Source organism: Protopterus annectens, chromosome 1.part1 (assembly GCF_019279795.1).
Source record: "Protopterus annectens isolate FY-2018-M chromosome 1.part1, PAN1.0, whole genome shotgun sequence".
NCBI lineage: Eukaryota > Metazoa > Chordata > Ceratodontiformes > Protopteridae > Protopterus > Protopterus annectens.
Genome location: NC_056726.1, coordinates 292,485,844 through 292,547,522, shown reverse-complemented (window position 1 = coordinate 292,547,522; position 61,679 = coordinate 292,485,844). Strand labels below are relative to the sequence as shown.

The 61,679-nt window shown below is 37.6% G+C and overlaps 1 protein-coding gene across 1 annotated transcript; it reads left to right on the top strand.

Annotated features, from left to right (window-relative positions):
* Positions 1-15,897: 15,897 nt before the first annotated feature.
* Positions 15,898-28,227, top strand: LOC122813261 (cytoglobin-1-like). Its single transcript, XM_044085497.1, has 3 exons — positions 15,898-15,992; positions 17,145-17,373; positions 28,085-28,227. Exons 1-3 carry the CDS (start codon positions 15,898-15,900, stop codon positions 28,196-28,198), a joined length of 438 nt encoding a protein of 145 aa, XP_043941432.1. The 3' UTR covers positions 28,199-28,227.
* The last annotated feature ends 33,452 nt before the right edge of the window (positions 28,228-61,679 follow it).

Below are 61,679 nucleotides of genomic sequence, written 5' to 3'. Positions count from 1 at the left end.
TATCACAGGGAGCAGCACTTCAATCTCTGCAGACATATTCCCACATCCTCTGTTCCCCTATTTCATATGTGTTGTTGTATGTTTCAAAGTGCTATGTTCGGCTGCATGAAACTCAAACCATGAACTTGAAACACTCCTTAATATTCTACCTTATTAATGTAAACTTTCTTCTACCAAATAAGCCTATACCAGTGTGCTATGCTATTGTAATGGGCCCTTTGTATTAATTGTACCTTTACTGGTGGTCACAACCCTATCCCAGGGCTATACCTGCAAACTGGAAGCTGATCAGTATGAATTTCATACTGAAACATTTTAATTATAAAAATAAAAATGGTATGATGATGGGAGAAAATGACACAACATGACAGGGAGAAGGCAAAAAATGTTAAATGTCCTTCACTTTACTGTAAAAGATATGAAAATGTTTGACCTAATTGCAAATTAGCTGTCACACTTGTTCATACAGTTGAACAAAACATGTCATCTGTATATAAGTAATGATGTTTTATGATACTGACAGTTGTAAATGCAACAGCAGCATTTAGTCCAGCCACTTATGAATGCTAATCAGCTTTAGAGAATAGGCAACCTGTACATCACTACTCTGACTGGAGAACAAATATTGAGAGTGTGTTGTGTTGAATTTATGCAGAAAAATAACTGTTTCATGGTGTGAATATACAGCTAAAGCCCACTGAAAAACAAGTCTGACACTTCATGGCAGCATATTAAGCTGTTGTGGAGCTTAGACTGTAAGAAAGCTAAGACGCCATTAATTTACTCTCACTAAGCAGTGCTTTTGCTGCTTAGTGAGTTTAAAATTAAAACAAATAGGTACTTAAAAAATAGAAAACTGTACTTGTGTATGTATATGGGTGAATATGTCTGTTTGTTTATGTTTGTATCTGCATGTGTGAGTGCATGCATGAAAGTGGAAGTGAGTGAGAGGGCGGGAGACTAATCAAGCAACGGTTGCAACAGTCAGCTCATTTTCCTTTAAAATGACAAGGTATGCATACCTTGCAACCTCTTAGCTCAAGAAATCTGGACAAAGCCTAAAATAATGGGGCGACAAAGGCACAAAAAAGGGTGCAGATTTTAAATATTGCTCTTATAAAATTAGAAAGTTGTTAGAATAAATGGATTTGTTTTAGCATACATTTTCTGAAGGATAGGGAATGTGATACTCAGATGTATGTCATTATTTAGTGACTTCAACCCCCAATGATTTTTCAGCAAAACAAAAAAAATATGCAGAACAGACCATGAAAATGAGATAAAACTCTGAACATTCTGTGAGAAACTGCACAGTTGAGAGGTATGCAGGTATGATACTTTTAATGTCTGGCATTATTAACTGAGTTTGTTCATGTGTGTTTTATGTACATGAATGTGAGTGAGTGAGTGAGTGAGTGAGTGAGTGAGTGAGTGAGTGAGTGAGTGAGTGAGTGAGTGAGTGAGAGTGTGTGTGCATGTGTGTGTGTGCATGTGTGAGTGGGTGAGTGAGAGTGTGCATAGACATTAAATACTTACCAGACTTGTATTTTGGATGTAAAATACTTCCTCCAACAACAGTTACATATATTACAGCAAGTTAGAAACATTAGGTGGAAGAACTATTTTGCATAAAAAATATTTAAAATATATATGTAGTAATTAATAAAAAAATACAAAGCAATTTAACAGATATCCCATTCTCTAAGTGAAATAATGCCCTCCCCCCCAGGGTGTGTGTTATTATGTAAAGAATGCCCTTCCAGGACTGTAGAGGCCCTCTGCTGAATAGCCCTGGGCATGCATTATTTACACAATAACAGACACCCTGTTGGGCATTATTGCCTGTCTACCACACACCAGTATCTGTAATCTGTCATTTGTAATAAAGGAGTGTTTCATATTGAGTCTTACAGCGACAACCGGAAATTGGGTGGGCATGCACATGCTGCGTCTCATCATGTCATTTGGAAAGAGGGCTGAGCCTCTTGGTTAAAGGTGAAGTCTTCTGAATCAATAGGGCAGTTAAAAAGGTAATCCAAGACAAAACTGAGCATGAATATCAGGTAGTACAGATCATTTAATCTGCCAGTCCTCCATCTGAGACTCAGAAGGGTGGGTCTTTACTAAAATAAGACATACATCTTTGAGCTGCACTATTTTTTAAAATATTTGTGGATCCCCGCTGCCTGGTAATCTCAGGCACTTCTTGCCCACCTGTCTTCATTGTTAGTGAGAGATCTTTTCTGTCATAATGGTGGTGTGGGGTTTTTGTACTGCTACAATTTATTAGATGCACAAACTCCTGCGCACCTGGGATATGTTCACATGGAACCACTTCCCCATTTTACTTGAAACAGACCAGGTTTTCCCCAGACAAACAGTTGCTCAATGATTTTCGCCTCTCTCATCCAAGCCTCTAACTAACTGTCAGTCACCCAAGTTTCAGGTAGATTTCCTGTCCTTGTAGCATCAGGCTAGACGGGCTTGAGCATTTTTGATAAACAAGATGACTACAAGTTATCAGTATCACAGTTTTCCAGCATAACTCTTATGTACTAGATTTTTTTTTTTTTGCCTTTTGTTAGGTCATGGCTGAAATAATCTTTGCTGAATGAACCCATGTACGAGTTTATCACACAACAAATAAATAAAATAAATGAACAGCAGAAAAACCTACAGATCTAAATGAGAAGCACATGTATATTATGTCCTCTGCTGTACCAAAACAACTGTATCCCAACTAAGATACTAACTTTGAATGGTCATTTGTTTGTAGTTGTTTCATGGAAAGAAGCCTTGCAAGATGGTAAAACTGTTTTATTTTAGATCATTCCGCTACAGTGTTGCCTTTGTAATTTACTTTCCTGTTTGCTAATAAATGTACACATTCCTGACTTACACATTTTATTAAAGATGTGCATCATTTACTGCAATTTTGATATCCAAGTCATTTGTCTTTCTGCTTAAGAAGTTCAACATGGATACTAAAACATGCAATACAAACGATGCCAAAAACCCTTCAAAAATACAAACATAATGGTATCTGCATATGGTAAAGTGGTGTCAAGGTTTATAATAAGAGCTTTATATGCTGTTCAGTGAAAAAAAAGAAATTATTTTTTAGGATTAATAATGTTTTTTTCAAAAACAGTATACTACATGCTAGAACATAAAGGGGGATGTGATAACGTTTACTAGACCAACACAAGTTTGTACAATACAGATTCCCACTCTTTTATACTAACATGAGACATTCATCAAGAGTTGGCAAGTTATTGATGCTAGGTAATAAAGTGTTTTCATACCAATAACTGAGTGGAAAGGGAGAACAGTATCACTTTTCACCACTGGCAAAATTAGGCATTAAAAATATCAATTTCAGGGTACAAAAAAAAGTTAGTGTGCAATTCAGATTTTTACATGTGACACAGATACTAAGAAAGAGTGGCAGACTGTATGTGTGTGTGTGTGTGTGTGTGTGTGTGTGTGTGTGTGTGTGTGTGTGTGTGTGTGTGTGTGTGTGTGTGTGAACTTGAAACCTTAAATGATAAGGTTAATGGCCTAACGTAAAAATATGCAAGGGTGTCATAAATAATACACTAGGATTAGTATCCACTTAGGAAAGAAAAAAGCCAGCACCATTTTATTTGTCATTTGCCAACCAAGTGAGCTGGTCTATGGCCCCTTTATAGCCATGACCCAAAGCCATAGGCAACTATACAAGCTGAATATGTTTACAAATAAACATTTTCCAGTTGACACCCTTGCATATTTTTGCCTTTAATGCTTCTCTTGCTTGATACTATAAGGCTACAGTGTACTTGGAGGAATATGCTGATGGACTCAGTGGTGTGACTGCTTAGCAGTCATTCCATTCTAGAAACAGTTGGAATACACCTTGCTACTGTATATCAGTAACAGCCCTGGCAGATGCTGACTTTTCAGGGCCTTTGCTGCTAGAAGTGTACTCAAATGATTTCCATCCTCAGAGCCCCAGTACAGTTTATATAACAACTCAAGGTTTTTTGATGAAAAGTTTTTGAAGGATGTAGCCAGGACTAGGTTGTAGTCATTTGGAAATTTAACACTACTTCAAAGAAATCATTCCTATGAATTTTAATGACTGTGTCTCTTCCCAGGAATAAATGAGTTACCTGCAAAGCAGACATAATAAATAGCCTGCTGTAATGAAACCATTGTTTGATAAAGTAAGCCCTTAGCTGCTGAAGAATTTTCCCATACCACCTGAACTTCAAAATGCTATTACTTTGTAGTGCCTGTGATGGACAGTGTTTTATAGGACACAAGAAGTTCTGGAGACTGTACTGTTACAAATAAAACATATAGTTTCAGAGTACTTGCTTGTCTGAAAAAAGAATTACTCATCACAGTTTGCAAATGTAAATAAAAAAATGAAAAGAAAATAATTTATTACAGCTTTCAGAGCCTGGGGGCTGACTTTCTCAGTCCTGTATGTACAATGTTGTGTATAAAGGGAGTATCTAGTACTGTGAGTGTAGAGTTTACCAGCAGTACTTTAACACACCATCTAAGTTCAGGGCTTAATATCAGCATAGTACACACACACACATACCACAGCCATTCTCAGTATTTTGTGTTTGGAACCTGACCGACCTCTGTGATGGGATGGAAGGAGGCAGAAACAGAATTCTATAGGTAACAGATATGAGCTGTATCCATGGATGTAACTTTGGTTACTCATTCGACCCATTACAGAGTACAGTGCCCCTTTTGGTATGTACCTCACAAGATATCTACAACAACTGGAAAAGCCACAGAAATACCTCACAAAGAGGATTACTGGCCTCAAACAGATGTCCTACACAGACCGTCTCAAAAAATTCCAGCTTTACTCCATTGCATATCACATACTCAGAGGCGATCTCTACCTAACATACAAAGCTATGTCAAACCCAGAGCTGTTGGACATGCTCCACTTAAAGAAATCCCAATCCCTCCAAGTTACATGCTCTAGGGACCTGAACCTTGTCACCACAATAAACAGAACATGCTGGAGGGATAGATTCCTGTCCCAGAGACTTCCTATACTCTGGAATAAACCACCTATCTATATCAAACAAAGCTCCTCATTAGCACTCTTCAAGGAAAATCTTGATGATTGGATGGGAAATAGTAAATTCACCCCGGGGATCACCTCTGTGGCTCTGCTTGACAGGGGCACAGGAAAATAATTTTCTTGGGTGGCAAAAGCCTGGGTACCTTTTTGGCTAGGCTTGTATAGGCCCTAGGACCAATAGCCTAGTACCTACCTATGAACCTATGTTGGGAGAGGGGAGTTTTCCCAGTAAATCCCAGAGTCCCAGTCAAATACAAGTTAGTTCAAACCACACAAGCTGTAGAAATGTAGAACAAATATAACAATCCAGTCTAGGATAGAAAAATAAATTTAATACGTTCTAGTGCCTCGGCATATACTACCTTCAATGGAAACTCCATTGAAGGCAGTATATGCCGAGGTGCTAGAACGTATTAAATTTGTTTTTGTATCCTGGACTGGATTGTTGCAAATACAAGTTAGTGTCTGTTTTGCCAATTGTGAACACTTGAGAGAGCAGCCATGTTGTACAACAGAGGGTGTAATGTTGGCAAAAGATACACAGTCTTTACAGTCAGGAAACAGGAAGTCATGTGAGGAAAAAAAAGCTGCATTTTAGGTCAAACCTCAGCAGGCTTGGTGTATGTTTTTACCTCTAACTCTAGAGGGATTTCTGTGGAGAAGTTCCCAGCATCCTTGAGTGAAAGAAGACATCTCTATCACAGTGAAGCTGCTATCCAGCAAAGGAAAGGCAACTGAGGACTGTTGTATCTGTAGAGTTTGCCTTGCTTGTGTGGGAAGCTGTTGAGCATCTTCCTTACCTGTTGAATTATTACTCATGTTTTGATGGTGCTAAAGGGAAATATGCGCAAGCTTTGGACTTTTTTTGGGCCAGCTTTGAGAAACTCTTTGTATGGACTATATTATGTGGAAATGAAACCATTCTGCCAAATGTAACCATTAGAAACCCTAAAGTGGTCCTACTCTGCATTACCACGTGTTACTTTCTGGATATTGACTACAGCTGCTATGTCTGGCCTTAAAATTGAGGTTATTAAAGCTTTAGGGAGTGCAACCACAGATATGGTTGGACAGCTAAGATAAATGGCTGCCAATACCAGTCTGCATTTACTTAATTTCCAGGAAAGAAGCAACACTAGGTGTGTGACCAATGATTAATATTTGGTTCATTTGTAAAAGATGGTGCTGCAACTCAACAGCAGATAGCTTCCATGATCAGTCAACTACCTGAGACACCCAAACAACAGTCTACCACTGAAGAAACAGGGTGCAGATGATGCTACTGAGGTCTACCTTACAGCCTTTGAGATGTGTGCTACAAAGTAGAGAGTGACAGAGAACTATCATTCAAATGAGTGGGCAGGAAACTTAACAGCACACCTTTCAGTAGACTTTGTAAAAGACTATGTGGATATAGAAGATTCAGAAGCCCATGATTGCCAAAAAAATGTTTAGTTTGAATAAGTGCTTTAATGGAGGAACAGTTGGATAGATTTAATCATAGGACATTCATTATGCACACACTGGTAAGATCCTAAATGGCTAATCTGAAATAATATTGAGAAAGGGGTTAGGACCTGATGAAAATAGAGAAGGAAAACATTTAGACCATGGATAGATGTAAGATGTTATTATGTAACAATTTCCAAAAGTGTCTGTTTCAAAGTGATATGCAAACCTCTGAATAACTATTAGCCTTATTGAAACATTTGCTGTTGTTTGAAAGTGTAAATCTTAACTCAGGCATTTATGCAGCAAGACCTACTAGTGCACCTTCAAATAGCATTTGTGTCTGCGCTTGTGGGTAAACAAACCCTGTTATTATCAGCACTACTTTTCTGAAATATTTTGAGAAAGGAATATAGTGAAGTATTGTACAGCTTATGACAATACCACACTGAAAGGGTAAAATCTAGTAATAATAGTCAAATCACTGTTAGACAACCTGTATCTGAAAGTGAACCAATAAAATGTGGTCAGTCTGACTGCACAGACTCTAGAATTGTAGAGTCTGCCTTTTGCCATTGTACTCTTACTAAACTTATTAAATGTACTATTTTTCTAGATGGAAGGAAATATAAACATTGTTAAATTCATTAAGCATGATCACTTTTGTTAGAGAAGAACATGTATATAAGCAATGGTAGATTACATGTACCTTGGGCCCTGGGTTGTTTTTAAACCATCGTTTCCTGAACACTTTTTAGAACCATGCATAAATGCCTGCGTCCTTTAATTCATTTTCCCAATTATTTTTATACTTCTTGTTTAATATAGCAACATTTGTTAGAGCATATTTTAAATTTGTAGTTTTGAACATATTTCTGGTAAGCACTGACACAACGTTATGAACCAGTAATGACATAAGTACCCATTTGAAAACATTTCAACCATAAAAGGCTACTAAAACTGCTGTTATTATAATCCACCAATATCCATGCTGAACAATTATGGCCACTTTATCAACTGTGTACACATCATATTATGTGATAAAAATGGTTTCATTAAAGTATTTCAATTTGCTTTGTACAAATGCACACTAATCCTGCAGAGACAGACTGATGACTTTATAACTTTATCAACTCAGCAGGATCAGTCTTTTTTAACAGCAGACATTCTCACAAGCCCAGTAATTATAGATACATTATTGACTGCTTCCTTCTCAGATGTCTATGTCAAGAATATTAGTAACAATAATAATAACCAGTGTCACATATTTCAAATTTGTTTCACACAAACACTCAGAAGACTAAGTATTCCAGCTTAGTTCACATACACTGCCTCAGGATGACCATATCCACCAGGCCACAAACAGAGATGACAGGGAAGCACCTATCCATTGTACCAGATCCTTAGCAGATGGGAAGGAGTAGGGGAGAGTCACTTAAAGGTTTAAGTGAGAGTGTTTAGTAGTATACTATAGGATGACCTGCAGTGGTGTCGCTCTCTGTGCAAACCAGCAGCTCTTTGAGAGTGTTTCCTATAGAGGATTTGAAACAGGATAGGTTTGCATATATACAAGGCATGGATAACCACATTTGTGTGAGGCTTTTATACCAGCAGGATGAAAGACTTTTACACAGTTAAGCCCTCAGGCCAATCAGATAAACACACAATAAGGCTTCCACGAGCACTTGCCAACTCAGATGAGTTGAATCAGCCCTCTGTTCCCACGGGAGTGCAGGATAAGACCCTTTTAATGTAAAATGAACTGGTTTTGAGCTCATGTGCAACAAATGCTTTACAACAAAAGTCAGAACTCCTGCAGTATCAGGAATTCTTGGAAATAAGTTCACAAAGCCTGAGCAATGTTCCCAAATACTGAAAAAAATACGCACAGACATTGGAAAACTTCTACAAATACAGAAAAACTTTACAAAACTTAGAAAGATTTTGGCAAAATCAGGATAACTTTGGCAAACTCAAAACAAGCTTTTGCAGTATCAGGGGAGAATAGGAAATATCAGGATAATGTTAAAATGACCTAAGAGCAGTACAGTAACAAGCAGATGGTGATTCTTTAGCAAGCTCAGGCTGAAAAACAGTGATAATTTCAAACAAATCAATAAATGTGGCACAGAACTGTTAAATAACATTGAGATAGTTATAGCACATGCAAACAAAAATACTTATATCAGCTTTGTATGTCCATGGATGCTTTATATGCAATCCAGGGGACTTGTAGTCACACAGGAGACCAAGGCAGACAGGGAAGCTCTGAATAAATGAGGACAGACTCACACAAATGCAAGCCTTTTATACCAGCAGGGTGAAAGACTTTTACACAGTTAAGCCCGCAAGCCAATCAGATAAACACACAATAAGCCTTGCACCAGTTGTTCCCAACCCAGATTGGTTGAATCAGCCCTCTGCTTCCAGCAACAGTGCAGAATCAAACCTGTTTATGTGAAATAAACTGGTTTTGAGTTCAAGTGCATTAACAAATGCTTTACCAACAAAAGTCTGAACTCCTGCAATATCAGGAATCCTTGGAAATAAGTTCACAAATCCTGAGAAATGTTCCCAAATATAGAAAAATTATGCACAAACATTGGGAAACTTCTATAAACACAGAAAAACTTTGCAAAACATAGAAAGATTTTGGCAAAATCAGGAGAACTTTTGCAAATTCAGAACAGCTTTTGCAATATCAGAAGAGGATAGGAAATATAATGATACTGTTAAAATGATCTAAGAGCAGTACAGTAACAAACAGGTTGTATTTCTTTAACAACTGCAGGCTGAAAAACAGTGATAAATTCAAACAAATCAATAAATGATGCACTTATATGTCTAAAATATCCATGATATCAGAGGATGTTCCTGTTCTCCAGTCAAAGTGTATATCTGACCATTTCAATAAGCATGAGAAAAGCTGTGAATTGCAGTTAATAAACAATGACAGACTTATACCTTATATTCAATTTACCAGTGTTATACTATTCGGCGTTCATTTTGCAGAACTATCCCACTATGCTTAAAGATTTAAACATAATACTGTAGTAAAACAGCTGCTGTTGGCAGAACATTATGGAAAAGGGAGAGATTGCTGTCGTCATAAGCATGTGCAAAATACCTGTAAATCTCAACAGACAATCAAACCTAGTACTGAGGAAATGTAATTCTCCAGCCTTAAGGTAGTAAACACTTTCCTTAAGGAAGAACAAACCAAAGAAAGGGGAAAATGTCAATTATGTTGCATATGTAACATCACTATCACCTCCCTGTTATATAAGTTCCGTGAGCCATACCCGAACAATACTTCCTTGTAAGTTGTTATTATCTGTAACCTTAGCATGTCCCCTGGCACATAACACACAGACTTGATGATACAATCTGACCCAGATAGTGACAGTTATATGGATGAGGCTGTAGCCTCAGATATGGAGAAAAAACTTGTCAAGCCATTCAGTACGAGGGCATCAGATGCTGGACAGGATCAGGCCTGTGGTTTGCTGATGATGTTGACACCTCTCCACAACACAGCAATACTGCCCAGTGAAATAGACATAGGTGTGTAGCTGATGTTTATGGGCAGATGTCAGCAGGTGTCTGCCTACTCCTACAGGCAAATGAACATTCTCAGTGATGTCTTGGATCTGACATTCATGAACTTTCCCATGTCACAGATTGTTTTGTACACCAACTGGGTGAGGTCATGGAAGCATTGGCTACACAGAATGAAAGCATGTTATCCTATGTCTGTTGAATCCATGGTTATGGCTGTGCTACAACAGTGGTATACTACAAGTAAGAGTTCTGCATGCTCTGACCGTGTTTAGCTGAATGCCACATGTTAGAGGCAGGCAACCTCTCAGTAGACCAATCCTTGCTCATTGGGCATCAATGTCTATGCTGCAATGTGCACACACACATCTGCTGCTTGCCAATCAGGTATGGGCCCAGCAGTCATGATCAGACAGTCAAGTCGCACCTCTGCTCCTTCCCACAGTGTGTCTCCACATGCTGGTCTAATCTCATCAGTCCCCTCTGTGGTGCAATCTGGGCCAAGTGTTTCCATACATGGTTGGGGAAGCCAGGACAACTGTGTGAATTATCAGAGTTGGTGCCCTAGACTGTGTTCTAGTAAGACTGACAATTGATCCTCTATGTCCTGCAGTGTCTCACCCTGTGGCAATGATGATTGCTATGCAGACAAATGACAATATCATATGTCTGTGGTTGTTATGAAGTCTGATGTCACCAGCGTCTGACATTTTTACTAACCATAGGTGAATCCATTTAGTACACAATACTTTATCCATACTTTACATTGATATATGCTGCTTGTGATATTGACAACAGTTCTGCAGTATGTCCTGACTTGTTTTCCTGTTTGCATCATGTGACAGTGGAGAGATAGGAATAGGTTTCACAGAGGTATGTCCCTTGCTGTCTGCCATAAATATATTCATGCACCACTATGAGTCTGCATGCATACCTGTGTCACTTGTGGTCTGAGTTGATGGTTTGTGTCATCACAGATTTGTAAATGTTCATATTGTATGCTAGAATTACGCTGTTATGTCTGATACTCATTACATGCAATCTGTGCTGCTATAGTTGGCAACACCTGAACATCAGTGTTTAATGTGTGTATTTCTGTGCATGTGGAGTGTCATAACTCAAAGGTATGTTTCAGATGTTGCTGTATTGCCTGGGTCTGGACTTGTGGTTGCATCCTCTATCACCCACTCCTGTTTCTTCTGCCCCCTGTGTTCTCTTGTTCCTCCTCTGATAGCTGCAGAATGTCTTATTCATATATCTGGGGGGTTTGGGGTAGTTCACCCACACCTGCAGCAGGAAGACCACCATGTGTTGTTGTTAGCATATTGTGTAGCATGGCAGACAAAGTAATCATCTGTGCTGCCTTTTCAGGTGTGTATTGCAGTGCACCCCAGATGTGTCCAGACATCTGAACCTGGCTTTCAGCATACCAAAGACATGTTCTATGATATTTCAAGTTGTGACTTGAGCTCAATTGTATTGCCTCCTCTGCAGGGTTGGAAGGTTCTCTGTAATAGGTCATTAGCCACAACTCCACAATCGCCTGGTGTAGGGATGGGAAACGCATATGTTGTCATCATAAATAATGCTGACAAGGATGAACACATGGGGTGGTGGATAAATTCCTGCCAAAGCACATGTATGAATGGAATCACAACTAGCAAGTACTATGTATCTGATATTAAGTAAAGCAACAGTGCTTTTTCCTGTAAAAATTTGACCATAGTCCGCCTGAAATAAAATCCTTGGAGACATAAATTATGTTATGGCAAATAGATTTTATTCAGAACAGCATAGAATCTACTTGAGAATCACAAAAGTGAATCTAATATAGCAGGCTACATGGCTAACTTATATACATAAACAAAATACAAAGCTTAGATGGTACTTTCGGAATATTTTAAAATCCTAATTTACACTCAGCTAACAATAACATTATGCAATAATCTGTTTATTCATCATCTAAATAGCAGCTCAGATTGACACACTTTTACAAAGTTCTCCATGTCTAATATATTTCCGTGATTTCAGACTATAAGGCTCAGTAATTTTTCTTTACACCTGAGTGTACTCTATTTATACAGAGCAAGATTATGGCATAGAATCATCTATTTACTTGTCTCTGCATTGTTTTTAACTGTCTCTCTAGTTATACGTTTTTTGACAAAAACCTTTTTGTTTGCACTGCAGCTTGACCCTTATCTCAAACCACATCATGATGTGTGAAATTATTCCACAGAGCACAATTATATTTTTTGTCATAGTTTGCACAGAATTAATGTCTATTGTCTGCAGCAGTGAGACAGCACAAAACCCAAGAGGACTGAACTGGTACACTCAGTCCCAGGTGAGCAAAACAAGTGATCTCTAGGTTACGTTTACTAAGCAGGAAACAGAAGCATCCCAAGAAATCTTCTATCCTGTTCTGCAAACAAATAATAAATTACTTTTGGATAGTTTGCAGAAACCATTTCTAGCCTTGCCAAAACAGATTGCAGAAAACCTTACAGATAGGATGTGGATAATAAGGATACTTAAAGATTGCCATTTAGGTTCATAGGTTCATAGGTTCATACTAGGCTATCTGCCCTGGGGCATTTATAAGCCTAGCCCGATTGTGTTTGGCTTACGCCACCCCTTGATTTGAGTATACTGTGCCCTTTTTAAAGTTTAGTTTACTGTGCCTCTGTCTAATAGTGACACGGAAGTAATCCCCAGGACAAACCTATGATCCCCCATCCACTCATCAATATTCTTCTTGAAGAGAGTCAGTGAGGTGCTCTGCCTAACATGAATTGGAATTCTATTATTTAGTACTCAGATTATAGCTGTGCCAAAGACAAGACAGCAACTCAAGTGCAAAGGGTTGTTGGGTGATATAAAGTACAAGATAAGAGTCAGACAGTGTATAAGAAAGGCTTGGCAGAGAGCAATTTCTCTTAGCATGCATAGAGCTGCAATGCTTGAGCCACATTTGATGATGTCACATTTCCCTACACCTCAACGTATTTGTTTTCACCAAAATCTTGATAAAGTGCTTGACTACGTTTATGTCTTCTAAGTCAGTAGTGCTTATTGGACCCTTTTTTTTCTTACAGCTGTCAGTATCTGCTGTCCTTGCAAGCAATCATCCATAATATGCGCTACACACCAAGTCTGTGAATCTATTTTTTTACGCAGACTCTCAAATGTCAGTCTTAAAATGAAACTAGAACTTATGAAATATTTCTTCACAATAAATGTGACAACAACAGAAATTAGATTACCACTAGAAAGGAACAATGACTGAGATTTTAGTAATTCAGAACTGAAGAGGCCCACTATATAACAACACCTTTTGTTAACCAGGTAGGCCCAGTTGAGACACAATCTCTTTTCAGGTCACACTGTAGGCCAATGAGGGTTAAGAGAATCAAACCCTGTACTACAGGAACTACAGCTCATGGCCTTCACCTGCTGCACCAACTGTCCAACAGTATATATATATATATATATAATGGAACTGTAGCAACAGTGAAGAAAAGGTATAACATGGAATGAAAGGGAGTCATCCTGTTTGCAGATTAACAAATTGCCCAACTTCAATATTGGTAACCTAGGTTCAAGCAACATCAGCTGGCCAGAGGCAGGAAAGAAATTATAAGCTTTGACTAACTAACTTTCCTTTGTGGAGTGAATGTGCGCCTCACTTCTGCTGCAGCAACACTCATACTGGAGACTATAGGAAGTGCATGGAGGAATTGCCTTAGTAAAGGTATGCATTGCCTTAGTAAAGGGATGAGTCAGAGGAGCAGGTTAAAAATATCAACAGGATCAAAATATCAATAAGGCTAAGGGAAAAGAATCCTTGTCAGGTAGCCATGCATTAATATGCCATTGGTTGAAAAAAAAAAGGGCTTGAGAAAGAAAGAAAGAAAAAAACAGAAGCATCTATGGATTTTACCATAGGCACGAAATAAAACAGTTTAGTCAGACATGGCTTTTCCCTATAAACCATCATTCTATATTTCTTTTATTAAACCCATTAATAAATGTGAACCTACAAAAATTCACGTGCATGTTGCTTGCTTCTGAACATTATGCCAAAGTAGTTTAATAAGAAGCAACATTACCTCTTATATTGGATGGGTGTCTTTAACTATGTTCTAATTAGCCCTATTAACTGTAGCTGTGCTAACGTATCTAAAAATACAGAATCCAAGTGATTTTGCATGAGTAATGTTCTCTGTTGGCTCCCCTAGTTAATTTAAACCACCTAACTAGACGTTAGAGAAAGACAGCACTGCACGAAGACAACAAATCTAATAGCACATAACAGGGACAAAGAACTCATTCCAACAGGAATAAATACTAATGTGCTGTGATTTAGTCAGCTCCCTCTCTGCCCTATATCCTTATCTCTGTCCTCTACCTCTGAATAATCCAATATAGTCGAGTAATCAGTTCTTAGCCTCTTACCACACACATCTAAAACAACTTAGAATAATGCATTTAACTTGCAAGCTTGTCCACTATCCCAGCTACACCAAGTTACTACATGCACTACAGATTTATCCTTACAAGGAAGCCAGTGCTACATCCTTGTCTTGTTTTTATCCATGTGTTTGCTATATAAATAATAGTAGGAACCACTGATGGTGTCCTTTATAAGTTCTGTTCCACACAGCTGATTTTGTATGTCTCAGGCATGTCTTTCATCTAGTTCAGTACTGATCGTGACCTTATAAGACCTGTTCTACCCACCTGATTTTGCATGTTTTATTTTATGCATATCTTTTCATTCATTTCATTTTTGTTTAATGCATGATTCTTGTAGTTTAAAAGGTTCTGACTGTATTTTCTTTTTTTTGTATTATTATAACTTTGATTAAACTGATATATTTCCTTCATTTTACTATATATGTTGCTTTTCTCTCTGACTCTCTGCTGGAAAGTGGCTATCATGCTCAGATGGCCTTTGCTGGTAAACAAAAGTAAAGTGAATAAATAAATAAATATGTAATCCTGCAGCAATGTGTCTTTTTACAGAACTCTGTTTTCTCAGAGTTGCTGCCAGAATATTTGAAAAGCATTCTATATGCCCTGAAACTGGTTCAAGAATAATTACAAACAGTTCAAACCCTACGAATTATATAAGTAAAATGACAGTTTTCAGGGCAAATGAAACACATCAGAATACATATGAGATAAACCAGTAAATTAAGTCAGCAGTAAATTCCCATAGAAAAAAATTATTATAACTCTGTAAACAAGAAAGATAAAGCAGTAGTGATTAATTTCATATTCAGCTGATTTTTTTTGTCATTTACAATATTGTTGAACAAGCTCAAACATATGTATTGTTTCTTATATATTTAATAGCTCACAATATAATAGCTGTTTATGTCATTTACCACACCAGTATCACATGTGTTCAGGTTACATTTAACAGAATATAACAAGAGATATTCCTGAGCTGTCACAAGATATTTATTCCATTGTCACTTCATTATACTGGATCAGGACAACACCATGTATCTGAATAGGTTAGTATGGCTGTATTACTATAAGCTTTGCAAATATGTCTGGTACTGAAAGAGTTATAATTCCCTTTCACTGATTACAAGTAATCACCATGGATTAAGCAAAAGTGACTTTAAACTATGTTATTCCAACAAAGACTAAGTGGGGGAACATTAATCCCCATAGTATAAATACATACTGTTTCAAGGCAGAGAAAGCAGGGACATCAAGAAACAGAACCTTCTGCAGACTTCACAGGCACAGTCTTTTTTAAGCAAAACTGACCAGCTATGGCCCTCTCAGCTGCTGAGATCCAGAATGCTCGTGATGCCTGGGAAAAGTTCTATGCAAATGTTGAGGACAATGGAGCAGCCATGCTAGCCAGGTAAATGCATGATGTTTTATTCAATTTTTGTTCAACAGCAGATTAATTGTCTTTCTCTGCTGCAGTTTCCTGCTACCCATCTGTGAGACAGATTCAGATTTTAACAACAAAACAGCATCATACTTCTCAAATGGGCTGTATCATCATAATTAGTGCAGTGGGCCCAATGAGTGGGTTTGAATCTTGTGGATTCTGATACATTCTTTACTTCATTTAACTATTAGGTCTTTTTTCTGTAAGTGGACTCCTCTAGAGAGTCCTGCAAAACAGGCCTGTAAGAAAAATGTGTAAAATAATTAACCATAAAATGTCTTAAAGCATTAAAAAAAACTTTTGCTGTACTGGTGAGAGTAATATGGTCTGTAACTTCCACTAAATGGCTGACAATTTTTTCATCCCCCATCACCACTTTCCCTCCCAACAGCACAGATGTGAAAATGGATAAAAAGTCAACAATAACATTATAAGTGATTGTTTCTTCAGTTTTTGGGTGTTAACTTTATAGAAGAGAGTAAAGGATATAATGGAAACCGATGTTGTCACTTGTGTCGTTCAGTTTAGAAATTCTTGATTTTTGTACGGTTAAAATCCTGTGTTACACTCTTACATTATTCTATCTTTTATGAACAGTTCTCAAATCCATTTAATTATAATTCTGGTACAGACAAAAGTTAATACAATTAGCATTCATGTAATATATGCAATCTACTGTCTTTTAGCTACCTGTATTGGTGAGGAAACAACTTCACTTTTGAGTTGAATTTACTACTACAACAAGTGTACAACTAGAAGTGATCAGTCTGTTTAGTTTTTCTACAGAAGTGTCTGTCTTACATGTTTTAAATTACTTTCATGAAGTTATTTATTTTTTCTCTTTATTTTCAGTTGCTGATCATTTCTGAAACATTAATGATATTTAGATTTAGGTGACTTCTAGGAGTTACTTGAAAGCTAACTTTTAATTAAGCATATTACACAGCCTGATAAAAATAGCTATATTAATGTGGGTGGAGGCAGTATTTCTGAAAAGAAGAAGAAATATGTAGAAGTTTAAATAGACTGCAGATAGTATCTGGGGTGCATGCATATTATGAACATGTGTTCGGAGCAGCTTGTCTAATCCGCAGTACTGCTTTACCGCTTGTCTTTCAGAATGTTTTCAAGCTATCCAGACACCAAATCCTATTTCAAAAATTTCAAGCTGGGGTCTGCTGCTGAGATGGAGGGGTCAGCACAGGTTCGAGGCCATGGAAAGACAGTGTTGGGTGCTCTGAATAATATGGTACAACATCTGGACAGCATGGATGCCTTAAATGGAATTATCAACCCACTAGCTAAGAAACATGCTACACAGCTCAATGTGGACCTCCAGTATTTTGATGTAAGTCATAGAGAGTATTTCAGTACTCAGCATATAGCATAGAGGAAGTGCATTAGAGATGTTAGCATGATAATTTTAACTATCCAAAGTAAGTAGTGACCCACAATAGTAACCTCTGACCTCCATCCAAAGTAAAGGACACAGTGTCATGTATCCATTCAAAAAATATGATCAGAAGTGGCAAAGAAAGCCTCCTCTTAATCTCAAAACTTCAGTATGATGTAGTTCTGCGACCATTATTAAATAATAGAAAATTTTTTCGGTCATTAACTAATATGTACATTTACAAAGTCTCCCATAAATGGACTTTTTTAAACACCTCTCTTGAACCCATGGTTGAACCATTTGGCATGACAAGTGTCTTAATTCTGTTATTAACCTGAATGCTTGGAGAAGGTAGAAAGTAACAAAACTGGATGAAAAGGTAGGCAGTGGTGTCTAAAACTACAAAGTGTCTCATTTCTCCTTGAGAGTTAAAACAACCTATTCATTCCCCATTGGCTGTCCCCAGCCTCATTACCATCTATGATGAGCGTCAGGTTAAGCTGAGCTGTAATCCTCAGGCATAATGGCCACTTTCATGAAGAGAATAGACACTATTTTTGCATTTTTTATTAATGTGGGTATATATTTTGCTAATCTATAACACACATTTTGGAATACTTCTTGTGCATTGTAAATCCTTAACGCCATTTTATAAGAGTAGTAAAACATTCTAAAAAGTGGAAATTTTATCAGATTATTCACTTGCAATTAATAGCATTCACCTATGCCTCACTGTAAATGAGATTACATTATTTCACTATTCACTATAATACACATTCTAGCACACAGAATTCCATAATTCTAAACTGTATGTCTGTGTGTGTGTGTGTGTGTGTGTGTGTGTGTGTGTGTGTGTGTGTGTGTGTGTGTGTGTGTGTGTGTGTATTTATATATATATGGATCACTATCATTTTGCCGACAGTTCAAATCTCCGGAAACGATATGGCCGAGACCATATCGTCGAAGATTTGAATTGCCGTAAAAGTGATAAAAACACTGAACAACTTACCTGTACATTTTACTGCACTCCCACACCCCCTACAACTTAAATATACCAACTCCTTGATTGCACTACAGTGAGGAAAATGGCAAATCCTGGGTTCGCTCTGTATGGTGATCCCAATACACTATTGTCAGCAATTCAAATCTTCAGCAATATGGTCTCGGCCAAATCGTCTTCGGAGATTTGAACTTTCAACAATGTGATAGGGAGACATATGGAGACATATATATATATATATATATATATATATATATATCCATATATGGATTCCATACACTTGGCTGAATTTCATTTGGTCAAAAATTATTCCAGGCATTGCACTTCACTGAAAGCTCACTTGACTGAAAGCTCACTTCATCGAAGTTCATTTAGTCGAAAATGGTATATAGCCCCTGCCCACTGCAGTGCAACCCTGGAGGGAAAATATTAAATAGGGGGGATGTGGGGGCACAGCCCCCACAATGGGTGGTGTGGGGGTGTAGCTCCCCACATAATTTTAATGTATTCACTGTTATAAGAAGGTATATCCATTAGAAATGCATTGATATATATATATATATATATATATATATATATATATATATATATATATATATATATATATATATATATATATATATATATATATATATATATATATATATATATATATATATATATAGGTCCATAGGTTCATAGGTTCATACTAAGCTATCTGCCCAAGGGCATTTAAAAGCCTAGCCCATAGTTATGTCTCGCCACCCCTTTAGTTTGAATAAAAACTATGCCTATCATTTTGCTGTGCTCTGTCAAGCAGTGACACTGAAGTAATCCCTGGGGTATATCTGCAATCTCCCATCCATTGGTCAAGATTCCTCTTGAACAAGGCCAGAGAGGTGCTCTGCCTCACATGTACCGGGATTTTGTTCCACAGCATAGGGAGTCTCTGGGTGATGAATCTGTCCCTCCAGCACGTTCTATTTATAACCATGTCAAGGTTTAAGTCTCCCGCCCTTGTGGTTCTGAGGGATCTAGATTTTTTGAGGTGAAGCATATTCATCAAATCTGGGTTTGACATGGCCTTATATGTCAGGCACAGGTCACCTCTGAGCAAGCGGTATGAGACTGAATAGAGCTGGAGTTATTTCAGTCGAGCAGCATAAGACATATTTTTGAGACCCTTTATCCTTTTGGTGAGGAACTTTTGGGGCCTTTCAAGCTGCAGCAGGTGTCTGGTCAGATACATTCAACGGGCATTGTACTCAATCATAGGTCTAATAAGTGATGAGTACAGGGGGACGATGACCTCCCTTGATCTAGATGTGAATCCCTTCATGATCAGGTGGGTGATATAGAAGGTTTTCCTAACTACTTTAGCAACATGAGTGTCAAACGAAAGGCTACTGTCAACCTGGGTCCCCAGATCTCTGATGACTTTTTCTGTGCTCAGTGGATTGCCACCTATATGGTAGCTAGGGGTAACCTTGTTTTTCCCGAAGGGTATGACTATGCATTTTTGGCGTTTAACTTCAGGCCATGGCTCTGGCACCAGTTATCTGTTTCTGTGAGGCCCTTCTGGAGGATATCTGTGTCAGATGTGTTTTCGACTATGGCGCCCAGTTTGCAGTCATCTGCAAACTTTGTCAGCCATAACCCTCCTGTGTTTGCTTGTACTTCAGAAAAGTAGATGCGAACAAGAGTGGACCCAGGACTGAGCCCTGTGGGACACCACTTGTGACAGGCTTTGAGTCTGACATGGCTCCAGCAACTCTGACCCTGTGGGTTCTGTCACTTAGCCAGTTTGCAACCCATCTTGTGATGTATGGGTTTACATTCAAGCTGATGAGTTTTCGATGATACCTGAGTGGGGTATTGTGTCGAAGGCCTTTGCCAGGTCGAGGTAGGCTGTATGGACTGCCTTTCCTCATCAATGGCCTTGGTGACTGTCTCGAAAAGTCAACCAAGTTTAAGAGGCAGGATCTGCCTTTGACAAAGACAAAGTCTGCAAGTTCCCTATGTCTTTATTTATGAGTTCCATTATGATCCTCTCCATGGCTTTGCAGATAAGGCTTGTCAAGCTAATGGGCGGTAACAGGGTCTGTGGAGGCACCGCCTTATGAAGTGGGACCACAGATCCTGAGGTGAGGCTAAGATTAAACAGCTGTCCTAACTGTGGGTTTAATTCCTCGTTGAGCTCATGAAGCACACAGCCGGGGACACCATCTGGTCCCATGGATGCTGTGTTTTTTGCCTTAGTGAGGGCAGTTCTCACCTGGGCGTTGGAGATGTTTGGGAGCTACAATCCTCTGGAATAGATATCTCTCCTTTTGGGGGGAGTTTGCACTGAACCTGTCAGCCAGTATGTTGGCAATGTGTGTAGGTTCAGTAATTTTCACATCATTTTGAACTAATTCTGAGCATATCTGGGAGTTTCCTCCTAGGTTTCTAACATAGCTAAAGAAGGCCTTATGATTCTCTTTAGAGTCCTTGGCGATTTTCTCTCAAAATTTGCCTTGGATGATTTTAGGAGAGCTCTTAGTTTTAATGATCAAAGGTGTCTTACCTTTCAAGGATTTTGCTCTATCTTGTAGCTTCCTCCTTTTGTTGTAGAGCTTGTTTATGGCTGGGGTCCACCAGACTGGACGCTTGCCTTTGGTACAGAGAGTCTTAGTTTTGTTTGGGATTGCCTGATCCATGCAGTCCTGTAGGTGCTGGTAGAAGGCATTTGTAAGTGATTCAGCGGTTTGAGTAATGTTTACCACTGGCTCAGGGGCCTTAAAGGAGACCACACTAGTTTTTAGAAGTGTGAAATCGGCTTTTGAGAAGTTTTTCACTGTGGTCTTTTTGTTTCAGGTGGGGCGGGATGAGGACCTCCAGCGAGATTAGTTTATGATCTGATCTCACCAGTGAGGGGTATACTTCCGGTGTTGAACATTTTGATCCCATGTTCGTGATGATGAGATCAAGTATGTTTTCTCCTCTTGTGGGGATGGTGACTAGTTGTTCCATGGCATTTGAGTTTATGAACTCCAGGAATCTTTGGGTTAGAGTGTTCGGGCTTGAGTAGTGTTCCCAGTCTATATTAGGGTAGTTGAAGTCACCTAGTATGATGGTGTTTGGAGATACATTTATCCCCTCCAATGTTTTCAGGAAGGCCATATGTATATATATATATATATATATATATATATTTAGTAAAAACTATTAGCATAATGTGGAGGGCTGTGCCCCCCTACCCCCTTATTTAATATTCTCACTCCAGGGTTGCACTGCAGTGGGGCAGGGTCTATATTCCATTTTCAACCAAATGAACTTCGACCAAGTGAATGGAATCCATATATATATATATATATATATATATATATTTTATATATATATATATATATATATATATATATATATATATATATATATATATATATATATATATTTTATATATATATATATATATATACACACACACACACACACACACACACACACACACATACACACACATATATATGTATGTCACAATACTGAGTATTCTGTCTAAAAGTAACCACTGTCATCTTCAACAGTTTTGTTTGTTTGTTTTTTTCCATAATGACAACAGTCAAAATCCAGAAAAATAAAATCAGAGGGGTTTTAGTGAATTAAGAAAATGATAGCTGCCTTGCCTTCCTGTTTCTAACCTCTCTTGAGCCCCCATAACAAATCAAAGTCTAGCACTGTCATGTTATACTCACGTGCCTAAATTTATCACCAGTTGTTGCCACTTCCTTTTTTTTAAAGAATCATGGCACTGAAAGATTAGTAAATCACATAACTGGAAACATTCTGACAACTTTTATTTTTCTCCTGTTAGGAGTACAGTGTAACAGATATATCAAATTTTACCTACCCATGTGGATAAAATGTCCCCTATTTCAAGCATTTTCTTCATGTGCTGCTATATATAAGTTTAACCACTCTTTGGTAATCCTTAAAAATCTTAGCCCATTGTTTAGCAAAGACCTTCCTCTTGTTAGCCTATGATAAGTATAGTACCCACGAATTTTGCAGTTAAAAGTATTTTAAAAGATATGCAGATAAAAGTATTTTAAAACATAATCTGTTGAATTGTGCAAAACAGACTTTCTAGAGGAGGAAAGGGTGAGATTAAATCAAACACTTGAGGCTGTACCTCGTATCTGATTCCCTACATGTATAATGCTCTCAAGAAAGAAGCCTTCTAAAGGGCTTGAATGACATACTCAGGTAGCTTCCTTTTCTATCCATGTATCTTTAACAGCAGCATCATTTGAATTGTTATATTTGCTTATTTATTATTTATTTAATCGCTATTATTTATGAAACAGTAACAAGCATTCAGATGTGCATTTTATTGACCTATTTATGTTCCTCCTTTGTGTGTATATGTATGTGTGCATGTGTCTCTCACACACACACACACACACACACACACACACACACACACACACACACACACACACACACCCACGTCAAAAATCAAAGTCACTCAATATAACCGTCCTTTCTGACACACCAATAGAAGCAACCAACTTCTTCAAGTACCTTGGTTTATGACTGGTATAGTCACCAATATTCAATAGCCATATAGAAAAACTGAGAGAAGAAGTTAACTCACTTCTCTTTTTGGCTATGAAAATAACATCCTACCTATCCAAACCAGCCAGAGCAGGTATAGGCAAAGGAGTCCTTCTGGCCCAACTTGAATATGGACTACCCATAATAGCCACAGCCTCTAAGAAAACTCTCCACACTACAGGCCATCAAAAAAACAAAATCTGTGACTTCACTACCTTGCCCTCTAATGAACAACACTGCTTCATCCTCAGAAAAGCTAAATGACTTCCAGTCCAGCACGGAGTAGACATGCTACTAGGCTCTCTCATCTCAAAACTTCTTCAGCCTAACTCATTCCCACTGATAGCTATCAAACCAGATATTAAACAAACAATCTACAACCTCAGACATTTCTCCAAAACAGACCACTAATTTAACCCCCAAAAACCAGGCTACACTGCACCAGAAACTCTTTTTCCATCCTTGTTCATAAAATATGGGAATTCCCACCAGTTAAAGGAACTACAATCCCCATTCCCTACCTTCAGAGCTGAACTTAACAAGTTATTCCAGAACAGATCAAGCTTTACTTGCCATACAGCAGACCATATTACATAAGGGCTCTCATCCTCTAGCATTACTGTCTCAACTACTAGCACCTCTTAACTCCCCCACCATTCCCTGCCGTGACTCTCACCCACCACATTTCCACCATGATGTAAACCTGAAATATAATCATGTGTTTTTTAAAATGTGCATTTTTCTCAGAAATGTTGCTACAGCTATTAATTGCTACTGTACAGTTTTTGTTATATATTGCTTCTTTCTTTTCTGTTTTTGAGATGTGCAGGTTATTGCCTCTCTGTTTTCCTTTTTTTTCTTCTTTGTGAATAATTTCACCCAGGCAGTACCTAGAAATGATCAGTTGTGATTGGTGTACCACCTCGGTAAATAAATATAAAATAAAAAAAAAAATAAAACTAAAATTAGCATGTCTAGCGAAGGTGGAATGAACTGTTACTCATGAGGGGTATATACAAAATTTGATACACACAGTGACCAGAGCTGTGAGACAAAAATCCTTACCGTTAGGCTATTGAGCACCCACTATTTTTGTTAAAGCTACTGAGGCAGCAAATGATCAGAAGCCCATGAAGAACTAATTAAATGGGACAACTAACAATAATTATTCTCATATCAAAAACAATTAAACCTTTCCGTTCTACATTACCAAATGCTATGTAAGTTAAAAAAAATCCTAGCCAGACATTCCTACTTTGTAATTTAGCTGTTTTCAAAGTATTATCTACTCAACAACATTCTAAAAATCTGCAGTGGGAAATCATTCATGCCAAAGAAAGTCAAGGCTTTAGAAGGGTATTGTATCGTTCATAAATCCCCCCCAAAAACACACATATATATATATATATATATATATATATATATATATATATATATATATATATATATATATATATATATATATATATACACAGACACACACACACACACACACATATATATATATATATATATATGCATGCAACAAGTTTTATTAAAATAAAATGATCCATAACAATGTGCCATACCACTATAGAGAAGGAGATGTTGAGAAAAATGCAACTTCGAAGATGAATGAAAGGGTAGAGGTCTGGGTTAATATTCCAGTTTTTTATCAGATCAGAAGTAATACTTGTAAACCTGGAAGCAATATACTGATAATGGAACTACTGAAAGGAAGTGACTGGAATATTTGCCATTTAGCTAGTTGGGTTTTGACATAATGGTTAAGATGTTTATCTCACAGGCACAAGATAAAGGGTTAGATTCTCATCCCTGAAAAGGAAACCGTGTAGGCTACAAGATCTCTAAGTTTAAATGTGTTGTCTGAGTGTATTGATTTTAGTCAGGCACCAATGGCCTAACAGATAAGGCACCAGGTTCATATATTCATAAATAAGTACTAGGCTAGCTGCCCTTGCAGGCCATTTTAAGCCTAGCTAATTTTCTCAAGGTGAGAGTAAAGCCCTATATCTTTTAGCTGTGAGGTCAACACCTTAACTTTTATGCCAACACCAACCCACATTGGCCTCCTAACCCAGAGATTGTGGGTTTGAGTCCCATCTGTAATGATATAATCTTGGTGTTTGGAGTTGGCATAATAGTTAAGGTGTCTACCTCACAGACAAGATGTGCAGAGTTTGATTCTCAATAACAGGAAATTTGCTAGACTTAAAATGATCCACAAGGACAGCTAGCCTAGTTGTTGTATATTTCAGCTTTTCCCGGTTAGGGGTCGCCACAGCAGAACTCCGGTCCGCTAATGATCGGCAGTAGATTTTTATGTACTGACTTGCCAGGCCTGACGCACAACCTTCAACGAAGGTACGCCCATTCACGCATGTCTCCACACAGAAGACGCTTTAGCTGAGAATCGAACAGGACAATGTCTTACTGTGAGGCATAAACCTGTGCAACAAATGAAGTGCTGCTAATTGCCCCTGGGTACTTTTCTTTCTTTTTCTTTGCTTTTTCCTACAGGGTCTTGCATAATAAGTTCAGGTGGCAAGGTGGAGATTCAGAATACCTTGTATTTTATGACCAGTAATGTGCAGTAAGTGAGCACTGGACAATAGTTTTCAGGCATTGAAAGCTAGCCTAACTTGACAGTTTTATACTCTGTTTCCCAGCCTAGGCTGTCAACCCAAACTGGCTGCCTTAAGCTTCATTTCTGCCAGGAATAATTTTACTCTCTTACAATTTGAAATGCAAGTGCCCATGGATTTTGCTGGTCATTCCTCAGCAATCTCAGTAAATAAAGTATCCTGATCTTTTCTCCAGTAATAACCATGTTGTTATTTTTGGTCATGAATAGTGTAGTAAAAATTCAACTCAGGAGTGAACCTCAAGAGGTGAATTCCATGTTATACCTCTAAATAAATAATGCCATAGATTATAACTCCAAAGTGATCATACTGATACGAATACATGGGATGAAATTTTACCTGAGAAGAAGCTGGTGAAAAGAAGGAACTCCCAAGTATGTTTATTTTTTGAATGCAACACTGTTTGGTGTTAGATAGATGATTAAGAAATAAGTGAAAGAAATATGTTTTGCTGTCAGGATGCACAGTCTGCTATTAGCCACAGGATGTCTGAAATGTCTAATGAGACTAAAGTTACTGTCCAGTTCTGTAATTTAGGTAATGGTGACCACAAGTGCACAATTCACTCGTAATACCATTACTCTAGGGACTGCAGCAAGAAAACTATGGGATTACTTTACTGTAACAGGGGCTGCACTAATAGAACAGCAAATAAACAGGTACAGGGTGTATGATCAAATATTAAAGAAAAAAAAAACTTCTGTGGCAATTACAAATTCTAATGATATATTTGTATAGAAAATTCTAGTCATATTTTTCTACAGAAGTAACATTTTCTGCATTTAACTTTGCCTGTATTTTGTGCTTTGCCATATTTTGTCTGAACCCTCTGAACCCAAAAATAGTAAAATGGTCACTAATAAAAAACAGCAAAATTAGTTAACACTTGTATCTACAGTACTGAAGGGCTGCCCTACACTCAGTTGTGTTCTCTTTCAACAATCATCTTTTGACTGTTTGTTTTTTTCTGAGTTTTGTCAAAATTGTACTGTTCTTAGTTATTTTTCAATGGTTTTGCTGTTCATGTGAGACTGCTGTGATGACCTACAGGGAGTTTTCTCCTGTTTTAACTGTTGCATGACTGTGGTATTATTATATTTAAGTAAGGGGTACAGTGGTGTACATGGGGTGCAGGGGGGGGGGGCTTTTCCCAGGCAAAAATATTTTCTTTTGCTTTTTTGGTTATGTTTTATACTATTAATAAAAATTGATGAAATGTAACATGAGCTAGCACAGTGAAAAATACAGAAGATAGCAAAGCACTGAATGAACAAGAAAACAATTAGAGACATTAAGTTACAATGTTTCTCTGCTCCATTCAGTTTAAAACATATTTGCATCCATAGATCAACACAAGCCACTCTAATGCTATGAGCTTGTTCAAACAGCACAAATTAAAGCTGATTACACATTTTATATTTCAATGGGAATCTAAATTTATTTTATTTATTTTGTTTTTACTTACCAGGTTTGTCCAATTGGGTTTAGTCAGAAAATCCATTTCAGCAGAGTGCCTGGGCGAAAAGCTCAAACATATTGCAAACCTTTTGAAACAGACATTCAGTAACTATACAAGAACAGACATTTAGTAATATACATTAACAATTAGATTTTCATTTGCTAAATAGATTACAGTCATATGAAATAAATACAACTATTGCATCATAAAATGTACTTATTCATTAGTAGATGTTGAACACTGAGCATTTGAAGAGGTGTATTAGTGAGTTTGTCACACAGAAAAAAGATATGGTGTATAAAGCAAGTTCACAGATAATTTTATATATATATATATATATATATATATATATATATATATATATATATATATATATATATATTATTATAAAGTTTATATTAGTGGTATAAAGGTGGGAGTTGAGCAGTGTCACAAAACAATGTATATAGCTGGGACATGTTAGTAAAACTTTTCAGGTACTGGTGAAGACTGGTCATGGGGCAATAGAATTTTGAATGAAGAGAAATGGTTTGACAATATGGCAAGCTGAAGATAACAGTAACATTTTTCCTGGAGATAAACAGGAGCAAATCCACTGATTTGATAGGTGACGTTTTAGTTAAACTTGAAATGACTTTCCATTCTGAATCTGATTGGATTTCAGTTGTAGTGGGTTGTGGTTCCGTACTGCAGCTCTGCTATTCGACTATAGAGTCACCTAAATGTTGCATACATTTGCAAAATATATATGTATGTGTGTGTGTGTGTGTGTGTGTGTGTGTGTGTGTGTGTGTGTGTGTGTGTGTGTGTGTGTGTGTGTGTGTGTGTGATCTGTGGTACTATCCTGTCCACCGGTTAAACATGAAAATCTAAAATTTAACATTTCACCATTTCAAGATTTATGACATTTATTTGTCAAAGGCTTTTAACTACATGAATGTCACTGCTCAAATACCAGGATAAATGTTTTTGTACTTTTTTGTTTTCTAGGTCCTTTGTAACATTTTGCTTCAAGTCATGGAAGAGAAATGCGGTGGAAATGCCAAAGCAGCTTTTGCTAAAGTGACCAGTCTGGTGTGTAACCAAATAAGTGCTGCCTATTAGGAGGCTGGATGCTGACCCCACCCTTGTGATCTTCGAACATCTGGGGAACAATTTAGTATCTAATACTGCTTAGAAACTGGAAAGTGATCCTATCTGATCCATATTGAGTTCTGTGCATGTGCGTGCGTGTGTGTGTGTGTGCGTGCATGCGTGTGTGTGTGTGTGTGTGTGTGTGTGTGTGTGTGTGTGTGTGTGTGTGTGTGTGTGGCACGTGCGTGTGTGTGTGTGTGTGTGTGTGTGTGTGTGTGTGTGTGTGTGTGTGTGTGTGTGTGTGTGCAGACTTATCAGCACAAGTGCTTGAAAGGCTTTTGGTGTAATGGATTGCTCAGTTGAAAGGCTACAAAAACTCAAAATACAGTACAGTGTTCGACATCTAAACCACTAACCTAAACAAAATAATGTAACAACAATAAACTAAAACCGTAGAGATAATTAGAATGATAGATCTTTTGTTTGGTGTAATTTCCTCACTAGTCAACCCCCCCCCCTTTAGCTACATAATGTTTCATATTTTATTACAGACCCCTTTGCACACTGCAGCATAAAAGAAACACCTGAACCCTGGAAGGACATTCCATTTGTTTAAAATGACCACAGATTAATGCAAATGAATGCTCTGTAAAGTAATATGCCAAATGCAGGCATGTTTTAATAATATTGTGGTTACTGTAAAATAGTGATTTCTCACAAGCACTGTTTGGAAATGAATATTTATTCAGTATGTTTTTCAAAGCTAAGCATTCTAATACATTGTAAAATTGCTCAGAGCTAAACATAGTGAACTTTTTATAATTTCTTAAGGACAACTGTACGACAACATAAGTTAAATCTCCTTCAGTTTCTAGCAGAGAGCCAGAAAAGTATTCCAATACAATAATGAAGGGTATATTCTGATGTAGATGTTACAAGTCCTTAGTAACAATTTCTCAGTGAAAAATGCATCTGGGGTACAGTAAGAGAAGTAACTGATAATGAAGTTTGGCTGTGATAGAAATGCACATAACGTGTGTGTGTGTGTGTGTGTGTGTGTGTGTGTGTGTGTGTGTGTGTGTGTGTGTGTGTGTGTGTGTGTGTGTATGATGTTTATTTCTGACAGCTCTCTTGTTTACATTCAGAGAAAACACTGACAAATGGGGTGTGTGAAACAACTGACAATTATTATAAATTACTCTATGAGCTTACCTCTGTAAACACACTTTTTCTTAATAAATGCATAGTATGTAGTTGGTAACTATATTCCATGCTTGGTAATAAATGTATATGGTACTATCCAGTAAGAACTTCAATAAAATACAAACTTTGCAAAAATTTTGAATGCACAGGTTTCTTTCTACTGAAGAGCTCCAAACAAGGCACAGAAATGTACCAATGTACATAAGTTGAAGAAGATAACTAAACAAGTAAAAAGATGGCAGAGTTTCTAGTATCAAAGATCTACCTTTCTGTGGTACAAAAGATAAGAGCTTTACTTAATGTGGTGGTACACTTCAGTGACATATTCTGTGCTAAAGCTCAGGTAATTGGTAAAATACATGTCCCTACCCCTCACACTAAATAGACAGCTGGTCATGATCACCCCCTTCCTTCCTTGTTGCCTCTCTGACACCTGAGTCACTAGATTATACCCTGTACTTCTGGGGTTTGGGCAAAACTCTTGTTATACCTCATGGCCGGTGAATTGTGGAAACCTACAGAGTAGAAATTTCTTCCTTAAAGACCAAGCTCGAGTCCTGCTATAACAAGGTTGCAAAGCTTGCAACCAACAAAATCCACTACTTCCTCCACTGCATCTCCCTACAAGCACTTAACTGGCTCGAATTTCCAAAGTATCTAATTTATCTACAGTTAACCACAGCACATAAAATCATTTACAAACCCTCAGACTGTCCAGCCCTTTCATCCATTTTAACCCACTACCACCCAAATAGGCCACTTAGATCCAAAAATCAACTCCTTCTTCAAGTAGAAAAAAGAAAACTCACAGCTGGTGACATGCTTTATTCCTTTTCTGTTGCCAGACTATGGAACTCTCTCCCAATAGCTATTAGAACCTCCAGCAATATCTCTTCCTTCAAAACAACACTGCACCAGCACCTCTCCACCCTTTGGCAGTGCAGATGTCCTAATTTCCTTCCATCCGTAACCTGACTCCCACACCCCAAATCATATTGACCTCATGATTCTTTTAATAGTGACTTACTATCTATTGTTGCCTAACCACCTGTCAATAAATCAGTTTCACTCTTCCCTGCACAACCTATGCTGTGTGTGACTACTAGATTACCTTGTAAACATTGTATATGACTGCTTATCACTAAAAATGTATAACAGTAATTTTACTTAAGTATGTGCCCTTAAACTGTGTTATCTGTACACATTGCTCAAAGGTTCATGGGTGTGTACCAGGCTAATGGCCCTAGAGACTTTACAAGCCTAACCCATAGGATTACCCCAGCATTGTGCCATCCAACCTTAGTTCCTAGTGCCTCTGTCAAACAGAGCCACTGGAGTGATCCCTGGGGTGAATTTTATATTTCCCATCCACTCATCAAGGTTTCTCGAGGGCCAGTAACGTGCTCTGCTTGACATGTATGGGAAGCCTATTCCATAGCATGGGCAGTCTCTGGGTTATGAACCTGTCCCTCCAGCATGCTCTGTTGATTGTGGTAATGAGGTTGAGGTCTCCAGAGTGTGTGGTGTAGAGGGATTGGGATTTCTTTAGATGTAGCATTTCTAACAGAGCTGGGTCAGACACGGCTTTGAAAGTCAACAGAGATCACCTCAAAGTAGGCGATATGAGACAGAGAATAGGAGTTTTTTTAGTCTGTCCATATAGGACAAGTGTTTAAGGTCTAGGATCCTCTTTGTGAGGTATTTTTGTGGCCTCTCCAGTTGTTGCAGGTGTCTAGTGAGGTACATGCCAAATGGGACATTGTACATGATGATTGCCTAATGAGGGAAGAGTAGAGGAAGACAATGACCTCTTTCTTCCTGGATGCAAAACCCTTACTAATGAGATGTGCCACATAGAAGGACTTTCTGACCACAGTGGCAATGTAGTGGTCAAAAGAGAGGCTGCTGTCAACCTGTGTTCCCAGATCTCTTATAACACCTTCTGTGTACAGTGGACTACCATCAATGTGGTAATTCAGGGAAACCAGATTTTTCCTAAGGGGGATGATGACACATTTTTTGGCATTGAGCTTAAGGCCATGGTTCTGACACCAGTCATTGGTGTCATTGAGGCATTTCTGTAGGATGTCAACATCACTTGGGGAGTTAATAATAGCTCCCAACTTGCAATTGTCTGCAAACTTTGTCAGCCAGAGTCCCTTCTTGTTGGCCTGGACTACAGAGAAGTAGATACCAAACAGGAGAGGATCCAGGACTGAACCCTGTGGGACTCCACTCATGACACTTGCATATGTATATCCTTTCTACTCTATTGCTTGCTTAATATTGTTCCATTTTGCCAACACTGCTTGTATGTACTACTGATTTTGAATGTTATATACTATTATACTAACTGCCTTGTGGAGCTTTTCTCCCCCGGCCTCCATTGAAAATGGGTTCTTTCGGCCCAGTGGACTTTTCCAGTAAACAAATGCCAATCAATCAATCAATCAATCAATAAATAAATAAATTTCAGTGTTCTGCTAATAATTTAGCTACTTTTGCAAGCCTGGCATCTGCAAATTCAAGTATAACTCTAAAACCAAGTATTACGCAATATAAACCGACTTATCTGTAACTTGGAATACTAAATCTTTGGGTGATCTGTGCTACTATCGTGTTCCCTAGTTAAATGTGAAATTCCAGTACTTAACATTTCAGAATTTCAGTATTTATCACATTTATTTGCCATTTGTCATTATACAAAGACGAGCAAAAATGGTTATGAAGTTTGAGCAGTTGGGAATGGGCAAATGATTACTTGTTAAATAGGTAATCAGCACCCATTTAGTTGATGCCTGATAAAAAACAAGTATAAGAAAAGGTCTGAAGCCTTTTATTAAATGCACCACCATAGGTAAAGTGAATTGTCACCTCGATGTAGTCACTTATAAGTTCTGCATTAAAGCACTGAGCCACAGCTGATGACCATGTTCCCCATTTCATCTGTGGTTTCTGCTACTTCCTTCTCCACTGATGATTTAAAAAAAGCAACAAAATATTACAGCAAAGTAGCAATACAGCCACTCTTTCTTTGTAAATGCACCATTCACTCACTCACTCACTCACTAAATTATTGATACAAAAAAAAATAAACAAATAAATAAATAAGCAAATAAAAGACTATGACATTTATAATGTTACCACAACACTTCCAAACAAACAGTTTGTCCCCCCGGGTATTCAGAAAAGCAGTGTTTTCTATTCCACTTCTCATCCAAAAAAAAAGTCATGACCTTCATGATCTTAGCATTGGCAGATGATGATACATGTCTACTTAAGGCTGAAAGGAAATTCACTTTAAATTTAACAGATATATGTAGCCCACAGAGAAATATGACTGAAGAATGATCTATGCAGTCATCAATGAAGGACTTTTCCTGGTAAATACTTCCAGAAGTAGTCTTTGGAATGAATTAAGAATACATAACTGGAGTAAAACTTTCCTGCTTGGGAGATTGCAAATCATTTCGTATGAACTTTGCATCCATTCTGGTAAGCTCGTCCAGCAGTGATTAGGGATTCCTACCTTTCTGGTACCCAAAATATGACATGTCTAAATGAAATATGACTTTTTTTAAGACCATCCAATACCATTCATAAATATACATGATATTGTATTATTAAGACCCTCTATACAACTTTTATTTCTATGGCACACTGTGTCAACAATTTTCAGTTAGAGTCCACACTGGTAATAAAAGTACGAAAATAGTTTTGTAATTTACTAAGACTTTTTTGGTAAAACAACTTTATCGGCAAAAGTTCAAATATCAAAATAGGTGCTGTATACATGAAAAGGAAAAAGTGGTAAGACATTTACTTAAGTAACAACAATCGATGTACCATAATCATTCGCAAAATTTCAGTCATTAAATCTTGTCTTGTACTCACACTTCCAAGTGGTAATCCTGCAGTTTTCTTTGCACAGACATTAGTTTAAACTTAATTTTTCTTACTTAATAGTTATGCAGTGTTCTAGGCAGAATTGCTGAGAAGAATTATTTAACAACACTTCCAGGACAAAAGTGGGTATCATTACCCATTTAGTAATCTTATCTCCCAAAGTCTGGTGTGGTAGAGGTTTTCTAAGTGAAGTGATTTATCCTCCATCTTTATACTCTTCAATAAATCCAATAACAATTTTTTCATTCAGGCTATAGGAAGCATAATTTGTGTAAGAATAATAGGTTCAATGCTGGATTAAACCCTAATAAGATAGGAAATGCTGACATAAGCAGAACCCGATTTCCCTGTCTGATCTTTTCAGCAATTACATCCATATTGCCATGTACGCTTACTTCACAGGCCATGGTTATTAGATGGAAGCGGTTACAAAATACAGTGCAAAATGTATCCTGTTCTGTTTTTTTTTCAGACTCCAGAAAGCCAGATGTAGATATCATACCAACAAAGTTTCTCAGAGAAAGCTAAAGGAGCCTTAAAGGCCTAAACTACAGCAAAATGGTGCACATGTAAATAAATCTACATTTTAACTGTCCTAATCCTCCAACTAACTAGCTATAAAAGAAAATATCAAAACATGCAGGGTATTTTTTTTAAGAAGAACATTAGTTTATTATAGATTGTTTAACTTAAATTATGAGCAGTAAAGTACAAATATGCAAGTGTGCAATCTTCATGCATGGTGTACATTAATTCTTTTACCACTGGTTGGTCGATATTCCCATCTTAATTTCCATCTCGTCCCCTAATAGAATATTTTGAAGGAGCCTAATAATATATTACAGTACCATACAAATTTTGCTTTTTATTATAGTCTTATTCCAATATGTGGGTCTTTTTCTATCTTTTGCTTCTAAATAAGAGTTGTTACTTTAGGTATTCTCTCCCAAGACTGTACAGTGCGGTCCCGTAAATTCCATTTATCAATAATATGTTACTCTTTCCTCTTTTTATTGATCATATTTATTTGTTTTGTTTGCTTGTTTGTGTATGCTACCAGAGTAGGTGGAATGCTCCCTGGGCCTTTTTCAGCCATGACCAGAGTGTATACCACACAAAATTACGTAGAAATTGCATAGTCCATTTCATAGCACAAAATTACAGATAAAAGTCAAATTTTCATTTCCTGTTAACAATATTGACAAATAAAAGTATTAAGGTTGGCTGATGAATACATTAACTTAAAACAAAGTTAATCACTGATATGGAACAAAAACACAAGTCACATAAAACAGGCAAAAGACTAATAAATGGTAAGCACTTTCACAGCCTAAACACTTCTTCCTCAGACCATTTAAATGCAACTTAAAACTCTGTTAAATACATATATATAGATACAAAGAGCAAATCAAAAGCATGTAATGAATCACATGACAAAGCTTCCTAAAACCTAGATAATAATTATATTTATATAATTATTAATAATTACATTGGATTATTAAGTTACAAGCATATAAGGAAAAAGGTTTAAATGAGAAAGTTTTTCTTAAACCTGTATTAAGATCCAGGAACCTATGGAGATGATGGATTGCTACTGTTCCTTTAAATTTTATTACTCTTAGCTTGATTACATTATATCTAGGTTTTATGAAGCTTTGTTATGTGATTTATTGCATGTTTTTGATTTGCTCTCTGTATCTATATATGTATTTAATAGAGTTTTAAGTTGCATTTAAATGGTCTAAAGAAGCAGTGTTTAGGCTGTGAAAGTGCTTACCACTTATTAAAGTCTTTTGCAGTGTTTTGCATGACTTGTGTTTTTATTCCATATCAGTGTTAACAATACTGCATAGAAATAAAATTGTTCAGTTTTTAACAAAGAATACATAAAATTATTTATAAGTTACCCACCTGAGTACTAAATTCTGATTGTCTTACATCTAGTATACTTTTAATCACTTCTATAATAAAGGGTGCATGTTTGGAGTTCCACTTCCTAGTAATACTATTTTAACTACTAGTAAGAATAGACATAACAGCTGTTTTCTCTCCCTGGAGATCTTCAATTCAGCATCCCACACTAATAAGAATAACATATTGGTTACAGTGAGTTGAGTTCTCCCCAGTTTGGTTGCAATATTTTGAAATCATATCATTTTGGGGTCTCCCAAAAGATGTATTTTGAATTCACATTCCCCTTATTTTCAAACTTATGTCATTGCTGGAGGCATTAGGGAACCTGCTGTGCAATTTGGCTGGACTGTAGAAATAATGGCACTGGCATTTCTACCCAACTATTCTAAACAACCTTGACTTGATGGCATACCTGGGAGCATCACGTCTCTTCATAATACTTCCTCAGGATTTTACATCTAATTTTTTCATCTTTCTTTAACATCTCCACTTGTCTCTGATAGTTGCCATGTAGTATTCTGTAACCACCACTGATAATTCCCTTCATAGTTACTTGTATAGTTCTAGGATCTATTGTTAATTTTATATTAATTTTACTAATTTTACTAGGTCTGGCATTACCTTTTGATTTCACAAATCCACTTCCCTTTTCTTATACTTTGTTATCAAACCCAGACCTGGGTGGCACAGTGGTGCAGCAGTTAATATTGTTGCTGCTCAGCAAGAGGTTCACTGGTTTGATTCTTGGCTGGGGTGCATTCTGTACAGAGTCCTCCCCACATTCATGTGGGTTTCCTCCTGGTACTCCAGTTTTCTCCCACATTCCAAAGACATTATCTGGAGCACTTCTCCCTGGGCCTACATTGAAAATAGGCTCTGTCCTGGTCAGACTTTCCCAGTCAACAAATGTTAAATAAATAAAATAAATATATGATAGATGTTTCCTGTTTGTAAGATTAATGTTCCAGCAGACTCTGCACAGAATGCACCCCAGCAAAGAATCAAACCAATGAACCTCTTGCTGAGAGGCAACAACGTTAACTGCTGCACCACTCAGCACATTGCAGTAGTTCCCAATTTCTTGGTACTTTATCAAACTTATACTAGTTGCACTGGCCACTCCTCATTTTCCTCTGTCAGTGTTTTTAAACCCATTCTGATAAGGATTACTTCTGCTCCCAAGTTTTAAACAGTTTTGTCTTCAGTTATTTCTCTGCTATCGGTGACACAGTTATATTTGTCTTCTTTTTCTAACTGTAAACAAAAGTCTACAGTATGCCCCTTCCTACATTTTCTGTCTTGCAATTTACCAATTGTTTCCATTTAGGGAAATATTCTTTTGCTTTCATTATGTACAACAGCTTTAACTGTGTTCCTTCAAAGCATGATTTAAGGTTTGGCATAGTCAAACCACCTTGATTTCAAAGTAACATCTTCCATTTTGCCCTAGCTTTTTTACCCCATCCCTCATGAAATATTTAAGATAATTTTCAATAGTCTGCATGGACTGTCCTCTGGGGTGTAAAAGTAAGATTGGCATGTATATCACATTAATTGGACCAAGAACATTTTTATAAACTTTATTTTATTGTCCGAATCCAAGTTGAGCAGCTTATCATCCATTATTTTCTTAGTTATTTTTTGCTTCACAACTTCCCACATTTCTTTTTGCCACATCTCTCAGGTCTATCTTCAACCATGTGCCTAAGTGTGTCATCTTATCGTGACGCCACAGAAAAAGGTACTTTTATGCCAATACATGTGTGGGAACATAAATTAGACCTATGGCTTTAGTCTTGTCCTCATTAAGTTTGTAGCCAGAAACCTACAAAAACTATCTAAGAATATTAAATAAGCTTGGGATACCTATGTTCAGCTTAGCTAGAGATAGTATTAAGTCATTTGCATCTAAGTCTAGTTTTTGTTGGCTGCCTTGCTACTTGTATCTTTGATCTCAGACAGTTATTTTCATGACCAGTGGTTCTATGTACATGGAAAATAACAATGGGAAGAATGGACAGCAGGTAGCATTGTTGCTGGACAGCAGGAGGTTATCCAGTTTGATAGGGCTGCACAGTGGTACAGCAGGTAGCATTGTCACCTCACAGTAAGTGATTTTTCAGTTTGATTCTATGCTGAGTCTGCAGGTCCTCCATGACTTCAAATGTTTTTTTCCTCTGGTTGCTCTGGTTTCCGCCCACATTCTAAAGTCATGCAGTAGCCGGATTGACCATAGGTGTAAGTGTGCATGCATGCGCTCACTCATGCCCGTGTGTGTGGTATGGAAGAACAACTGTGGCAGGGCTAGTCACAGAGTGTTATGAACATTGGCTCTAGATGATGGTCACTGTTGATGTTACACCCCAACCTCATGCAAAAATGCCTTGAGACCACTATTCTTATTTCTCACTACCAGTCTGTCTAAATCACCAGTCTGTCTAAATGACTAGCTTTCTCCTAGCCCAGCCACCCAAGAACTTTCCCTCTCATAAATTCCTCCATCTCCTCCTCTCTCTCTTTTTCTCACTTCCTCAGCCTCATATTTTTTGCAAAATATATTTGGAATATAAACAACATTTCTTCAGGATCCTTTGTGATCTTCCTTGTATTTGGATTTCTAAGCTTAAATATTATTTTTTTTTTTACTTTCTGATGTCTTACCCTTCTAGCAAGGATTTTCTGAGATCTAAGGCTATTCTCAAAAAGTTTCCTTTAAAAACATTATTTTCATTTTGCTCTAGTTGTCCACGTGCTCCTTAACTTTCTGCTTAGCCTCATAAAGATGTTGTAGCTCATTATCCCTTAAGTTCATGTCTTTACCTTGCAAGTGCTTTATCTTCTATAAACCTTCTTTAAAATATTTCCTTTGCTTCTGCCACATTTCCCCTTCTTTCAATTATCTTATTTTTTCAATATGTTCTAATCCTTAATATAAATCTTACTGAACAATTTCTTCAGTGTATCAAGAGTCCAGTCCCTAAATGTTTTCATTTGAAGCGAATAAGTTGAAAAGGTCCAGTGTCTCTCATTGTACTCACCCCCCTGATTAACATACTCATTATTATTACTGGAGAACTGTCTAATAAAATTATTGTTGTGTTTCAATACTTTCTAATTATTATTACTGGAGAACTGTCTAACAAAATTATTGTTGTGTTTCAATACTTTCTAATTATTATTACTGGAGAACTGTCTAATAAAATTATTGTTGTGTTTCAATACTTTCTAATTATTATTACTGGAGAACTGTCTAATAAAATTATCGTTATGTTTCAATACTTTCTAATTATTATTACTGGAGAACTGTCTAATAAAATTATTGTTGTGGTTCAATACTTTCTAATTATTATTACTGGAGAACTGTCTAATAAAATTATTGTTGTGGTTCAATACTTTCTAATTAATTACTGGAGCATTGTCTAAAAAATGATTGTTGTGGTTCAATACTTTCTAATTATTATTACTGGAGAACTGTCTAATAAAATTATTGTTGTGGTTCAATACTTTCTAATTATTATTACTGGAGAACTGTCTAATAAAATTATTGTTGTGGTTCAATACTTTCTAATTATTATTACTGGAGCACTGTCTAATAAAATTATTGTTGTGGTTCAATACTTTCTAATTATTATTACTGGAGAACTGTCTAAAAATTATTGTTGTGGTTCAATACTTTCTAATTATTATTACAGGAGAACTGTCTAATAAAATGATTGTTGTGGTTCAATACTTTCTAATTATTATTACTGGAGAACTGTCTAATAAAATTATTGTTGTGGTTCAACATTTTCTATCACACACACACATATTCTAGGGAGATACTAACTCTGTCAAGTCTTGACCAAGCTTTAAATCTTGGTGAAACATATGTGTACTCAGTTTTCTCACAGCCATAACCAGGATGGGGTAAAGGTGGTGACTGTCCTGGGTGCACGTTGGCAGGAAGAGTGACTTGCAGGTGTCAAAGTGCAGTACTGGTATTGATTTATGAATGCTGATGATGAATTTATGACTTGCCTGAAAAGTTTAGTATGAGGTGAGTGTGTGTGTGTGTGTGGGGGGGGAATAAATGTAGCAAGCTGCATGTTACTGTTTTATAGGTTTATCAGCCAGCTTGCTACAGGTGTAGAGAACAGCTATTGTGTGTGTGTATGTGTGTGTGTGTGTGTGTGTTTGGGGGGGAGTGCTGGGATGAGGCTCTGCACAGAATGCCACAGTTCTGAGCTTGCCCATCACCTTGGTTAAAAGCATCCTCATAGCCAAATATTTTTAGGTACTGCTTTAAAAAATTACCATCATTAATGATAATAGCAGCATTCCTTTTTATGGATGTTACATTAAAAATTGAATAAAAGTTTTTTTTTCCATTGAACATTGCTGCTTTATTTAGCAATTAACATCTCCATGACAGAAAATGCATTCCGCATGCACGGAGCACATTTATCTTTCCCCAGAACAATTATAAAATGGCTGTACATTAAGACATTACTCTTCCTTCTCTTCAGCATCATCCCAAACATCAGGCTTAACCTATTATCAAGGGTTCTATAGTCAATATTGTTGTTAATAGCCACAGTTACATTCCTTGCATATTATTTTGTTTATAAATTTGTATTATTTTATTTCCTAACATATTATTCATCACAGTTCATTATCTCCTCCTCTTCTACTTCCTTTCTTTTACTGTGCTTATTTGCTCCTTCTTCTTCCCCATTGTTCTCTGTTTGGGGAGTATCCCATTACTAATCCTTCCCTCTTTGGGCTTCATTTCCATTTCCCTTATTACATTCATTAAATGTATTACTTCTTCTAATCCTGGTTCTTGGGGTGTTTTCTCTTTTCTTTTTATTGCTTTGTCTGCCACTATCCTCGATAATGCTCTCAGTGCCCTAATGTATATATTTTCATGTAAGTGACTTAGCCAGTTCCAATAAAGGTCTGTTTCCTGTGGTCTCCACACAGACTCTACTATCCTCTGTATTAGACACTGCAAATCTCTTTGCAATGTTCTAGGCTTCACACATTCCCAGAATATATGCTCATCATCATCAACCCCCATTCACACATTTTTTAAATGGGGTTGGTGTGTCACATCAACTGTCAACATCTGTCTAAATCCAATGCCACTCTCCTACCTATTTCAACAGTCATGCCTAATTGTTGCAAGTCTTCTCCCGCACAATCTATCCATCTCTTTGTCGGGCATCCTTGTTTCCTCTTACCTTCTTTTTGTCTGTCTCAAATCTTCTAGACTAGATTGTCTTCTGCTCTCCTGGACATGTGCCAAAACCACTGTAATCTGTTCTCTTTGACCTTCTCTGCAGTTGGAGCTCCTTGGGTTTCTGCTCTGATGTCCTAATTTTTCATCTGTCTCAAAAAAAATGGCTCTAGGTGATTTGTTTCCATAAAATATGCTAACAGTTTCCTATTTTCCCTCTTGTCTTTTTGCACCTCCAGCACATTGGACTTACTGCTGAGTATATATTATGGAGTCAGTATAAGTATAAAAATATTTGTGTAGATATTTCTACCCAAGGACTGTGAATTTTCCAGATTTTGTCACTAGCCTTAGTGCTTTACAAATCTCCCCCCATGTTACTTCTGTTATCTATCTGCTGTTCCCTGCCATGTCTTTCTTAATTTGTTTCTGATCTGATTTTTATCCATTATTTTAGCTCTGCAAATTCTGCTTATCAATCTTTTATTGTTTGCTCTTGCTGTTCTTGCTTCTACTAGCATTTCCAGTATCCCTGCTAATCTTAGGCCCCTCTCCTTTACATCATTATCATATTTTCCAGTATCGCTAACAATCCCCTATATTTTAATGCTTGCCTTCTTCTGGTTTATATTTCTCTTCAAATTCTTCCCAACTTATCCATCTCCCTCCTTCTGTTATCTGCTCACAAATCTCTTTGTCTCACAACCTAGATTTGTTTCATTTATTGCATATTTCTGCTTCTCCATTCCTCCTGGTCATAACCCGTATTTCCACATTGTCCATTCCTTATTTCTCATTGTTCTCTATATATTATCATATATTAAATCAGATTTTCTCCATTTGTTCCACATTTAGTTTCTCTGAACAAACTCCTAGATTTTTGAGTATTTCTACTATTCACTCCCTCCATCAACATCATATTCCACTTAGCCTCATATTCTTTTGTTTGTATATTAAATACCAACCTTAGTTGCATTGCTTTAAAATACATCTTTAGATGTGGAACTGCCAGTCCCCCTTCTTCCACTACATGTGACATGTTCTGCCATTCTAGACTTGGACCCTTTTCCTCTCAAATATGTATACAGTAGAAATCTTGCCATTCAGTGGGTAACTGTATCCAATCAACACACAGTATTCTTGCTAAGCCCTCCCCCCTCACCAAAAACTGACCTATGGTAGCTTCCTAGCTTTAGTTTCTAGAAAAAAATTGCTTTGCTACCCTAACTGTATTTTGTATCATTGATTAATCTTTTAATAACCAGGACAGAGATGTAGTAATTTAAACAAAGCATCAAAAAGAGATGTTCCTGGATCTTTACAGTTATGTAAGGGAGTCATAGAGATATTTAAGTTGCTTCATACAACATCTGCCTGTGATTCCTTACCTCCCCTCCCACCATCCTATTTATTTTACAGTAACACTGCACTACTTCTTTTGTGCTTTTAACCAGCAGCATTACATAATTCTATTTTAAAATAGAGTTTACCTTTTTTAATGTTCCAGATCATACCTCTCAACCTCTTACAGCAATAAATCTGGACAAAGCCATGAATAAAAGTGGGACAAAGGCCCAAAAATAGACTTTTTTTAAATATTGCTCTTACAAACCTAGAAAGTTGATAGAATAACAGATTTTACATTAGCATGAACTTTCTGAAGGATATGAAGTCTGAAACTCAAACATCTGTCATTATTTGCTAACTTCAGTCTATAATGATTTACCACTAATTTGGAAGAAAGCCACAATTTTATAAAAAACAGACCAAAAATGTGAGGCCAAAATCTGGACACTCTGTGAAAATCTGTACAGTTGAGAGGTATGTTCCGGGTATAAATGAAGTATACTTATACTTGGTACAAATAAAACTAACCAAGTAAACAACTCAAGTCTGAGATTAATGATTTATAGTTCTCCTTGGAATGATATTACTTAATCACATTACTTATTGTAGCAAAGATTTGTGCAGTTTCCTGTCTTAACAGCATGGGAAATTTTAAAAATATCTATTTTACTTCTCTCTCTCTCTCTGTTAAACTCTATGTGTATATGTGTATATATATATATATATATATATATATATATATATATATATATATATATATATATATATATATATATATATATACACAAATATATACATATATATATATATATATGTATATATAAATATATATGGTTTACCTTCAGTTTGCCGAAAGACCTCTTCCCAGGCACTCATTTCCCTAAGACCAGAACACTGACACTTCAGATCATTGACATTCGCAAACCCGATGTTTCCCGTGAGGTAAGTAAATACTTGGCCATCCTGACGGAAGGAACTACCTGAAGAGAAATGGCTGTGTCCCCCACACCCCCTTACTAAATATACCAACTCCGAGAATGCACTACCGTGGGGGAAGGGGCAAAGTTCAGGTAGATGGCCAAATGGTTACTTACCACACAGGAAACGTCAGCTTTCCGGATGTCAGTGATCTGAAGGGTCGGTGTTCTGGTCTTAGGGAAATGTGTGTCGGGGAAGTGGTCTTTCAGCAAACTAAAGGTAACCCATATACGGGTATATATATATATATATATATATATATATATATATATATATATATATATATATACTAAGAAATGAACTTCGTGACAATAAAAGCATTCAATAAAATAGTAAATAACACCAACAACTCTTGTAGAACTTTAGCACTTTAGTCTTATTTATTATCAAGACTTCTTCAGAAAGACATGTTTCATAAGTATGAGCAACCATTTTCACTTCCTTTATATACATTAGTTCTAGCAGGCCATTTAAATTAACAACAGTTCCTTTCCAATAGAAAAGTGTGAACAAGCAGGGTGCTGTGTGCATTTTCATTAACATTACAATTGCAGTTACATAAGGAAAATTGGTCAGACAGTAATAGCCTTGTGGTGCCGTGTGCATACTAAAAGGGATAGTGTGCAAAAAGGGATCGTGTGCAGAAAGGGACTGTGTGCAGAAAGGGACTGTGTGCAGAAAGGGACTGTGTGCAGAAAGGGACTGTGTGCAGAAAGGGACTGTGTGCAAAAATAAAAGTAAAAAGGTTGGGGGGGGGGACCAGGAAAGATGACAGTCATGCTGCGATGATTCTAATATAAACACGTAACTTATGAGTGTTTGCCTCCAAAGGTAAGTAAAGAAGGGAACGGAGGAAGGTGGAGGAGTCAGGTAGAGAGTCCTACTATGCTTTGGCATCGGTGTGTGTGTAGAGAAATGTGTGGGTATGCCACCTGATGGGGGAGTGGGAGGAATGCGGTGTGGACTTGAGGGGGGGCTGTTAGGGGGCCGCCCATGACAAGGAGCCTATGAATAACAGTGTCCCCCAGAAGACTGTCAGTGCAGATGGTACCACCCATGGGCTGATTTGGATGGTATCACCCCTTGAATGGCTGCGTGAAAATGTGAGACCGGGGGTATAGTTGGTGGGGTCAGCGGGGGCTAGCCTGGTGATTGGGAGCATGTGTGTAGGGGGTATGGGGAGTCAAAGTCAGAGAGAGAGTGGGAGCATGTGTGCAGGGGTATGGGGGAGTCAAAAGTCAGAGAGAGAGAGAGAGAGAGAGAGAGAGGAAACACATTATATTCACTTGCACAGTTGTAAATCCATAAACACATTAAATCTACTTGCACAATTCTTCAAACCCTCTTGCACAGTTCTTCAAACCCTATCACATTTCAATCTCTATACCATTTAAGTGCACATTTAATGTTCAGTGTCTCGTTGAGACCTGGATAGACATCAGCTCTCAGTTCTATCTGCCATTTTAATTCCCGGACTTGCAGGAATGTGTCCATGTCCCCTACAAATTCTGTTATTTTTTCCAGCACTGTGAAGGAGCAGGATGGAGCAGGAGAGATATATCCAAACACTTGAAGCATCCCTCATGAATAACCAGTTCTACAAAAAGGTCAACATCAACCAGGTACAACAGAACTTTAAACAAATTGACAACCTACTGTTGGAACTGTACCTCAGGGATGAGATCTCTCAAGACGAAAAAGACTTCATGCAGGTCATGACACCCGGCCTTGGAAAATTTTTCGGAATCCCCAAGGTTCACAAGAACCCTGAAAATCCACCTTTCCACCATGTGGTATCGAACCGAAGGACAAAAACAGAAAAGATTTCACAATACGTGGACCACATCCTTAACCCCATTGTACAGAACAGCAAATACTACATCAAGGACTCCTGGGCTTTTCTAAATGACATCTTCAAACTAAGGCTGGATGGAGGGGGATATTTACTGGTCACCCTAGATGTAGAAGCACTCTACACAAACATCCCCGACACCAAAGGACTGACCCTCACCAGACAGTACCTGAACAGGCACTCCAACCTAAGCGGGACTAAGATTAATACTGTATGCAGGTTAACAGAAGCAGTATTAAGAAATAACTTCTTTCAATTCAACGGGAAGATTTACCACCAACAGAAAGGGGTAGCCATGGGGTCCAAAATGGCCCCAGCATATGCAAACTTAGTCCTCAGTGCCTGGGAAATGGATAAGGTTGAATCACTACCTGGGTTCAACAACACCATAATGTACAGGCGTTATATTGATGACGTCTTTTTTGTCTGGAAGGGGGACAGACTTTCTCTGAGCAATTTTCTGGAAACACTTTTCCAGATTCTGGACTTCCTGACCCTCACGGTAGGACATATCGGAACCACCACTCAATTCCTGGATATCCACCTCAATATAGACCCGGAAAATGGACAGTTTGACTCCAACATCTACCGCAAGCCCACTTTCCGGAATAACTATCTAGAGTTCAGCAGCCAGCATCCCCATTTCATGAAAAAGAATATTGTAAAAGGACAATTCATCCGGTTATCCAGACTCATTTCTAGGGACGAGGTTTTCATCAAGGAAGGTTTTTACCTCAGAAACTTGTTCCTAGAAAGAAAATACCCAGAGTATCTAGTGGACAACCTGTTCCAAGAGATCATACAGCACAGACACTCCAGGTACCCACCAATCCTGGAAAAGGGATTCACAGCAAGGGCACAGAACGGACCGAACAAACATGACTGGGTGTCATGTGTCCCCCTTCCAATTTCCGATATGTTTGGAATTAGAGCGGTCCTCACCAACAATTGGGACATCTTGGGAGGAGAAAAAGGTCTGACAAAGTTACTTGGGACATCCCCAAACTTCTGTTTCAAATGAACCTCTTCTTTTGGTGGTGCGTTCGAGAGGAATAAAAGCCCATCCCCACAGAGCGAAGTATCAACAGAACCTGGAATGTCTGACTGCGGCAAGTGTGTTGCCTGTGTACACATACGAAAAAACAACAATGTCACCTTCCCGCACTGCAACAGAACTGTCGGTCTACATGACCACTATGACTGCAACACAAAAAATGTAGTCTACTGTGCTTTCTGCGAACACTGTGGGAATTTCTATATCGGCAAAACGAACAGGAAGCTGAGTAGCCGTATTAAAGAACACACTGCAGCAATACACAAACAGGACAGTTTGAATGCCTTGGCTAAACACAGTACTATTTGCCCAAACTTCACAGAATTCAAATTCACAGTGCTGGAAAAAATGACAGAATTTGTAGGGGACATGGACACATTCCTGCAAGTCCGGGAATGAAAATGGCAGATAGAACTGAGAGCTGATGTCTATCCAGGTCTCAACGAGACACTGAACATTAAATGTGCACTTAAATGGTATAGAGATTGAAATGTGATAGGGTTTGAAGAACTGTGCAAGAGGGTTTGAAGAATTGTGCAAGTAGATTTAATGTGTTTATGGATTTACAACTGTGCAAGTGAATATAATGTGTTTCCTCTCTCTCTCTCTCTCTCTCTGACTTTTGACTCCCCCATACCCCCTACACACATGCTCCCAATCACCAGGCTAGCCCTCGCTGACCCCACCAACTATACCCCCGGTCTCACATTTTCACGCAGCCATTCAAGGGGTGATACCATCCAAACCAGCCCATGGGTGGTACCATCTGCACTGACAGTCTTCTGGGGGACACTGTTATTCATAGGCTCCTTGTCATGGGCGGCCCCCTAACAGCCCCCCCTCAAGTCCACACCGCATTCCTCCCACTCCCCCATCAGGTGGCATACCCACACATTTCTCTACACACACACCGATGCCAAAGCATAGTAGGACTCTCTACCTGACTCCTCCACCTTCCTCCGTTCCCTTCTTTACTTACCTTTGGAGGCAAACACTCATAAGTTACGTGTTTATATTAGAATCATCACAGCATGACTGTCATCTTTCCTGGTCCCCCCCCCCAACCTTTTTTTTTTTTTTTTTTTTTTTTTTTTGCACACAATCCCTTTTTGCACACAGTCCCTTTTTGCACACAATCCCTTTTTGCACACAATCCCTTTTTGCACACGATCCCTTTTTGCACACTATCCCTTTTAGTATGCACACGGCACCACAAGGCTATTACTGTCTGACCAATTTGCCTTATGTAACTGCAATTGTAATGTTAATGAAAATGCACACAGCACCCTGCTTGTTCACACTTTTCTATTGGAAAGGAACTGTTGTTAATTTAAATGGCCTGCTAGAACTAATGTATATAAAGGAAGTGAAAATGGTTGCTCATACTTATGAAACATGTCTTTCTGAAGAAGTCTTGATAATAAATAAGACGAAAGCGCTAAAGTTCTACAAGAGTTGTTGGTGTTATTTACTATTTTATTGAATGCTTTTATTGTCACGAAGTTCATTTCTTAGTTAAAATTTCTCCTCTCCGTTCAATTTTTTTGAGTGCGGTTAATTTTAGCTATATATCTATATCCATATATATATATATATATATATACACACACACACACACACACACACACACACACACACACACACACACACACACACACACACACACACACATATATATATATATATATATATATACGTTTTCTTACTGCAATCTCACAGTTGGTATATATATATATATATATATATATATATATATATATATATATATATATATATATATATATATATATATGTAGCAGGTGATTGGGGATTCAAGGGGGGGTTGTCCTCTTACAGAAATATTGTTTGCTGTATTTTTCTTTTTTTAGATGAGTTCATTTTAGTTAATTTTTGAGCAGTTGCACTTGATATTTTGATGCTCAGTGTTGTCATATCCTTTTTATAGATATAGTCTCAGAAAAACAAAACATAAAATCTATATTTAGTGTTAAACTAACTATGTATAATGTCATCAGACTCAACACAAATGCAACACCAGTGGGGTGGAAGGAAGAAGGGTATCCTGGGGGTGTGACCCACTATTCAGCTGTCCACTACTAGGGATAGTAGGGTATTTTCATGACTGTACTTGACTGTACTTCATTTATCATAAGGATCACTGCTTCAGAAAATCCTACTATGATTGGGACAGTACCAAGCATGAGATGGATGGCTACTCAGTAGGGCAGCAAAGCCAGTCCTCTACTGCTACTCTGAACATCTGGTTTGCAACTTTTAGACAATGCATGAATTCATGTCCAAGCTGTAACCTCACAAATAATTTTGGGAGTCAGAATTTTAAAGAAGGCCACACTGGCAGCTCTTGCCCAGATAGAATATGTCCTAACCTCATAGCCAGTCTTGTATTTATCACAATAAAAAGGAGTGAAGTTAGACAGTCACTTCTAAAGGGTCTGTTTGATAACTGGTGAGCACTGTTTACCTTTCATAAATAACACAAACAGCTGATCACATTGCTTCATTGTTTTAATTCTGTGTGTGGCATCTGAGCTGTATGTATCCCCCATTTATGTACATCTTTTATATTTGTTATCCTCTTTAAGTAAGAAAAAATAGCTCAATATATTGGTTCAGGGATGTTTCAGAGAGAACCTACAGCAATATTAGGTTTTCAGTGATATCTTATTGTTGTGTGAAATTGTGTATGGTTCTTTACACATCCAGTCTTGTAGTTCAGAATCCCCTTGGATGATGTAAACACAAATAAGAAAATATATTTTTTTCTTAGATATTTGTTAATCATATAAGTCCACGAGATAGGTGACACAGTGGTGCACCAGTTAGAGTTGTTGTCTCTCAGCAAGACATTCTTGTGTTTGGTTCTTGGTTGGGGTGCCTTTTATGTGGAGTCTGCATGTCCTGTTTGTGTGTGTTTCTTCCTACATTCCCAAGACATGCTGCAGGTGGATTGGACTTTCCAAATCGGTCATAGGTGTGAGTGTGTGCTTTCTGTGGAAGGTTGGGTGCTGAGCTGGCAACTTGACACTGTAAAACTCTACTGCCACTTATTCTGCAGTCTGACAATCTGCTGTGGTAACCCCTAATAGGAGCAGCTGAAAGAAAGAGAATATGTCCACTAGACACAGGCACCTCTTTTTAAGAGCATCCCAGAAGCTCTGTCTTTGCAGAGATGAAAGGACATTTTGGAGATCGAACAAAGAAACCTTTTTTAAAACTGTTTCAGTTATTTGGGGGAGTAGGGGGGGGGCTTCTAGCAAAGTAGCTGGTCTGGCAACAACCAAACCTTAAGAGAATAACAGGCCAAATCAACATTAAATAAAGATGTGAGATAGTGTAATATATGTGGCAGTGAACTGGAAACTGACCTGTAACATTCGTATCATACCATAGAGAAAATGGCCCATACAGAAAGGTAGGATTTCATGGAGCTAAGTTTCTTTTCTTAGGAGGTGGTGGTGGTAAGTTATCAACCATAGATCCTCAATGTTGTTAGGCTAAGAGGTTGATTCATATGCAAACCTTTTCATCTGTACTATGAAAACAGTTTGATGTGAAGAGGTAGAATCTTGGCCTTTGTTAATGATATTTATGTTAGCAAAGTAAACCATAGTTGTCTTGTTCACCAAGGTGCAATTAGCATGTAGCTTACTTTATCTATTTTCACAGTCAGCAGTAACTGTGGAATTACAGGTGTTAGGAGAATGTATGTATTAGTCAGCAGCTCCAAATAATGAGGAAAAGGAAAATTATTGTTTGCAGTTACTTCAGAGTGTGATAGCCTGGAACAGAAGAATGGGAGCTATCAACTCCAACAGAAGATGAAATCACCTGAATTCTTTCCTACTCTAAGAAAAGTATCCTTGTTAAATGCCCACTCATGACAGATTGTGATTTTGCCATGCAGAATTATCTTCTATTGTCATTTTGGTGGCTTGGAATGTAAATTGCTTTGCAAAGTCAAGTACATATGGAATGCCTGCTCCCAAATTACTGTTGTTCATCTGCAAATGGGAGAAGAATGAGGATAACAAGTTTGTAGATTGAGCAGTTTTTCAGTGAATGCTCATATTACAGTCAACTCACCAAAACAACTTTCTCTGGATGGTGCAGGAGAGCTTGTCCCCCGCTTAAAAAAAAATACCCTGACATTAACTGAAAGTGATCTAAGTAAGTTGGTTTTGAGGGATCAGTACTCACTGAATGCGCTGTAGCTTGCATTCCATAGATTTATGATATACAGCTATATTGTCCTCATGTAATATTGCATCGTGGAACATAACAACAGATGGATGGGGACATATGATCATGAACCTTTAAAGTCATTCTTGCAAAAAAAGAGTCTGCTATCACTTGTACTCTGCCTTGCACCTAGAAGAACTCCTAGAAGCATAATTGATGGAGAAAGGGATGAGATGCAACTTCTGATAGCTGACAGGCCTGTTTTTCCAAACCCTGATCCATTAACAAGGACTGGAACTTGGTCACCTGAAATAAAAAATGTAGAGCCCAAAAGCCTGACATGATAATGGAGAAAATTGCCTTACTTCATCTGTCCATAGTCTTCAGCTCCTTATCTGTTTGGAAAGTATTAAAATGTTGTGGTCTCTGAGATCTCTGTTGGACCAAGACTACCTGCTAGCAGGCTGGTCAATGCAGGTATGATGACCAACACGGCCGTAATACCTACATTTCCCCCCATTGCAAGACAAGGGATTGACATGCAGAGCTACTGGTCAATCAGGAAATTAAATTTACTTTTGAAAACAGGACACTATTAGCAAACCACTGTGGGGACAGCTTGAACTACACAGACCTTCACATCTATGCATTCCTGGGACATCTACACAACTTCCCAAAGCCACATTATATGTCAGTTACCACAAAGGGTTAAAGCTCTGTGTTGATAATAAACTGCTTCCTGTGCCAAAGGTAGAAGGTTTGATTATTTTCACCATCATTTCCCTTAAGCATGTCACTTAACCAAACTGTCTTTTGGGGCATTCTGGAATTTGGGCTTGGCTCCTTCATGATCTCCTGGACTAAATGCCTAATGCAGCTCCACCTGTATGTGGAACTCAGTACTGCAAGCAGTCTCTCTTCCCACCAGGTACTGCATTCAATGTCTAGTCTCACATACAGGTGGAGTTCTACTTCACTGAGAAGCTTATTAAGTTCAATGGACTTCTATGATAACTTATGAGCCTCACCAATGTACAACATTGAATTGTTTTGGAGAGGCAGAGGCAAGCCTGATTCCCCTTTCTGAATTGGGCATAAAGCTATGGCAGATTCCCATTAGTGGAGCCCTATCTTTTGTACTCATGGAATAATTGGCTGTCAAAGCATGTTACTACACATCCAAGTCATCTTGGCATCTGTTCATTACAAATTTTACTTTCTACCACAACAGTTATTTTAAAGCATATTAAACATACTAAACCTACACAGAGTAAATTATTAACAGTTTATGTGTCTTTCTAAAGCATTTTGTATGTACTGACAGGTACATTTTGAAAATTTTAACTGGCCGTCTACTTCTTCTGTTCTGCAGTGTGATTTGCTACAGATTATACACCAGCAATCCCAGCTAAAATGTTAATTTTGTTTCTTTCAAGTTTACACAATTCAGTGTATTCATTACCTTTAAAAATTCAGAAATAAAACTCACCTTATCAGCTCCTTGTAGAGTCATTTGCCTGATTAAAATGTCCACAAAGAACTAAGCAGACACCTCACATTTTGAGGCCAAAATATCTTCTGCTTTGCAAGACAGACTAGAATGCAACATTTGCCCAGCACCTGTAAGACCATAGCCAGATGATCTGATATTGTAGAAATTTTCCCAGAAAAGAACATTGCCTTCTTGTAGGTAATAACTGACTGGTACACCGCACATTGCTCATTCAGTTTATCTTCCAAAAAGTGAGTACTTCTTCACCTGCATTCCATTCTTCACCCACTCCCTTAAGACAACTGTGTTCCTTATCTTACCAAGGCACAAGCATCAGTATTTTGAAGAAAAATAGACTAACCAGTACTTTTAAAGCAAAAGCAGGAAAACTTTCCTAGCAAGTAAAACAAATTTTTCTGTCCAGGCTTATAAATGCCTTCGGGCAGATAGCCTAGTACCTACCTATGAACCTATAATATAGCCACGCGGACCGAGGAACGCCAAACCACTCCAGTAGATAGTCAAAAATTTCACAAAACTCCAATAGCATACGTAGTAAAGGAATGGACGGCAATAGTTACATTAATGCAACTTTTATTGTACGTTTTCATCAAATTCTTCTTCAGACATGAACACTGGAAACCTTAAACACTTCCCTATATATACATATATATATATATATATATATATATATATATATATATATATATATATATATATATGTGTGTATGTATAGAACAATCGCATTATTCAATGAATACATATTGATTCAATTAACGCTACCTAATAAAACATTAAAGTGACAAAGTCAAAACCTTACAGTGAACTCATTCTCGGTAAAGATTCAAGCAAAGTTATGTACAAGTATTTTAGGTGTTAGAATTTTATTTTAGTATTTTAGAATGATCACCAATGTATTTTACAACCCAAAGAGTTTCTCATAAAGGAAAGCAAATGCAAATGTTTTAGAGAGAAAGGGTAATAATCAGGCCCACAACCCTACTAAACCCAAAAAAGCAAACTACTGTTCTCGACTATTATTTATATGCTCTGATTCTCTAAATGATTCCAGATTCAATTCTTGTACCATGATTCCTTTTGTACTGTTCAATTCCTTACATACTGCTTAAGTATGTTTATGCCTCAATGCTTTTGAACCTTTGTTAGTACTGACATATCACTACATCAATGTTTAATGTCTCTTTGTCTCTATCGCCTTTGGTCTGGGTCATGTTTGAAAAGTGTCTTTGGACCAGTTCACTTACCTGGTTAAAATGTAAATAAATGTGTTACTTGGGGTTAAGTAAACAAAAACTGGTTAGGCATGTTTTGAAATGTAATTAGATCTTAAAAGGTTTACACTCTTGTGTGTATATATATATATATATATATATATATATATATATATATATATATATATATATATATTTGAAAGTGGTGCACAAATATGAACACAAAATTGCCTTGAATGTGTCAAGAAGCCCCAAACAATAAAATGAAAAAAAAATGACTCCCCCAAACATGGATGCTTTTTTTTAAAAGGCTGCTGTGTCTGGTGTCACAGTTGTTCAATAAGTAACACACATCATTAGTGTTTAAAAAAATCAGAAGGTTGTAGGTTCTGTTGGATTCATTTTTTTTTCAGTACTTACACGATATGAAGTTGGCTGAAATAATGGCCAGAGAAAATGAAACAAAATTAAGAACAACTTCTAAATCGAAAATCCCAGGCCCGGACACAGTACCTAACTTCTGGCTAACCATATTAACATCTTTACACAAAGAGTTACCCTGAACAGACACCAACCTAGTTAACAACAGGAAGAAACTATACTCCTCCTTAAGAGTGAACCTGCAAGCCATCCGAAGAACTATACACCAATAACTTGCCTTCTGAGAATATACAAGCTATTTATTGGAACTGACGCAGAGATTATAGTAATTTAGAAAAAAAAATCAACTATACCAATAGAACAAAATGGCAACAAAAGAAAGTCATATGGAACAAAGAATCATTTGCTGCTAAATACAGTCATAACAGAGAGTTATAGAAAGGGAAAGAATTGAGAATGGCATGGATAGATTACAAAAACGTTTTTGACAGCATTCCATATTCACTGATAAAAGAATGCTTATGCATGTTTAAGATACACCCTATAGTGATCAATTACATTACAATGACCACAAAACAGTGGCAAACCACAGTTGAGCAGTGACAAAGGGCAAATTATTATCTCAGGGATAAAAATTCAAAGGGGGAGTATTCCAGAGTGATTCTTTATCACCACTGCTGTTTTGTCTTGCTCTTAACCCCTTAAGATGTTTACTTAACTAATTAGGCCATAGTTACAATTTGGCTCCCAGAAAAACCTGTACACCCCCTTTCATTGGACCTGCAGGTCTATTGGTCTTATTTACCTTGCCATATGTCAGAAATGTGAAGGGTTTTATGTAGGAAAAAACACTCAAAGATTCAAGGATAGAATCTATGAGCATATGAATGATATAAAAAATAAACATCAAAATAATTCATTGTATAAACGTGGCAAAATATACAGATCATAAATTTTTATTTTTTGGTTTGGACACTCTCTAAAAATCCCCTAGGTGGTCCATGGGCTAATATTGTAGAACAAAAAGAAACTTTATGGCAACTTAAGTTGAATGCCTATGTACCACCAGGTTTAAATGAATTAGTATCCATTTCCAGTACCTTGAAACTCATGTCCTCTAAGGTTTAATAGCATGTTCAATGTTTTATTTATAATTGTGAATTAATTGCTATATTAGAACCAGAGCAATATTTGTTTTTAAGAGAATGCATTTATTATTTAATATGGATGGATGACTGGTTAATTAAGTTAGTGATGTCAATGATGTTTTAAAACATGTGCTTTTTAGAGGAGGGGTATAAAAATAGGTATGTGTGAGTACTTTTTTATGGATTCTGAAGAAGTGTTATAATCTATACGAAAGCGCTAAATCCTACAATAAAATTGGGTTGTTGTTCCAGTACTCATTTTGTTTCCTTTTATCTCTTTGTGGGTTCTCAGTTTCATTGTCTGTTTTCAGAAAACAACCTTGTTAAAAGACTTCTCATCCACTTTTTGTGAATGATTTAAACTATATAGTTCATCAGATGAGGAGCACAACTACAAATTGTTAAAACTTTTTCAGATAATGAAAGAATGGCATTTGGTCTTGATAAATGTACAAAAAGCAACATTTAAAACAGGAAAACTGCAGCACCAAGAAAATACCAACTTGGTACTGGAATGTGATATATAGGAACTTGAATAGGAGGGAGTGTATAAATATATGGGAATAGATAAAGGTTCATAAATAAAGCATGAACAAATGAGATTAAAGATCAGTAAGGAGTACTTTAGAAGACTAAAACTAATACTGCAAACTGCATTGACATCTAGAGATAAAGTCTAAGCTATAAATCAATTTGGTCTTCCTTTGAGGTGATTGACTGGCCCCCAAAAAGTACTGGATCAACTGGACATGAAAACAACAAAAAAATTCTTCATGCTTACTAAATAATATATAAAATCAGTGTATATCAAAATTATATATTCCTCTCTCTAAACGCAGTATGGTCCTTCTCAAAACAGATTACATCTATAGATCTGTAATTGCGGGTCTACATACATATCTGCTGACCTCATCAGATCCAAACATAGTGAAAAAAAGAAAACTGGAAAATCCATAAATGTATTGGCAAGTACAGAGATCTCCTGGACAACCATCATGTTGTTAAAGAAGTGACTTGAAAGCAAAAGATGAAAGGCTAATAATATCAGCCCAGGATAGTGGACTATGTACACATTGGTTTACAAAGTCCATTGAAAAGGTAGGAGAAACAGACAAATGCAGGTTTTTTAAAACAGAACAGGGAACAGTCAAACATCTTGTTACTGGGTGTGATACATTCATGGCAGTGGGCCTGTATACTGAAAGTACTGCTGCACTGGGGATTGTACAAACACTATAATGTAGAAGTAGCTGAGAAGCATTGGAAACATGAACCACAAACCATTATAGAGAATGATGAAGTTCGTATCACATAGGATCACCTATTACCAGCAGTTCAAACATAGGTGAGAAAAAACTGATGTAGTAGTTCATGAAAAAAAGACAGAAGTAGTATTGATCAATGAAACTGCCAACATCCAGTGATTACAATATCTTATGCACAGATAGACACAAAGTCATAAAATATCATGATTTGCGATTAGAAACAAGAGTAATGTGGAAGAAAGATACTCAGGCAGTTCCAATAGTAGTTGGAGCAACAGAATCACAAAACACTAGAAGAAATTAAAAAAGAGATACAAACAGTTGCACATCTTGTTGCTGGGTGTGCTACACTCATGGCAGAGGACCTGTATACTGAAAGGCACAACTATGTTGCAAGACTGTTGCATTGGAGATTGTGCAAACACTACAATATGGAAGTAGCTGAGAAGCTTGGAAATATGAACCAGAAAGCATTATAGAAATTCACGCAGTTTATATCACATGGGATCCCCTATTACTAACAGTTCAAAAAACAGATGCAAGAAAACCAGATTTAAGTAGACAAAAGTAGCATCGGTCATTGAAATTGCTATACCCAGTGTTTACAGTGTCGTATGTACATAGAGGCACAAAGTCATAAAATACCAAGATTTATAAGCAGAAACGAGAGCATTGTGAAAGAAAGATACCCAGACAGTTCCAGTAGTAGGAGCAACAGGTCTAATAAAAAATAATTTACAGTTGTACTTAAATATGCTATTATAAACCCACGGTAGTGGTGCTGCGGTAGCATTGTCGCCTCACAGCAAGACGTTGTTGCGTTTGATTCTCAGCTAGAGCGTCTTCTGTGTGGAGGCATGTGTGAATGGGTGTGCCTTCGTTGAAGCTTGTACATCAGGGCTGGTAACTCGGCACGTAAAAATCCACTACCAAACATTAGCGGACCGGAGTTCCGCTGTGGCGACCCCTAACTGGGATAAGCCGAAAGACACAACAACAACAACAACAACAACAACATGTAACCCTGTATGAATTACAGGAGGGAATTCTTAGCATATTGTAGGTGCAGAGGAGACCACTTTTAGCTTACATCAAAGACTGATACAATACTAATTTCTAACCATACCCTAACTTAGGAATATGTTTCATTCCCGTCATGATATTAGAAACCCAACACACTTAGTGATATTAAACTGAGACACCACATAGTTAACTGATACTGTTCTCCTACTGAGTCGACAACATATTTACAGTCTACCATTACTACCCTAGTTAATTGCTGCTCCCTCCTAAATTGAGTAAGTGTTATACTTCTTCCTCTCCCACCACAAAAGTAAAGAATCTCCCAATTCTTTTGCTATCCGGGCTTTTCCGGCCTGTAGCCTTCCACAGAGGTGAGAAAACTGTGTTTTGATTACTTGCTGTAAATCCCAAATCTCCATTAGCTGATTTATTAGCTATTTTTAATTGGTTTCCTCTCTGGTTCTTCTCCCTTTATTTGCACTAAGCTGTGCTTGCCCAAGGTCTTCTACTTAACACTGTGACTCTAGTGATAAGCCCTGAAGTGAGAGAAATGGCCTATGCTGATCTTGGATCCTCCAGGGATTCCAAACAGAATTTTCTTAAAATAAGAAGGAAAAAAAGCTGCACTGAGCACTGGAACTGTTGGGTTCACTCTGTAGTGGGTTATCAGTGCAAAAGCTTTTTTTCCCCATATATGAAGCCTGCAAAATCAACACACCATTAGAAATCTAGGATAAAAGTTTATCAAAGCCCTTCTAAGCAATTGTTCCACCTGCCACAATGAAGTCAAAATCAGGATATCCATAACCCTATAACTTGCCCCTGTCACACCAAAGTAGAAAGAAATAACCTAGCCCCCCCTTATGCCATATCAGTAAAATTGCCTACATGAACCCCTGCACCCACAAACTAACATTATACTAAGCAGTATAGTCATCACTGCCTCCCCTGATTTTCTTTTCCCGTTGAAACCATGGATGAGTATCTCCCACAATTTCTGTAGCTGTCCTGACTGAGAAGACCATCTTTGAGGCAATGTAGATATTGTTTCACGTCGACTGACTATCACCTATTACTCAAACAATACAATGAAGTGTGTGACAGATGCATGTATATTTTGTCATTGGAAGCGAAACTATTGTACACTGACAGATCAGGCATCAGGATTGTCAGCTGTAGACCACACACCACACTGCACCTCTTCCAGCATAACAAATAAAATCCTTCATATGCTGAGGTAAAGGAAAACTGGCTTAAGTCTTCTAGGCCTCTATGATGTAACAAAGGCAACCCTCTAGACCTAAAAGACCTCTAAAACCCACCACCACACATAGTATTAGGAGCACCAAAGTCACGGACGCTGAGCCTGTAAGCCAGGCATCTATCCAAGCAAACATCTTAGTCTTTGGGTACTCCATTGTAAGGCATACAGATATACCTCTACCAGGCTGAGCAAGGAAAGAGTAAGTCAGTTGCTTGTCTGATGCCAGGATACTCCGGATCACTCACACATTCAAGTCATTGGTGACGTCATTGTAAGATATACAGATGTACCTCCTTCCATGCTGCACAAGGAAAGAGTAATGATCAGTTGCTTGTCTGGTGCCAGGATACTCCGGATCACTCACACATTCTACCCTGAATCACTCACACATTCAAGTCATCGAACAGTAGATACAAGTATGTCTCTGTCATAGTACACATAGGTGTCAGTGGCTTGAGATGCACCTCCATGGACTATATGACAAGAGATATGATGGCGCTCTTGGACTATGTGTCTCAGGCAGGTATGAGCCTACTGTTGAGCACCATCTTACCTTCTCCATGAATGGTGTTACAATATAAGCAAAAATAATTGACTTTAGTGATTGGCTTAGTGTTTGGTGTCATTCAAATGGTATCCAATATTTGACAGCCTGGGAGGATAAGGACAACAGACCTCACTGCTTTGCCAGAGATGGCCTGCACTTGTCCCGTCTAGGTTTTTGTATATTGACAAAAGCATTCTCTGCCCCTATAGTGCCTTTTTTGGCATTTCCAATCAGATAAACCTATAAGGCTATAAACATAATGAAACAATCAAAAGAAAATATAAAGGTAACGATGATCAATGCTAGGAGCCTAAATAAAAAACTCTACTCCCTATATGCACCCCTCATCCTAGAGGATGTGGATGTCTGTGTAGTGTCAGAGAAATGGTTTAAAGTGGGGAGAACAGTCTGCCTGTGCAAGGCTATGATGCCTTCCATAGTTTAAGACCAGACACTTCACAGAAGGGGAAAACAGGTAGAGGTGTCTCTGCCTTCATTCATGAGAGACTCATATCAAGGTTGGTTAAGCAGCATGATGCATTACAACTTCTTCATGTCCAATCCAAATCACTATCAGAAAGGTCTAGTTATAGAACCTCCTCTATGTGACAACAAGCATATTTACAAGAACTGGAGTCTCTTGACATTAACCTCAACACCATCGTCCTAGGTTATTTTAACTACCCATTCATAGACTGGGAGGCCTATACTATGACTAATACCCAAGCACAGAGATTACTGGACTTTGTTAACACAAATTCTGTGGAACAGTTAGTCAGACTACCCACAAGAGGTAATAGTGTCCTGGACCTTGTCCTTACAAACATAGGCATTTTGCACCATTCTTTGTGTATCTTCTTCCTTTATTAGGTCTTATCACTAGGCCATCACTTTCAAAATAAAAATGCAACCTGAGGCCCCCTCAGGCCATGGTATCTTTAGAAACTTCTCTAAGACAAACTATCTACTCCTAAGAGACACCCCTACCAGTCTACAAAGCCCCACCAAACTTTGAAAATGTGGCCACTTATGTTGAATAATTTGCCACCATACTATAACATTATGAAAACATCTACACTGATTCAGCTGTTTCCCAGAGGAACAAATACAGACTAATGCCCATAAACAAATCTCCCTGGCAGAATCATAATATGAACAAACTATATAACAAAAGGAAGAAAATACTGGCCAAAAGCAAAAAAATGGCATGCCCAAAAATAACAGAGCTCTAATCATTCAATTAAACAAAAAACTCAGGTGCCTAGCTAAAAATACTAAAGCCATATATGAGGCAAAATAGCCACCCAAGCAAAAGATAATCCCAGGGCCTTTTTTAGTTACATTAAAAATCTTAGGAGCACAATGCAACAATGAGTTGAAATGATTGTGAACAGAGATGCCTCAACTGAACCTGAAGATATTGCCAACTTGCTGGCAGACAAATTCAGCTCAAATTTTATCCCCTCTCCTTCCACTGACCCAGGTAGCTGTAGATCCATAAGTCTGACCAGTCTTATTTGCTAAGCCATGGAAAGGTTTATCATGGAGCTGATTAACAATGGCATAGTTAACCTTCAAACACTGGATCCCTCTCAGTTCATATTAGTCAAGGGCAGGTCATGTCTACTTCATTTGGTGGACTTCTTCAGGAGAGGCACCAAGGCAATGGCAAAACAGTTCACACTGCCTACCTTGACCTGGCTAAAGCTTTTGACATAATCCCCTACTGGGGCATAGTAGATAGGTTAAAACAACTGGGCATAAACCCTTACATTACCCACTGGATTGCCAACTGGCTCACAGATAGAACACAAGAGATCAAACTAGGTGAATCTACCTCTTCCAAAAGATCAGTCACCAGCAGAGTCCACAAAGATTCAATGCTGGGCCCTCTCCTGTTTGACATTTACTTTTCCAAAGTCAAAACCAACACTAAAGGATTCTGGTTGACCAAGTTTGCAGACAACCATAAGCTGGAGGTAGTTACTAAATCCCCAAATGATACAGCCATCCTTTAGGATGGCTTGACCCAAACAAATAATTAATTAAAAAAAAATGTGAACTAAAGCTAAATGTCAAAAATGTATTACAGTATCTGTTGTTAAGTCAGACACCGGGAAAACTACCAAATTGAGAAGAGACCCCTGAGAGGTAACCCAGTCATTTGGGATTTGGGAACACATGTGGACAGGAGCCTGACATTTGACTAGCATGTTCCCACTGCAGGGAATAAATTCTTCTATGTTGCACAACTTATTAGCAAGGGGATTGCTTCAAAGTCTAAGGATGCCACTGATCCCCTCTACTAATTCCTCATAAGACCTGTAATAGAATACAAAGCTCCCTTTTGCATGTACCTGCCCAGACATAAACAACTGAAATAACAAAAACACCTCACAATTCAAAATGAAAAATAAAAAAACACACAGCCAGCCAGTACTTCACCAGTAACTTGCTTGTTTCTTTTATTGAACGATCTGGTACCTCGGCAGTTCGCTTTCAAGGATCACAATTAATTCAATGCACTCATAACATTTATATACACTTCTCTTTTAAACAATTAACAAATTAATCCCCTAATTAATCAATTTAACAATAAAGGATTATTTAAAGTGACCTTAAACCAACCTTATAAACAACTGAAATGCCCACAAAAATACCTTACAAGAAGGATACTAGACTTACAAAATCTGTCATACGTGGACTTCACATAGCCCTATCACTATACACAGTTTCCTACAGATTGCTAAGAGGTGATCTGTGTCTGGGTTACAGGATATTCTCTGAATCTACCCTGATGAAACTGCTGCACTTCATCAAATCAACCAGCACTAGGATTACATGGTCAATGGATATAAATAGAAATGAATAAATGGACCAACAACAGGAACTGGAGGACGAAAACCACCACAACGAATTTACCTAGGTTTCGTCTTTATTCAGACTTCTTCAGAATAAATGTTAAAAACTATACACACCAGAATTTTATACAGCTTAAAATGACATCATTAATCAATTAATTAATTAGTCAATTAAAAACTTTCATCCTACTTAAAGTAACCTGAGCACACACACAAACAACTTGATATTGTAATAGCATACTACATTAAAAATAAATGAAATGAATAATTCAAAAATCCAGTTCAAAATACACAACAGACATAATAAAATAATATGATTAAACCACACACAAAATAGTATACAAAAATAAACTAAGCACAATCATTATACATGACAAGTAAACTTATGGGCTGATCACCCAAGAATATGCTTCAATTTCAAGATTGGGGCTATACTAATGTGGTCAATGATGCCAGGGAAAACTGTCGCATTCAACCTAAGTTGCCACCTCACCTCACTGATGTCTAAATGTAGATCTAGAACATTACCCTGTACATCCTTAACAATGTTTTGCAATATACACAATTTAAAATGATGTCCACCATGCATTTCAATGTGCCTATATAAGGCATTGGTGGTTTTCTTT

What these genes read in the sequence shown, in the direction of transcription:
- LOC122813261 (XM_044085497.1), top strand. Translation starts at nt 15,898, where the DNA reads ATGGCCCTCTCAGCTGCTGAGATCCAGAATGCTCGTGATGCCTGGGAA. An exon ending in GGAGCAGCCATGCTAGCCAG is followed by an intron (nt 15,993 to 17,144) that starts GTAAATGCATGA and finishes CTTGTCTTTCAG; the next exon opens with AATGTTTTCAAGCTATCCAG. An exon ending in TGGACCTCCAGTATTTTGAT is followed by an intron (nt 17,374 to 28,084) that starts GTAAGTCATAGA and finishes TTTGTTTTCTAG; the next exon opens with GTCCTTTGTAACATTTTGCT.